The sequence below is a fragment of the Zingiber officinale genome, chromosome 5A (assembly GCF_018446385.1).
Source record: "Zingiber officinale cultivar Zhangliang chromosome 5A, Zo_v1.1, whole genome shotgun sequence".
Lineage (NCBI taxonomy): Eukaryota > Viridiplantae > Streptophyta > Magnoliopsida > Zingiberales > Zingiberaceae > Zingiber > Zingiber officinale.
Genome location: NC_055994.1, coordinates 96,779,070 through 96,848,305, shown reverse-complemented (window position 1 = coordinate 96,848,305; position 69,236 = coordinate 96,779,070). Strand labels below are relative to the sequence as shown.

Below are 69,236 nucleotides of genomic sequence, written 5' to 3'. Positions count from 1 at the left end.
ACACGGGATGCTTAATTTTATTGGGAGACCAAAACCAATTCCTCCTCTCGGTCCCTATCGTAGCCTCTTAATTATAGAGTACTATACCCACCTATACCCACCTTCTTACCCATCCTATAGGGGGCCGGCCAAGCTAGCTTGGAGACCAAGCTAGGGCCGGCCATGTTTTGGTTCATGGGTGAATTCATGTGGCCGGCCCTAGCTTGAACTCAAGCTTAGGTGGCCGGCCCTATTAAAATAAAAAGGAATTTTATTTTTAAAATTTTTCTCATGTGGATAACATGATTTAAAAGAGAGTTTAAAAATTTAAATCTTTCCTTTTATAAGATTCTACAAAAGATTAAGAGAAGAGTTAAATCTCTTTCCTTATTTGTAGATTAAAAGGTTGATTTTAATTTTGGTAAAAACTTTCCTTTTAATCATGTTCATGATTTAAAAGAGAGTTTAAAATTAAATATCTCTTTTATAAAGCTTCTACAAGGATTAAGAAAAGATTAGATATCTTTCCTTATTTGTAGATTGGAAGAGATTTTAATTTTTAAAGATAACTTTCTTTTTATCCACATGTTTAAAAGAAATATTTTAATTTATAAAATTTCCTTTTTATTGACCATCATGAAGGGAAAATTATTAGAGAAATTTTTTATAAAATTTCCAGAAACAAATTAGGAAAGTTTTAATTCTTGATTGAATTAAATTTCTCTTGCTTGGTTTAAAGTGGCCGGCCACATTGTTGATGAGAAAAAAATTATTTTTAATTAAATAAATTTTCCTTATCAATGGCAAAAGAATTAAGGAAATTTTTATTTAAATTTCCTTATTTGCTAAGGCCAAGGATTATAAAAGAGAGGGTAGAGGTGCCTTCATGGAAAACAACTCTATTATTTTTCCTCTCTCTTTTTCTTCCTTGGTGTGGCCGGCCATCCTCTCCTCCTTTCTTCTCTTTGATGGCCGAACCTCATCCTTCTTGTGGAGACCCATATGATGGCCGGATCAAGTTTAGAGAAGAAGAAGAAGAAGGAGAGAAAGAAAGCTTTGTTTCTAGCATCCCTTGGAGCATGGTGGTGGTGGCCGAACCTCTTCATCCTAGAAGAAGTTTTGATGGCCAAAATTTGCAAGGAAGAAGAAGGTGCTTGGTGGTTCTCATCTCGGAAGATCGTTGCCCACACAACGTCCGAGGTTAGAAGAGGAATACGGTAGAAGATCAAGAGGTTTTTCTAAAAGGTATAACTAGTAATTTTTCTTTCCGCATCATACTAGTTATTTTTAGAAATAATACTAAATACAAGAGGCATACGATTCTAGAGTTTCGAATTTGTTTTCGATATAGTGTTCTTTTGTTTTTTTTTTCTTGTGATTTGATTGTTCTTTTCGGTTAACCTAAAGTTATTTTAGGAAATTAAATATTAGCTTTCTATAAAAGGTTTTGTCTAGTCGGTGGTGGTTGCTCCCATATCCAAGAAGGCCATGTGCCTCGCCACGTCAGTACTGGGAACCGATTATGGAAATTAATATTTAATGGAATTAATAACTTAAGGTGACTTGGGTCGAACGTGTTAAGTTCCGCAGGAGATCCAAGTCAAAACCTAAAAGAACAAATAGATTAAGTTTTGGATCAAACGTGTTAAGTTCCGCAGGCGATCCAAAATTTAATTTAAAAGAACACATGGTAGCTAGGAAAAGGTTCAGACCTTTGTACAAAATTTTTGTACAGTGGAACCTCTAGGTTTTCCGAGTAGCAACCAACAAACAGCAAGGCCACAGCTCTAACTGGAAAGGGAACTCCAACAGCAAGCGCAAATCAGGGAGTGACCCAAAAGGAGGACCATCTAGCAAGCAACCCAGCTATCCAAAGTGCGCTACTTGTGGGAAATTCCACCCAGGGGTTTGTCGCAAGGGCACACGAGGATGCTTTGAATGTGGACAAGAAGGGCACATGGCCAAGCAGTGCCCGAACAAGACCGGTCTTCCTCAGCCACCGCAGGTTCAGTATGCAGGCCAGCCAGCTCAGTTATATCAGATGCAAGCCGCTCTAGAAGGTCCACTTATCAGCCAGGGCAGATTAGAAGCCCCTCCAGCGATGGCGAATGCGAGGATCTACTCACTCACCAGAGAGGACGTAGCCAATGCCTCGACAGTTGTCACAGGTCAGATTAGCATTTTACAGTATAGTACTACTGTTCTATTTGATACTGGGGCAACCCATTCATATATAACCAGGATGTTCTCCGAAAAATTAGAAATACCCTCAGAGGTACTCAGTGGCCAGTTTTTGACGGCACTACCTTCAAGAGAGATCATGACATCCACGCACTGGCTCAGAGCAGTGCCGGTCATTATAGCAGACAGAGAGCTCTTTTGTGATCTGATAGTGCTAGAGATGACCGACTATGACGTGATCTTTGGAATGGACTTTCTGATCAGATACGGTGCTACCATAGAGTGCCGTAAACAGAAAATCATCTTCCAACTTGAAGCGGCAGTGCAATTTGAATACAGCGGGGAACCAAAGAGAAAGGCCAAGAAGTTTCTCTCAGCTATGAAAGCACAGAAGCTACTGGATACAGGATGTACAGGATTCCTAGCACACGTAGTCAACGCCAGCGAAATCAGGAGCTTTTTGGGATTAGCAGGATATTACAGAAAGTTTGTAGAGGACTTCTCCAGGATAGCCTCCCCACTGACAGCTCTTACCAGAAAGAACAGGAAATTTCAGTAGACAGAGGACTGTGAGAACAGCTTCAGCGAGCTAAAAAGGAGATTGACCAGTGCTCCCATTTTGGCTTTACCAGACAACACCAGCAGCTTTGACATCTATAGTGATGCCTCTAAGTTGGGACTGGGAGCAGTATTGATGCAAAACGGCAAGGTGATCGCCTATGCCTCCAGGCAACTCAAGGATTATGAGAAGAATTACCCTACTCATGACCTTGAGCTTGCAGCAGTAGTGTTCGCTCTCAAAATTTGGAGACATTACTTATATGGAGCTCAGTGCAGAGTGTATATAGATCATCAGAGTCTGAAGTATTTCTTCACTCAGAAGGATCTGAATATGCGACAGCGCAGATGGTTAGAGCTGGTCAAGGATTACGATATAGACATCCTCTACCACCCAGGGAAAGCAAATAGGGTAGCAGATGCACTTAGCAGAAAATCCAGTGCTACCTTATTATCTCTTACAGCCGTATCACCGCCCCTACAGAAGGAGATCGTAGATTTCGGTCTCGAACTCATCGTTGGACAGCTCTCTACTATGACCTTAGAGTCTACCTTGCTTGGTGATATTCAGTTAGCTCAGGAGCAGGACCCTGAAATTCAGAAAATCAAGCAAGGGCTAGCAGAATCAGAAAGTAGAGAATTCAGAGTGTCCGATAGTGGGGTGTTGTATTTTGGTGACAGACTATGTGTTCCAAATCAGGAGGAGATACGGAGACAGATTTTAGATGAGGCTCACAAGACTCCCTATGCGATGCATCCAGGTTCCACCAAAATGTATCAAGACCTGAAGAACCATTTTTGGTGGCCCGGGATGAAGCGAGACATCGCTAGATATGTTAGCATCTGTCTCACCTATCAGAGAGTGAAGGCAGAACATCAGCGACCAGGAGGAGTTCTGCAGCCTATACAGATTCCAGAATGGAAGTGGGAGGATATCTCTATGGATTTCATAGTGGGACTGCCCAGAACCACGAATGGTTTTGACGCCATCTGGGTAATAGTCGACAGGTTGACTAAATCAGCCCACTTCTTAGCTATCAAGATATCCTACTCCATGGAGAAGCTAGCTCAGTTGTATCTCCAGGAGATTGTCAGACTACATGGAGTCCCACGAACCATCATTTCAGACAGAGACAGCAGATTCACATCACACTTCTGGGAGTGTGTACAGTCAGCGTTGGGCACCAAGTTAAAGTTCAGCACAGCATTCCATCCTCAGACAGATGGTCAGACGGAGCGAGTAAATCAGGTACTCGAAGATATGCTCCGAGCGTGTGCCCTAGACTTCAAGGGAAGTTGGTGCAAATATCTGAGCTTAGCAGAATTTGCATACAACAACAGCTATCAGGTCACTATCGGCATGGCACCTTACGAGGCTCTCTATGGGCGGAGGTGTAGATCTTCAATCTGCTGGTATAAGAGTGGTGAACAGAAAGAACTAGAACTTCAGATAGATCTAGTGGCAGATACCACAGCAGCTATAAAGCAGATCCGCCAGAGGATAGAGACAGCTCAGAGCCGCCAGAAAAGCTATGCTGATATACGGCGCAGACCTTTAGGGTTTTCAGTTGGGGATACAGTATTCCTCAGAGTAGCTCCCATGAAGGGAGTAATGCGTTTTGGGAAGAAGGGCAAGCTAAGTCCCAGATACGTGGGACCATACCTTATCAGCAGAAGAGTGGGCAAGGTAGCATATGAGCTAGAGCAGCCCCAGAAAATGTCAGCTGTCCAATGTATTTCATGTCTTTATGCTGAAGAAGCATATTCCAGATGCCACCCAGGTGATTGAGCCCCAGTCGGTACAGATCCGCGAAGACCTCAGCTATGACAGTCGGCCTATTCAGATAATAGACCGAGCAGTTAAGAAATTGCGAAACAAGGAGGTACTATTAGTCAAAGTCATTTGTCACAGTCACACAGCAGAAGAGGCGACTTGGGAGACAGAAGCCAGCATGAGACAGAAGTACCCAGAATTATTCTAAGTTCGAGGACGAACTTTTTATAAGGTATGGGGGATTGTAACGCTCGGAAATTTCTCAAAACTATTTTAAAAATATTCTATGATTTTTATGGAATTTTAGAGTATTTTTAATGAATTTTTAGAATAGCGGAAGTAGCAAAAACAAATAGAAAACGAAAACGGCCTAGGCGGGAATTGAACCCGAGACCTATGGTTTAAAGGGAAATACTAGTAACCAGTTGAACCCAGCAGGGCCGTGCTGAAAGGAAAGGGAAACATTAATATTTATGTTAGGTTTGGGCGGAAATTACCACTTAATATAAATAGGAAATACATGAGTGAAGGGTTATTTGGATCGTGATTTTCCTCTCCTCAAACCCTCACCGCCGAACCTTCCCTTCTCCTCTCCTTCTCTCGGCGCCAACCACAAGAAGGCCTAGGGTTCCCTCCCTAGGGCCCCAAGGTCATCTTCCGGCGACAACTCCGGCACGAGGACGCTCTTCTTCGCGAGAGGAACGCATAGACGCGAGAAGATTGTCGAAGGGGTCGTCTCCACCGGAATTCTAGCGAATAGAATTGTAAGGAAATTAGCGTACGAGGTAAGAAACCCCTCACCTGCAGTATAAGTAGCTTCCGTTTGGTTTTCTATGCATTAGTTTGGTCATATGCAGTTTTTCGACACATAGGGTGTATTTAACCCTCCTCGCAGGTTTAGGAATTTAGTGAGTACCTTTAGATGGGTCGGGCACATCTTTTCCCCTTCAGTTGGAGGTTTTAGATGTTGTCGGGTGCCTAGAGGTGGTCTCCCTAATAGAGGGGAGAGTTTAATCACACTAGATGTTCGATTAAATGAATAGCTCAGTAAAGTGCGACTTAGACATTTTTGATAGCTCAGTAAATGCATTAGAAGCATTTAAAATAGCTTAGTTAGCCTTACTACAACTTTCGTGGGACTACGGTCCAATCGGTGGGCTCCTACAGTCGCCTCTAGGTTCAGACAACCTAGCACTAGGTTTAGATAACTTAGTAACAGCAAGATAAGTAAATTCAGCTATATCAGTATTTTATTTTCAGTGGCACTATACTGGACCAGATGTCCATTGGGTTGGGCTTCCACAGTCGTCCCTAGGTTCAGACAACCTAGTAACCCTACTAGATTCGGGACTTGCAAACCCGGGTCTAGTTAGGGATGCGCGCACAGCAAAGTACAGTTGTCGGGCCCAAACAGCAGCATGATTATGTATTTTCACTTATTATGTTAATAGCTTTCAAACTCATAATCTAGTTATGTGATTATAGTTTAAGACCAGCACTAGCTCAGTTTTAACTCAGTTTTAGTTTCAGTTTCAGTTTAGTTTCTCTTGGTTGATACCATGAGATAGCTCCATGCTTAGACTTTATTATGCATGCTATGTTTCAGCGTTTATGCCATGTAACTTCAGTATGCCATGTTTTAACAAATTCCGTGCATGTTTTAAAATAGCATTCTTTAAAAACATGTTTGCATCGTTGCATGTTTTAGTGAGGTAGCTGGTTTCTTACTAAGCTTTAAGCTTATAGCTACTTTTTCCTTATACTGCAGATAAAGGTAAAGGGAAAATGGATTAGCAGAGGAAGCTGAAGGTCAATGCAAAGATGGTGTGTGTGGCAGGAACCTGGAATGAAGATCCTTAGGGAGTTTAGCAAATTAAGAACTTAATTTCTTTTCTCAAGTACTTTTATGCACTTTTAGACCTTAGGATGTTTAGACCATGGAAGATTTGTTTTAGTTGTTGGTAATTATGTTGGAATGCTAGTTAATAGATGCTAGAACTTATTTCCATTGATTTTAGAACTCTTATATGAGATTTTGGCACGAACTAGTGCTGAAATCAGAGTTCTAGTGCGAAATCAGAAACTCCAATCGATCCATGGATTGATCTGGGGTCCTCGATCGACCCATGGGTCGATTGAGGGCTGATTCCGCGAACAGAAGGCTTCTGGATCGATCAGCCGATCGATCCAGTCACATTCTGTCGCGAATAGAAGGCCTCTGGATCGATCGGTCGATCGATCCAAGCTATTCCTCGCTAACAGAAAGGTTTGTGATCGATCATTGGATCGATTGACCAATGTTGGATCGATCAGCCGATCGATCCAAATAAAGTCCCGTGCACAGAAGCACGCTGGATTGATCACTGGATCGATCAGTGGGCCTGAATCGATCAGCCGATCGATCCAGATTATCACCCGAGCACAGTAGCGGTCTGGATCGATCCATGGATCGATCCAACAGAGAGCCATCGACCCAATTCAGTCTGGATCGATTGGGAAGTTCAGTTTCGGCCAAGAAACTTAGCAGATCAGCTTCTAGTCCATAGGGGATGTAGGATACACCTTGTATCCCTTAGACTACATCCTTCAGTACATGTAACACCAAGAATAGTTATCAGTTAGCAACAAAAATTTAAATTAGATCAGTTTTCCGCATAGTTAGCACAGCATAACTGTAGCGATCGGCCTTACAGCCTAGTAGTAGAAGGCGGGTCGTTACACTCTCCGACTTCCACGTCCGGTCCAGAGAACGAGCTACCGAGCCCTCTTTGACCTAGTCCGGAGAACGAGCTACCGAGCCCTCTACGACTTCCACGTCCGGTCCAGAGAACGAGCTACCGAGCCCTCTCCAACTTCGTCCGGTCCAGAGAACGAGATACTGAGCCCTCTCTGACCTAGTCCAGAGAACGAGCTACCGAGCACTCTCTGACCTCCCATGCCAAGCTTCCATACTTGGGCTTTTCCCCATGCCAAGCTCCCTGCTTGGACTTTTCTCGTGCCAAGCTCCCTGCTTAGACTTTTCCGTGCCAAGTCTCCATACTTGGACTTTTCCCGTGCCAAGCTCCCCTGCTTGGACCTTTCCGTGCCAAGTCTCCATACTTGGACTTTTCCCGTGCCAAGCTCCCTGCCTGGACTTTTTCGTGCCAAGTCTCCATACTTGGACTTTTCCTGTGCCAAGCTCCCTGCTTGGACTTTTCCCGTGCCAAGCTCCCTGCTTGGACTTTTTCGTGCCAAGTCTCCATACTTGGACTTTTTCGTACCAAGTCTCCATACTTGGACTTTTCCCGAATCAGGTCAACTCAAGTCGGGTCAACCAGGTCAACTTTGACCAAAGGTTGCACCCACAATCCCCCAAGTTCCTATTCTTGTCAAACATCAAAATATAACTTCTCCATTCTTGTCAAACATCAAAATATACCTCGAGTCAGGTCAACTCGAGTCGGGTCACCCAGGTCAACCTTGACCTAAGGTTGCACCAACACATCCTTTCGCACTAAATGACAAACCACTGTGCCGAGCCCACCGAATCTTGGTAAATATAAGGGTCAGCCAGACTACCTTCACGCAACCAATTTGCTAGCTGGGCAGAGATTCAACATCAACAAGCTGCTCCACGAAGGGGTACTATATATATTCGGACTGAGCCCGATCAGAACGAAGCTCCCGAGCAGCATGGGTAAACATTTTCCTTGTCCCCCTTCCTTTTGGTCTAACTGATTTATTCTTCTTTTATGCAGCTGACATCATGTGGCGCGCCAAGGTTGCCGATCGGCTAAAGTTGAAAGCTGCCGAGGTGGAGGTGGCAGCCGCGAAGGAGATGGTCGATCTGGGTATTGAACCGGTCGGCTCACACGAAGGAGAAAGTACAGAAGCTTCACCTGCTGTTGGAGAGTCGACTGCTCGGACTTCTGCAACTGCACCGGTCGGTGATGCTATCTCATCCGCCGGACAACCGGTCTCGGAGGAAGCGAGGCATTCGACCGAGGACTCCCCACTGATAATACGCAAATGGCACCGGACGAACCTTCACACCTAGTCAGCCACATATGTGGAGCCAGTGACTGAGTCGACCGATGCCCCTGTTGTAGCAATCGCCCCCGCCCCTGCTCCAGTCGAGGCCCTTTCTTCGGACCGAACTCCTTCCCAGCTCGATCTGCCGATGGCTTCCCTTGGAGTGTCGCCTGTAAGTTCCCAGCCACAATTTAATGACCCAATTTTCCCTATTTCGAGTTCCAAATGTCCATAAAAATATTTGGAAATGCTTTTAAAATATTCTAGAGATTTTTAGAAATTTTTAGAGTATTTTTATGTAATTTTTGGAGGTCGTTTAGTATGTTTACAAAAAGAAAGAAGTTTTGACAAAAATCGTTGAAGGTAAGGCTCGAACCCGTGACCTCCGGCCGAACCAAACCCAACCGGACACAACAAACCAACCGAGCTGTGAGCACTTTGTTAACTAAGTATGGAGAGAAAAAGATTTAAAGTATAGTTATTTGGGAAAACCCTAGATTTAAAAGAAGCTTAAGTTTTCTTTTCCCCGAACCGAAACCTCTTCTTCTCCTCTGCTTCTGCGTGTGCGACGGTGGGCTCGGGCGGAAGGCAAAGGGAGCTAGGTTTTCCTTTCCCCAGCGGCCGGCGAAGGCTTCTTCCGGTGAACCTTGCGGATCCGAGTTCCTCCCGTCGAAGAGAGCCCGCGAGCACAAGAGGAGACCAGGATTTCGAGCTCCACCCGGAACCCTAGCCGCCCCTTCCTCCTTCTCGGTTATAAGTGCAAGAACAAGGAGTAAGTACTACTCACCTATGGTAGGAGTTGTTTTCGGTTTTGTTTCTCCTTGTGTTTGAATCTGCCGTGAGTCTACATGCTTGGATGTTTTCCTTGGTGTTGCCGAAATTTCAAAACAGAATTGGAAATTCTTGATTTTGATTTACACTTTGGAGCTTGTACTATGGTATTGTTGGATTGAAATTGGATGAGATTTCATCCCTTTGATCGGATTGAATTACTGATCAGTACTATAGAAAGATGAATGAATAGTAAGGATAATTTATAGGCTAAAGAATTTTTATGATGTTGTTTGGGTATTTGATCTACCATTATGTTTCACCTTTTTCTGTTATTTTAGTTCGTAGCTTTAAATCTTTGCCATGTAGATTAGAGCAGGTTACAGCATTTCTTGCTTATGCTGTTAATTTCCGATGTAGTTAAGTGATAGCATGTTCTGTCAATGTTGTTTGCTTCTTATACCATGTAGATTAGAGCATTTCCTGCTATAGTTTCCCTGTTAAACTTGAAAAGAACAGCTCTGTATTAGTAGGTCTGGTTAGATTTCTTTTCTTGTGTTGTATAGTGGAACGAACAGCCCTCTTTGAGCTTACTGTTTGGTCCTTCCTGTGCCAACTCAATAAAGCTAGTCAGCCCTAGTTCCTAGTAATCCAGTTCTGAGTTTTTAGTTTTCTTGGATTAACATGAACAACCCTGTTTTATAATTTGGAGTTAGCTTGTGGTGCTACCTTTCTAACATTTCAGAATTTGATTGCTTGGCATTTCATTTGTTTAGTTCCTTAGCCTTTTAACCTAACATATAGAATTTCACAGCTTCGTTTTAGGCTTGAAAGTTTCTTAAATAAGCTTTAGTAGTTTATTATCCAAGAATGGCCTTTATTTAAAGCATGTAGTGTTAGTTTAATGGTTTTCTTGAACATGAACAACTATTAAGTTTACCTCGTAGTTTGATTGGCTTTGCTTTATTTTACAGCATGTTTAGTCAGTCCAAGTTAACTTTCTTTTGCTTTATTTTACAGCATGTTTAGTAAGTCCAAGTTAGCTTTCTTTTGCTTTATTTTACAGCATGTTTAGTAAGTCCAAGTTAGCTTTCTTTTGCTCTATTTTATAGCATGATTAGCAAGTTTGAATTAGCTTTCTTTTGCTCTATTTTATAGCATGATTAGTAAGATTAGATTAGCTTTCCTTGCTCTTATCACAGCATGTTTTAAAAGTTCAAACTAGCTCTCTTTTGCTCCATTCTATAGCATGATTAGTAAGTTCAGATGTGCTTTCTTTTCCTTTGTTTTACAGCATGTTTAGAAAGTTCAGATTTGCTTTTCTATTGCTTTGTTTTATAACATGCTTAGAGAGAGTTTAGATTTGTTTCCCTTGTATTGTTTTTATAGCATGCTTAGTTAATTGTAATCCTACACTTGTTAGGTATATCTAAAGGATTCCAATAAACTCTAATAAAGGATTATGAGAAAACTTAGTAAAAAGAAAAAGACCAATGTCTAGTTAAAAAGAGATAACAAGTAAACTAAAGTAAGAGGCTAGTACCCGACTTCCAAGGTTGTCGTTAAATAAATCCAGGTGACCAATTCCAAGGTCTTGGCCCTGGTAAGACCAAGGTCTTTACCTCATAGGACTAGAGGCTCGCTACCTCAGTCACTATTAGAGAGCGCGCTAAATAAAGATGGTACTAAGCCTGGGCCCAAAGAAAAGAAAACCAAAGAAGAAAGAAAAGAAGATAAGAAAAGAAAAGAAGAACAAGAAGAAGAAAGTGAAAGAGAAATTAAAAGATTAATTTCTAGTATAAGAAAAGTAAGAAGAAAAAGAAGAAGAAAGTAAAAGAGAAATTAAAAGATTAATTTCTAGTATAAGGATATAAGAAAATGAAATAAGTTTTATGCTTAGAATCAATAAAAGTTTAGTTCTTTAATTCTAAGCCTACAGTAGTAGTTTCATTACTTTCCTATCAGTTAGTGAGCATGTTTAGTATTCAGTTTTATTCCTGTATACCATGAGTACATGCAGCTTTGCTTTAGTATTACAGTTTTAGTATTATTGCATTACTTTTATGCACATCGAAGTTTTTGTGAGATAGAATAGTACTTACTAAGCGTTTTCGCTTATAGTTTTGTTTTCTTTCCTCCTACTGCAGATAAAGGAAAAGCTAAGATATGAAGGAAGACGACAGGGTGGTGGTGGTGATGAAGGTGTGTGGTGACTGGACTATGGAGAGATCCAGAAGTAGCTTGCAAAATTGTCAAGACTTTCTTTTAGTTCTCTGTTAATGTTATGTTAAATTTGGGATTGTAGTTGAGTTTATTTCCGCATGTCTCACTAGTCTCTTTTATTATTTGTGGAGTGTTGTAGTCATTGCTATTGCTAGAGTAGTTTCTTTGTTTTTATTGTGATTTTTATTACTGCGTGGTTGTGGAAAATATGTTCTAGCCGTCTGTGGCTGCGTATACTATATTTGTATTATAGATTTGGTCACCGGTACAGGGGAGACTCTGCCGAAATTTTTCGGTAGGGTTTCCATGTGATATTTAATCATACCGGTTAAGTAGAGTTAGTAGTTAAGTAACGGTCATCCTTAGAGAGTAGTAGTAGTAAGAAGGGTGGTCGTTACAGTTGGTATCAGAGCAGTGTTCCATTCTCCAGTATCACACGCACATCAGCATCATCCTCGCCGTCTCCAAGTAAGAAAGTATTTAAATCCTTTCTTTATTCTGCTTTCCTTATTATTAACTGCTGCAGTATAGAGTACTTGTTTTTTTTTATTACTAAAGTAAGATAGAAGATTTAGTTTCCCTTTTCTTTATTCATATTTATGTATGATTAGAAGGGTTAAAGTAAGATATCAAACCTTTACTTTGCATAATTAGATGTTAAAAAAAAGGATGTCCCCGTACTGTTCATACTGAGAACCAAGATCAGGAGAACGAAGAGCTTAGATCAACTGAGCCCAATCTCTCTGAAGTTGTTGCCTAACTTCAGAGACAAGTAGCAAGCAGCAGCAAGTGATTGTCAATCTAATGGCCAATCAGAAGCCAACTCCTCCCACTCCCCCAACCATTAATGTGGAGACCCCAGTGGTGACTGAAGTCCTATCGGTTGCCCTGGAAGTCGCCACAACACCTAGAAGATAAGAAGCATACCTCATCCAGTGGCTGAAGCTGAAACCAGAAAGCTTCTCAGGCACGACTGAGCCCTGGGATGCCCAGGCTTGGTTCAAGACACTTGAGAGCACAATGGAGCTTCTTGACTGGCCAAAAGTCGAGAAAGTTAAGTGTTCCTCTTTCTGCCTATCTGGAGGTGCTCGTATGTAGTGGGAGCGAGCTAAGAGTAAGAGAGCTGTCAATCAAGTGAGCTGGGTTGACTTCGAGATAGAGTTTTACGAAGAATTCTTCTGTCAGCGGATCACCAATAAACAGTATGAGGAGCTTATGGAATTCAGGCAAGGTGACCTACCAGTAGGAGAAGCGGTCAAAAGATTTAACAAGTTAGCTCGCTTTTGCCTAGAGTTAGTAAGTACAGAGAAAGAACGAGTCAGACGAATGCTGAGACCAGAAATAACACTTAATGTGAGTAATGAAACCCACCGACCACAGATTGGTGAAGAGCTGGTCAGTAGGGTATTAGTGAGCACTATCTGAACAACATCAAAGCACAATGAGCGCAGCACAAGCCAGTGAAAATAGAGGACAAGTCAGCAGGAAGTCAGAAATCCCAGACAAGTAAGCATAACAGAAGAAAGAACAAGAAAGACCTAAGCAGGAAGACGTTCAGGTAATCTGTGAATATCCAGAGGTATTTTTAGAAGAGCTACCTGGACTACCTCCCAACAGGGAAGTGGAGTTTGAAATTGAATTGGTTCCTGACGCCAGCCCAATTTCAAAAGCTCCGTATCGCATGTCTCCAGCAGAGTTGAAAGAGTTACAAGCACAACTACAGGAGTTACTTGACAAAGGCTCCATTCGCCCTAGTCACTCATCTTGGGGAGCTCCTGTGTTATTTGTCAAGAGGAAAGATGGATCTATGCGGATGTGCATAGATTACAGAGCTCTGAATCAAGTGACGATCAAGAACAAGTATCCCCTTCTCAGGATCGACGACTTATTTGATCAGTTAAGAGGGGCAGCAGTGTTCTCAAAGATAGACCTGCGCTCTGGGTACAATCAACTGAAGGTGAAAGAAAGGGATATACCTAGAACGACGTTCAGGACCAGATACGGACACTACGAGTTCGTAGTCATGCATTTTGGTGTGACTAATGCACCAGCGGTCTTCATGGACTTAATGAACAGAGTGTTCAAAGAATATCTTGACAAATTTATCATCGTATTCATCGACGACATTCTGATCTATTCAAGGACCCCAGAGGAGCATGACACGCACTTGAGGATGGTACTGCAGACTCTGCAGCAAAAGCAGCTTTATGCTAAATTCTCAAAGTGCGAGTTCTGGTTAAATCAGGTGACATTTTTAGGTCACATTATTTCTAAAGAAGGTATTCAAGTGGATCCAGCCAAAGTGGAAGCGGTCAACAACTGGAGTAGACCCAAGAACGTCAGAGAGATCAGAAGCTTCCTTGGTTTAGCTGGGTACTACAGGAAGTTCGTGGAGGACTTTTCCAGGATAGCCTCTCCACTAACAGCCCTCACCAGAAAGAACAAAAGATTTGAATGGTCAGATAAATGTGAGCAGAGTTTCCAAGAGCTAAAGAAGAGATTGATCAGTGCTCCCATTCTGACTGTTCCACAGAGCGACAAGAGTTTCGACATCTACAGTGATGCTTCCAAGATGGGCTTAGGAGCTGTACTCATGCAAGAAGGAAAAGTCATAGCTTATGCTTCTAGACAACTCAAAGATTATGAGAAGAACTACCCTACTCATGATCTTGAGCTGGCAGCTGTGGTTTTTGCACTTAAACTCTGGCGACATTATTTGTATGGAGTTCAGTGTAGAATCTTCACAGATCATCAGAGTCTTAAGTACTTCTTCACTCAGAAGGACTTAAACATGAGACAGCGCAGGTGGCTGGAGTTGGTCAAAGATTACGACTGTGAGATTCTCTACCACCCAGGCAAAGCTAACAAAGTGGCAGATGCACTAAGCAGGAAGTCCAGTGCATCCCTGATGTCTCTGTCATCATTAGCCCTGCCACTGCAGAAGGAGTTGTCAAATTTTGACTTGAAATTATTTACGGACAGCTCTCCGTATTGACCTTAGAGTCTGCCTTGTTTGAGGACATACAGAGAGAGCAAAGTGAAGATCAGACAGAGGATCGAGACTGCCCAGAGTAGACAGAAGAATTATGCTGACACACGCTGTAGGCCATTGGAATTCCAAGTAGGAGATTCAGTTTTCCTCAAGGTCGCTCCTATGAAGGGAGTGATGAGTTTTGGCAAGAAGGGTGAATTAAGTCCCCGCTACGTAGGACCTTACCTAATCATAGAAAGGATTGGGAAAGTACCTTATAGGCTGGACTTACCACAAGACATGTCAGCAATACACAATGTATTTCATGTCTCCATGCTAATGAAGTGTCTCCATGACTTGAGCCAAGTGATTCAGCCTCGGTCAGTGCAGATCCAAGAGGATCTTAGTTATGAGAGCAGACCTACACAGATAATGGACAGAGCAGTCAAGAGATTGAGAAACAAAGAAGTACCACTAGTGAAGGTCGTCTGGTAGAACCAGAAGCACGAGGAAATCACATGGGAGCGGGAGGACAGTATGAGACAGAAGTATCCAGAGCTATTCTAAGTTCGAGGACGAACTTTTTATAAGGTATGGGGGATTGTAATGACTCAATTTTCCCTATTTCGAGTTCCAAATGTCCATAAAAATATTTGGAAATGCTTTTAAAATATTCTAGAGATTTTTAGAGTATTTTTATGCAATTTTTGGATGTCGTTTAGTATGTTTACAAAAAGAAAGAAGTTTTGACAAAAACCGTTGAAGGTAAGGCTCAACCCGTGACCTCCGGCCGAACCAAACCCAACCGAACACAGCAAACCAACCGAGCTGCGAGCACTTTGTTAACTAAGTATGGAGAGAAAAAGATTTAAAGTATAGTTTATATGGGAAAACCCTAGATTTAAAAGAAGCTTAAGTTTTCTTTTCCCCGAACCGAAACCTCTTCTTCTCCTCTGCTTCTGCGTGTGCGACGGCGGGCTCGGGCGGAAGGAAAAGGGAGCTAGGTTTTCCTTTCCCCGACGGCCGGCGAAGGCTTCTTCCGGCGAACCTTGCGGATCCGAGTTCCTCCCGTCGAAGAGAGCCCGCGAGCACAAGAGGAGACCGGGATTTCGAGCTCCACCCGGAACCCTAGCCGCCCCTTCCTCCTTCTCGGTTGTAAGTGCAAGAACAAGGAGTAAGTACTACTCACATGTGGTAGGAGTTGTTTTCGGTTTTGTTTCTCCTTGTGTTTGAATCTGCCGTGAGTCTACATGCTTGGATGTTTTCCTTAGTGTTGCCGAAATTTCAAAACAGAATTGGAAATTCTTGATTTTGATTTACGCTTTGGAGCTTGTACTATGGTATTGTTGGATTGAAATTGGATGAGATTTCATCCCTTTTATCGGATTGAATTACTGATCAGTACTATAGAAAGATGAATGAATAGTAAGGATAATTTATAGGCTAAAGAATTTTTATGATGTTGTTTGGGTATTTGATCTACCATTATGTTTCACCTTTTTCTGTTATTTAAGTTCGTAGCTTTAAATCTTTGCCATGTAGATTAGAGCAGGTTACAGCATTTCTTGCTTATGCTGTTAATTTCCGATGTAGTTAAGTGATAGCATGTTCTGTCAATGCTGTTTGCTTCTTATACCATGCAGATTAGAGCATTTCCTGCTATAGTTTCCCTGTTAAACTTGAAAAGAACAGCTCTGTATTAGTAGGTCTGGTTAGATTTCTTTTCTTGTGCTATATAGTGGAACGAACAGCCCTCTTTGAGCTTATTGTTTGGTCCTTCTTGTGCCAACTCAATAAAGCTAGTCAGCCCTAGTTCCTAGTAATCCAGTTCTGAGTTTTTAGTTTTCCTGGATTAACATGAACAACTCTGTTTTATAATTTGGAGTTAGCTTGTGGTGCTACCTTTCTAACATTTCAGAATTTGATTGCTTGACATTTCATTTGTTTAGTTCCTTAGCCTTTTAACCTAAAATCTAGAATTTCACAGCTTTGTTTTAGGCTTGAAAGTTTCTTAAATAAGCTTGAGTAGTTTATTATCCAAGAATGACCTTTATTTAAAGTATGTAGTGTTAGTTTAATGGTTTTCTTGAACATGAACAACTATTAAGTTTACCTCGTAGTTTGATTGGCTTTGCTTTATTTTACAGCATGTCTAGTAAGTCCAAGTTAGCTTTCTTTTGCTTTATTTTACAGCATGTTTAGTAAGTCCAAGTTAGCTTTCTTTTGCTCTATTTTATAGCATGATTAACAAGTTTGAATTAGCTTTCTTTTGCTCTATTTTATAGCATGATTAGTAAGATTAGATTAGCTTTCCTTACTCTTATCACAGCATGTTTTAAAAGTTCAAACTAGCTCTCTTTTGCTCCATTCTATAGCATGATTAGTAAGTTCAGATGTGCTTTCTTTTCCTTTGTTTTACAGCATGTTTAGAAAGTTCAGATTTGCTTTTCTGTTGCTTTGTTTTATAACATGCTTAGAGAGAGTTTAGATTTGTTTCCCTTGTATTGTTTTTATAGCATGCTTAGTTAATTGTAATCCTACACTTGTTAGGTATATCTAAAGGATTCCAATAAACTCTAATAAAGGATTATGAGAAAACTTAGTAAAAAGAAAAAGACCAAGGTCTAGTTAAAAAGAGATAACAAGTAAACTAAAGTAAGAAGCTAGTACCCGACTTCCAAGGTTGTCGTTAAATAAATCCAGGTGACCAATTCCAAGGTCTTGGCCCTGGTAAGACCAAGGTCTTTACCTCATAGGACTAGAGGCTCGCTACCTCAGTCACTATTAGAGAGCGCGCTAAATAAAGATGGTACTAAGCCTGGGCCCAAAGAAAAGAAAACCAAAGAAGAAAGAAAAGAAGAAAGAAAAGAAGAACAAGAGAAGAAAGTGAAAGAGAAATTAAAAGATTAATTTCTAGTATAAGAAAAGTAAGAAGAAAAAGAAGAAGAAAGTAAAAGAGAAATTAAAAGATTAATTTCTAGTATAAGGATATAAGAAAATGAAACAAGTTTTATGCTTAGAATCAATAAAAGTTTAGTTCTTTAATTCTAAGCCTACAGTAGTAGTTTCATTACTTTCCTGTCAGTTAGTGAGCATGTTTAGTATTCAGTTTTATTCCTATATACCATGAGTACATGCAGCTTTGCTTTAGCATTATAGTTTCAGTATTATTGCATTACTTTTATGCGCATCGAAGTTTTTGTGAGATAGATTAGTACTTATTAAGCGTTTTCGCTTATAGTTTTGTTTTCTTTCCTCCTACTGCAGATAAAGGAAAAGCTAAGATATGAAGGAAGATGACAGGGTGGTGGTGGTGATGAAAGTGTGTGGTGACTGGACTGTGGAGAGATCCAGAAGTAGCTTGCAAAATTGTCAAGACTTTCTTTTAGTTCTCTGTTAATGTTATGTTAAATTTGGAATTGTAGTTGAGTTTATTTCCGCATGTCTAGCTAGTCTCTTTTATTATTTGTGGAGTGTTGTAGTCATTGCTATTGCTAGAGTAGTTTCTTTGTTTTTATTGTGATTTTTATTACTGCGTGGTTGTGGAAAATATGTTCTAGCCGTCTGTGGCTGCGTATACTATGTTTGTATTATAGATTTGGTCACCGGTACAGGGGAGACTCTGTCGAAATTTTTCGGTAGGGTTTCCATGTGATATTTAATCATACCGGTTAAGTAGAGTTAGTAGTTAAGTAACGGTCATCCTTAGAGAGTAGTAGTAGTAGTAAGAAGGGTGGTCGTTACACACAAGCTCCCATTCGGCTCAGGCGGTCTGGTATAATATCTGCCCCGCTCGGCGAGTCATCCGGGCGCGCAACTTCGGCTCAATCTGATCCGAGCGGTCGTCGAGTGGTTAAGGCCATCCTCCACCTCCCAACGGAAGAATTTCTTCTAGCGGCTGATCGGCTAGTTGCCCCTGAGCATCATATTACTATCCGCGGACCTCTTGCCAGGATATGAGAGGACGCGAGAGCCCGTGTCGCCATGATGACTCCAGGTCAGCTCGGTGACAGTCATTTGCAGCAAGCTACCGGGGTATGCTTCTCGACACCATATGTCCTTATTTGACTGGGTCCATGATATTATTTCCTTTGTGCGTAGACTTGGGTAGAGAACATCGCAGTTAGCCACAGCCTGGCCGCACTAGAGGAAGAATTAAAAAGGCTTCAAATCTCCGGAGGGGCACCAGCTCAGGGGCCCTCATATGCCACACTCCGAGCCGAGCTGAGCAAATCGGAGAAGTTACTGGCAGCCGAACGACACAAGTCCTCTGGCCTGGAGACTAGGGTAGCGGGCCTTGAAGCCCAGGTCAAGTCTCACGACCGGGAAATAAAGCTGACGACCAACAGAAAAAAACACAGCCATTTTCGATTTAGAGGCCAAGAATGTGCAGGCCCGAGCGCTGGAGCAGCGCGTCAAGGAGTTAGCCGATCTGCTTTCTGCTGAGCAGGCGGGCCGATCGGCCTCCGAAGCTAAACTGCAACTAGACAAGAAAGATCTCTAAGACGCTCTTGATGCTTCCCGAGCCGCGCTAAAACAATATCAAGATGGTGAATCAAGCCGCTTCGAGGCGATGAAGAAAAACTATCTCCGCTCGGACGAATTCGGCGAGAAGTTTAGCGATCGACTAGTTATATCCTTCGAAGAAGCCATCCGGGCGACAACGACTTATCTGAAAGCTCAGGGCCACCTCCAGGAGACGATCTTCATACCTCCCAAAGACATGGCCAGCCTTTTAGAGACCATTCCCGGGCCCATCTTTGATCCACTGGAGTGAGGAGCGTCTCTTACTTGTCTCTGTTTATTGAAGTTTCTCTGTATGCTCGCCGTTCGGCGAGTTAACATTATCGTCTTTCAATTTGACTTTCAACTTACTTATCTGCGCATTTCTTGACGATGGGTCAATGAGACTTCGCTTCTGTTGACGTTACTTCGGTGACCGTATTCTTTCCAAGCGGCCTTCGGTATTCTTCGGACCGGCGCGTTTATAGTTGCCGATTTTTTAACTCAGGGATTTAACATCGCCGCTCGACGGTATTCGAGCCGGGGGATTTATAGTCGCCGGTCCGACTCTAGAGTTTAACGTCGCCGCTCGACGGTCTTCGAGCCAGGGGGTTTATAGTCGCCGGTCCGACTCTAGAGTTTAACGTCACCGCTCAACGGTTTTCGAGCCGGGGGGTTTATAATCGCCGGTCCGACTCTAGAGTTTAACGTCGCCGCTCGACGGTCTTCCGACCGGGGAGTTTATAGTCGCCGGTTCGACTCTAGAGTTTAACGTCGCCGCTCGACGGTCTTTGAGCCAGGGGGTTTATAGTCGCCGGTCCGACTCTAGAGTTTAACGTCGCCGCTCGACGGTCTTCAAGCCGAGGGGTTTATAGTCGCCGGTCCGACTCTAGGGTTTAACGTTTAACGTCTCCGCTCGACGGTCTTCCGACCGGGGGGTTTATAGTCGCCGGTTCGACTCTAGAGTTTAACGTCACCGCTCGACGGTCTTCGAGCCGGGGGGTTTATAGTCGCCGGTTCGACTCTAGAGTTTAACGTCGCCGCTCGACGGTCTTCTAGCCGGGGGGTTTATAGTCACCGGTCCGACTCTAGGGTTTAACGTCGCCATTCGACGGTCTTCTAGCCGGGGGGTTTATAGTCACCGGTCCGACTCTAGGGTTTAACGTCGCCATTCGACGGTCTTCAAGCCGGGGGGTTTATAGTCGTCGGTTCGACTCTAGAGTTTAACATCGCCGCTCGACGGTCTTCAAGCCAGGGGGTTTATAGTCACCTGTCCGACTCTAGGGTTTAACGTTGCCGCTCGACGATCTTCATATAGTTTGCCGTTCGACGAATAACGCTTAGACTCTTCACAATTTTTCTTATCTTCAATCCTGCAACCAAAGGATACATACGAACGGAACGTACATGAAATGAATTACACTGGTGCACCTTTTATCCAGCACGGTACGGCTGGAGGTAGTTTGCACTCCATGGTCAATCTAGCCGCCGTCCGCATTCATCTTCCAAGTAGTAGGCACCCGATCGGAGCTTCTCGACGACTTTAAAGGACCCCGCCCAAGGAGCTGCCATTTTGCTCACATCGCCGACCGGCTTCACCTTCTTCCATACAAGATCATCGTCTGGAATGCTCTGGGAATTACACGTTTGCGAGCCAGCTCGGGAACTGTACCTCCCTTATGTGGCCGACCTCCAAGAGCTTCTCCACCTCCGCTCGAATGATGCTATTTTGTTCAGCACTGAAGTCCCTCTTCCTTTGCTTTACCGGCCGAGCATCCGGTCGGACGTGAAGCTCGTGCTGAGCTATGCTTGGCGAGACTCCTAGCAACTCGTGGGTCGACCAAGCGAAACCGTCACAGTTTTTCTGGAGGCATCTGATCAGCTTCTCTTTCTGGCTTGCTTCCAGGTCGAACGCTATGAAAGTAGTGGCCCCTGGTCGGGCAGGGTGGATCTGTACCTCCTCCTTTTCTTCATAAACTAGAGAATGTGGCTTTTCGGTTATAGCGTTTACCTCGACTCGTGACACTTTCCGAGCAGATTTAGCTTCAGCTCGGATCATCTCTACATAACATCGCCGAGCAGCAAGCTGATCTCCTCGGACCTCCCCAACTTGGTCTTTCCACCGGGAATTTGATCTTCTGGCAGAAGGTGGAGACGACCGCTCGAAACTCATTGAGAGCCGGTCGCCCCAGGATAACATTGTACGCAGAGGGAGCGTTGACCACGATGAAGTTGGCGGTCTGCGTTCTTCTGAGTGGCTCCTCCCCCAGCGAGATAGCCAGTCGGACCTGTCCGACTGGCAAAAACTTCGTTACCGGTGAACTCGTAGAGGGGGTTGTCAACGGTAGCAACTCGGCTCGGTCGATTTGTAATTGGTTGAAAACCTTCCAGAAGATTAGGTTGACCAAGTTGCCTGTATCAATAAAGATGCGGTGAATAGTATAGTTAGCTATTACCGCTCAGATGATGAGGGCATCATCATGCGGGACTTCGACTCCTTCGAGGTCCCTAGGCCCAAAGCTGATCTCGGGTCCGTTCGCCCGCTCCTGATTGCAGCCAATTGCATGAATTGTGAGATGCCTTGCATGCGCCTTCCGTGCCCTGTTGGAATCTCCTCCGGTTGGCCCTCCGGCGATGATGTTGATTTCGCCCCTCGAGGCATTTCCTCTGTTCTCTTCCTCCCGAGTGGACGACCTAGGTCGTTCATGCGACGCCCGGGGATTAGCTCTGTGCGGCTGGTGAAGATGCCGCTCGGGTGATTCTCTGGTTGGCCGTCGCCCGACCTCTTGGTGCCTATGTCGCCTATCAGGTGATGGGGATCGGCGACGATAAGTCCTGGGAATGGGATGAGCGATCGGAGGGAGACTCCGACAATCCCGGGTGTTGTGTGTGGCGGATTGGCGGAGCGAGCAAAACATGGGAGTCCATACCTTCCCTTTTGGCCTAGGGCGATCGGCCGCTACTTGTTGGACGGTGTGCGACCTTGTTTGCTGATGAGGTCGGGCGACTTCTGCGCGGGGTCCTCTCGGTGGTTGATAGTTAGAAGGCGGCTTCCGTTCGGCTTGAATTGGTGGCTCGGCTGGTGCTTCCTTTTTCCTCGTCATCTGTGCTTCTTCCACGTTGATGTACTCGTTGGCCTTGTTCAACATATGATCGTAGCTGCGAGGTGGCTTTCTGATGAGTGAACGGAAGAACTCACCGTCCACAAGCCCCTGTGTGAATGCGTTCATCATAGTTTTCGAGGTGACCGTCGGGATATCCATGGCCACCTAGTTGAAGCGTTGGATGAAAGCTCGGAGCGACTCCCTTGATCCTTGCTTGATGGCGAACAGACTGACGCTGGTCTTCTGATAGCGTCTGCTACTTACGAAGTGGTGGAGAAAGGTCGTGTGGAACTCTTTGAAACTCGTTATCGATCCGTCCGGCAACCTCCGGAACCACCGTTGCGCCCCATTTGTATATTAATGTAAAGTGGTGGTATTGTCGAACTTACCCAGATGGTCGTCCGGGTCAGTGGTCCCATTGTATTCCCCGATCGCCGGAGGCGCATAATGCCTTGGTAGTAGGTCGCGCAGGATGGCCTCGAAGAACTGTCTATTGATCCGCTCGGGGGACGAGTCTGTCCGTGGTTCCTTGCCTTTTCTATTGTCCCGCGCGGGGGCTTCGTCTGACGAAGATCCTCGGTCGAGGTTGGCCTGAGCGATTTCTGACGGCGTTTGGAATAAAGCCCGATGGAATGGTATAGGGGCGGGCGGAGCTTCCACCTGAGTGCCGGTTGGACCTTTATTCTGACCCCATATTGAGAGCTGCTCTGGCCGGTCGTCTGGTGCCGCTCGACCACCTGATGCCGACATTGCCTGTTGCGCTAACCGATCGGCTTGAGCCTTTTGCTGCTGCTCGACTATCTTGGCCGCTCGCGCTTGGATGAGCGCGTCTAATTCTTCGGGAGAGAGCGTCACCATGAGTTGGCGTCCAGCTTCTTCCATCATCTCTGCTCGAATTCAGGTGCGTTCCCACACACGGCGCCAATTTGATCTTGTCCGAGTGCTAAGTCGATGGACGTTGGGGACGTGGCGCTCTCCGCTGTCTCCAACTGGTGATGTGGATCTCCGGCGGACCTGCAAAGAAGCCGAGCCGGGAGGGGTTTCCCGGCGACGACCCTCCAACGCTCAAGTCAGGTAGCGAAGAAGAAGAGCAAAGTAACGATACTATAGCTATAGTGATCAAGATTACATACCTTCGTCGAAGTCTAGGGGTCCTTATATAGGACCCCGGGGAGGCGCGAGCACGCTTCCCCAAACATACCTCAGTAGGGTTGTGTCAGAAATGTATGTCTGACGCCATTCCACAATCGTCCGAGCATATCCCGGATGTGACTGTGGAAACTTTCACCGTACGATACTCTGTCCGCTCCGACCGCCGACCATGCTGTTTGTCGACGGCAGGTGTCTCGAGGATGAAGTTAACAGCTGTCCTTTTTGTCTCCTAGCATTTTCACCTGCTCCCGGGCCGAGCGGGCCAGCCGCTCGGCGCTCATGATCTCCGGGAATGCGCCTACCTTGGCCTGGGCGGTGAAGCCCTGCTCCTGTGCTCAGATGGAATTGCGCCTTATTGTCATGCGGCTCGGTCGAGCGTTCTGCTCGGCCCATAGACTCTACTTGAGCATCGGAAACCCGACCCCTGGTCGGGCTGTCTTTCGTCCGGTCCTGAAGACCCCTGGTCGGCACGACCTCTGTCCGTTCGGCACGACCTTGGGGTTGACTTTCTGTCCGGTCTGGGAGACCTCTGGTCGGATGTCCGGTCGGCACGACCTCTGTCCATTCGGCACGACTTTGGGGTTGACTTTCTTGACCGTTGACCTCCACGTGTCGTTGACTTCCCGCCAATGAGGGTTTCCCGTCCTTACCACCGGATCATTGTTCATAAGATTAAATTGATCATCCCTAAAATTAAGTTTGAGAAGTTAAATATATGATATTAATTAACATAATTGAATAGAAAAATCATTAGTTCATTAGCTAAGAGTTAAAAACTAGATTAAAATTTAATATTTGCTTCTAGGGCAATAGATAGACTTGTTAAGTGGTTAATCAAGTATTTATTAGGAAATAATTATTATTAGTAAATATTTATTTGTTTCCCATTTATTAGAGAATAATTATTATTAGAAAATACTTATTTGTTTTCTAATTATTATAGAATAATTATTATTATAAAATACTTATTTATTTTATATTATTTTATATGTTTTCCTATTTTTTTATTTTGTAATGGTATTTATATACTACATATTATCATCAATAAAGTGTATGAATTCTATCGTTAACATGGTATCAGAGCGTTAAGCTTAACTGTAATTTTTTTCTTTTCTCTACAATATCCACCAGCCGCCTTCTACAATGGCTGTCGTCGACGACATCACTCGTTGGCTATTTCTCACAAATACTCTTGATTCACCTTCCGCTCTTGTGGTTCTCAACGTCAATGCTCAAGCATCGTTGAAACTCACCACCTCTAATTACTTTACCTAACACTTGCAGTTCACGTCTCTTCTATTCGGATATGACTTAATGGGTTTTGTTGATGGCTCACGTCCCTGTCCCCCTGCGCATATCATGCCTACAGATGCCACACTATCTCAGACGAATCCTGATCATATTCTCTGGCTCCGTCAGGATCAACTTCTCCTCAATGCTATTATAGGTTTGATGTCTCCTACTCTTGTGCAGTTTATTTCTTTATCAACTTCATCTATAGATGTATGGCAGATGCTGGAGAGAACCTATGCTGCTCCCTCACGTGCAGGATTATGACTCATCGTCAAAATCTTGCTAGCCCTCAACAGAGTAACAGATCTATCACTGATTATATGCAGGTCATCAAAAGAAATATTGACGTCTTGCGCTTATGAATGTCAAAGTTGATTTTGATGAGCTCTCCATTCGTGTCCTGAATGGTCTTAGCCAAGATTATTGCAATATCTCACATGCTCTGTAAGTTCGTGACGTCCCTATTACCTTTGATGAGCTATTCGAACAACTCCTCAGCTATGCAGCCAATTAAAAGTCTCGACACCATCTCTATCTTTGACGCCAATGACTACTCTTGTGGCTCCAACAGGGAATTCTCGTAATCGGTATTCAAACTATCGTGGTGGTCACCAATAGGTTCCATCGATGTCCCAGCAGCCGCGCCTATCTACTCCTGGACTGTCTGTGCATCCTCCTACACATCCAGCTGTGTCTAGTTCCAATTGTTATCTTGGGCGCTGTCAGATCTGTGGTGTTCAAGGTCACTCTGCTCGCTAGTGTGGTCATATGACTGCCTCGATGCTTGCTCTGCTTCCATCGACTCCTCCGCGTGCTCCACGTCTAGTGTATAGTGTACTGTTTGCGCACACTACTGTTCATTTTACACCTCCATCTAATTCTTGGGAATGTGTGGTCAACTCTAGCGCCTCTCATTATGTCACCACTGATCTCACTACTCTCTCGTTGCATGAGTTTTACTCTGGGAATGATAGCATCATCATTGGTGATGGTTCTAGACTATCCATTACACACACTGTTCTTTCTCTTTTTTTCACTCCATCTTTCCCTTTAGTTTTCTCTAATATTTTATTTGTGTCATCTATGTCAAAAAATTTGATTTCTGTTGTTGCACTTTGTGCTACTAATCCTATTACATTTCTTTTATTTGATTCATATTTTCAGGTGTTGGATCGTCGTACGGGAGCGACACTAGTTAGCGGGGTCCATAGAGATGGTGTCTATTACTGGCCAAAATCTATGTCTTCGCTATCATCCCCTTCCTCCTTTTCTGTGTCTATCTCGTCATCTATTTCCTCATGGCATAGTCGTTTAGGTCATCCATTATTAGATGTTTTGCAACGTTTTTTGTTATCCTTGGGTCTTTCGTTTCCTGTGAATACTTTGTCTAATTTTTCATGCACTTCGTGCAATATTAATAAGAGTCATAAATTGCTCTTTCATAAATCTAGTATTTCGTCTCTTGCTCCTTTGGATATTATATTTTCTAATATTTGGGCATCTCCTATATCATCATTTGATGGACTCAAGTATTATGTTATCTTTGTTGATCATTTTACAAAGTATATATGGTTTTATCCCTTACGCAAAAAATTGAATGTATAATATACTTTTATTGCATTCAAAACTCTTGTTGAAAATCGATTCTCGATGACTATCAAAACACTCTTCACTGACAATGGAGGTGAATTCTTAGCTCTTCGCTCCTTTCTTACTACTCATGGTATCAATCACCTTATCACTCCTCCACACACTCCTGAACACAATAGATACTCTGAATGTCGTCATCGTCATATTGTCGAACTGGTCTCACTTTATTGTATAAAGCATCTATTCCACTCACTTTCTGGCCTTATGCCTTTGTTGCGATAGTCTATTTGATTAACCGCATGCCTAAGGTCGGTCTTTCCCATATGCCCTCTTTTGAAAAATTGTTCACCACTATTCTTGATCTTTCTAAGTTTCGAGTTTTCGAGTGTCTATGCTTTCCATGGATGTGCCCCTACTCTCACCACAAGCTTGATCCCAAGTCAACCTTTTGTGTCTTCCTTAGCTATTCTCTCACCCAGAGTGTCTTCCTGTGCTATGATGTCACTCTCAAAAGAGTTTTTGTATCTCATCATGTTAAGTTTGTGGAACATGTTTTTCCATTTGCCATCACCTCCTCCTTAGATTCCATAGTAATAGACATTGATTCTGAGCTCTTTGTTCCATCAGTCCTCTCGTGGAACCCTCCAGCACCGGTTTTGCAACCTGCCACTAACTGTAGCTACCCACAATCGACTTCTTCACCGTTGTCATCGTCGCCGCCATCACCGCCTTTTGTTGTCGGGTCGTCCACGTTACCTGGTGGTGACCGACCATCTAGCCCACCGCCTCTCTATCTCCCTCTCGCTTCTCAAAACCAACATCTCATGTAAATTCACTCTAAAAATGTCATCTACAAACCCAATCCCAAGTATCTTCTTCATACTAGCCTTCCACAACTCTATGAACCCTCCTCTGTCACATAGACGCTCAAAGATTCAAATTGGGTACAGGCCATGCACGAAGAGTATGATGTTCTTCTCCGTAATCAGACTTGGACTCTTGTCCCGCCTTCGCCAGACCAAAATCTTGTGGGTAACAAATGAGTGTTTTGCATTAAGCGTAATTTTGATGGCTCAATTGATCGGTATAAGACTCGTCTTATTGCCAAGGGTTTTCATCAGTGTCCTGGTGTCAACTTTCATGATACATTCAACCTTGTTATTAATCTAGTAACAATGCACATTATTCTTAGTCTGACTATGAATCGGGGGTGGTGTCTTTGCCAACTTGATGTTAACAATGTGTTTCTTAATGATCGTCTTGAAGAGGAGGTTTATATAGTGCAACGTGCAGTGCTGAGTTTCCGGATTATGTGTGTCGTTTGTATAAGGCGCTTTATGGCCTGAAGCAGGCTCAGCGCGTTGGTATTTGGAGTTTCGCCCTTTCTTGGTCTCTCTTGGCTTTGTCGCATCTCGAGCTGACACCTCCTTATTTGTTTATTTTTGGGATGATACTCTTATCTATTTCTTTGTATATGTTGATGATCTAATCATTACAGGGAGTGATGCTTCTTCTGTTGATGTCATAGTATGTAAACTTCATGCAAAATTTACGATTATGGATCTTGGGGCTCTTTCCCTCTTCTGTGGTGTTGAGGTTCGCCCAACCTCAAATGGTCTTCTCTTATCTTAGTAAAAGTATGTCATTGATCTTTTCTCCAAACGCCACATGCTTGACTCCAAGCCAGTCTCCACTCCTATTACTGCTGGCTCTCGTCTTACTTTACATGATGAGTCTTCATTTTTTGATGCGACTAAGTTCCGACAAGTGGTTGGGAGCTTACAACATCTCCATATGACTCATCCTGATATTCCTTTGCGGTCAATAAGCTCTCACAGTTTATGCATGTTCCTTCAAAGATGCATTGGGGCATTGTGAAGTGTCTACTTCGATATCTCAATGGTACTAAGGATCTTGGCATTCGTCTTCTTGCGGATATACCTCTTACTCTTTATGGTTTTTCCGATGTGGACTGGGCAGGAGATCCAGATGATCGATGTTGTACAAGTGCATTTATTATTTTTTTTGGGTGCTAATCCGGTTTCATGGAAATCTACCAAATAACGCACGATTGTGCGCTCTTCAACTGAGGCTAAATATCGCGACATTGCCTCTGCGGCATCTGAGATCCAATGAATTAAGTCACTTTTGATAGACTTGCTTCTTCCGGTTATCACGCCTATTGTGCTCTTCACTGATAATTTGGGTGTCACCTATCTTTCAACTAATCCTATTTTTTACTCTCGGAAGAAGCATCTGGCTATTAACTATCGTTTTGTTCGTGATCTGGTGTATGCCTCTGAACTACGAGTTACTCATATTCCTGCTGAGGATCAGTTGGTTGATGCACTTATCAAGTCATTTTCTTGACCTCGGCTGTTTGCTATTTGCAGTAAAATTGGTGTTATTTCTGGGACACCATCTTGAAAGAGTATATTAGGAAATAATTATTATTAGTAAATACTTATTTGTTTATAATTATTATTAGTAAATACTTATTTGTTTCCTAATTATTATATAATAATTATTATTAAGAAATACTTATTTATTTTATATGTTTTTCTATTTTTTTCACTTTATAATAATGACATTTATATACCACATATTATCATCAAGAAAGTATATGAATTCTATCTTTAACTGAATTTAACGTTAGAATCTTAATTGTAGTATAATATAAGTTTTTTTCTCCGGCGGAATGATAACTTTAAAGATATTGGTCGTTTAGATGGACATCTGTAAGTACTTTTCGATTTATTAGTGACAGATAAAAAATTTTAATGGAGTAAAACTAATTTTAATGGAGTAAAACCTACATAATTAGCTTGAAGAACGAATAACTAGATTATTAACAAACTTTAGATAAAATAATATTACACGCCCTCACAAATATAGCTAAGTTGATACTTCAATAGAAGCATAATTCGATTCCCGACAGTTAAGGCTGACTAAGTTCCATAATGTACTCCACTTCAGAATCGGTGGGGCTGTTCTGAAGGGGATTAACTTCACCATTTACCATATAAAATAATATTACACAAACTTATCTTTTAAGAAAATATTTAAAACAGAGAATAAGATATTTAATCAAATATATAAACTTTCATTGACAATATCTAATATCTAAAAAGATAATTATAGAAAAAATCTTAAACAAATTTTTAAGGATAGTACATGAACTTACTTATTATTTTATTTTTAATGAATTTCATCATTTTGTGTATCTATTTTTAAACATATTTTTTAAAGTTCTTTTCTGAAATATATCATTTTTTATTTAAAATTATTATTATTATTATTATTATTAATGAGGAGGAGGAGGGGCAAGGATCTTCTGGTCTAGGATCCCTGAATCATCCTTGATCCTCAGTTCATTTATTGATTGGATGAATTGGACCTCATCTATTTAATAGGTGAGGTTTAATTCTTCTAACTAATGAATGAAGAGGATCTTTTTTAATTTAAAATTTTTTTAATCAGAAGATCTGATCTCGAGGAGGAGGAGGAGGAGGAGGAGGAGGAGCTCTCCTAATGTCCGTATTCGAATCCATGATTGTTTTTTATTATAATTCACGTGTATTAATCTATGGTCTTCCGTTACTTACCTAGTAAATCTAAAGCACAATGTACACTTAGATATGTTAATCTAAATGATACTGACCCACATACACACCTTCACATTATCACCCTTCCTCATACGATGGTACCCTACTCGAATACAACGCAAGAACCATTTGGATAAAACTCTGTAAATATTATAAAAGATTTGGAAATCCTAGGGTTAAACTAAAAATATCCCAACGCCGAGTCAGGCAGTCAGCTACTAATACATCGCCGGGTGGAAGCGGAGAATCTAGGTCACAGTTCGGCGTTGTTTCCGCCCAGACCCCTCTTTTCCAGGAGGAAGGTAGATCCGTCTCTTTCTCTTACTTTTTTTTCATCTATTAATCGTCGCCTCTCTATACATGGTTTAGATCGTGGTCTGTCATTGACTTGTTTCTCTTGTTCGTTTTCAATTTTTTTTTTCTATTTCCATTGAATTTTCGTCCTGAATATTTCTAGGTTGAAGTTGCAAGCTCGACTGGTTTTTCTTTCCCATTTTTTTTTCTGCACGTAGACTATTTACACGATTCGGTATACGCAATGAGAAATAGATGATTCCGATACACAGTTTACTCAACGCCATTGTTTACTATTTAGCTTTTTGTTGGTAATTTCCTTGTATTGTTTATATATGTATCTATTTTCAAGTTGCGCTAGCTCTGGAAACACAATGTATTATAAAAACTACAACCCAAAGTTGCATTTTTTTTTTTCTGTGTACGCACTTTTAATGCAACCCTTTTCTTTGAATGTGCTGCCAATCTATCCTGGTTATATCTTATTAATCTGGTATCATATTTTTTATATGATCTCAAGCATTTAAATTGTTTTTACTTTTCTTAGGATATACATTTAGTAAAGTATTATTCTTTTGAAACCTGTAAACTAAACCTCGATATGAATTTGTGCACAAAAAAAGTATTAAAGCTTTCGAGTTGGCTGATATGACATTATATATTTTATTAGACATTTATTTTAAATTCGTAGTTCAACATTACTAATTCTCATTGTCAAACATTTTTGTTGTGTGTAGATTATCACAAGCCAAGCAATTTATCGTTATTGGACATTTATTTTAAATTATTAGTTCAATATTACTAATTCCTTCTGTCAACCATTTATGAGATGTGTCGATTCTACTCATATTTTCAAGACATTTTATATTTGTATACTGATACCCTAAGCCCATTAGTTGCAGTCCATCTATTTCGTCTCCGTCTTTCATAGTTTATGCAAAACCATAACAACTTCTTGCCTTTCAATGTATTGCCAATGCAATATGAGACTTCTTCCCCTCTTTATGGCAAGTATGGAGCTTCAATTGACTACCTAACATTCTTATGTTGTTGATTAGTGCAAGGGTTCTGTCTCCTCGTTCATCCTTAATCTTGTGCATTCTTCCTGTAGATAAACGGATATGTTTTTGATATGCTAATGTGGTTGATTCATCCTCAATCTTGTGCATTCTTTTGTCTCTCTGTTTGATGTGCTATTCAGATACAACGATGGCAATTGATCCTTCACTCTGTTTATCTCATTGTTACAAATCATTTTAGATTTCTTTTGTGTGTGTGTGTGTGAGAGAGAGAGAAAACTTAACATTTCCTTATTTCATGCATTAGCTGTTTAAGTCTGCCCACTGACCAGGTTTTATTTCTCTGTAAAGGCCATGAAGATAAAAATTCTGAAGTGGCATGCTGTGGCTTCATGGACCTGGGATGCTCAGGACGAAACGTGTGGGATCTGTAGAATGGCTTTCGATGGCTGTTGTCCGGACTGCAAATTTCCTGGTGACGACTGCCCGTTGATTTGGGGTGCCTGTAACCATGCTTTCCATCTTCATTGCATACTCAAATGGGTTAACTCACAGACACCTCAACCACACTGTCCAATATGCCGCAGAGAATGGCAGTTTAAAGCTTAAACTTCTTACAAGTTTGTCATAATCTAGAGAGCCTGAAGAACATTTTGATGTGTTCTTGAGTTGAAAAGTTCTTGTACCATACACAAATGTCCATTTCTTTTGCCTAGGTCTTGATCGTATTCCCAAGGATGAACCTAAGAAGGTATGCCATAGGGTTCCCTTTGATGGACAGTGTTCAATATTTTGTTGATGCCCTAACTTCAAAATCTTATATGTACTTGTGCTTCAGTGTTGAACACTTTACAGCATTCTTGGGTACACTATCTGAACTTCGACCGCATCACCCATTGCTTCATGGTTGAAGAGAGTTGGAGCTTTTGTTGCGGTCATCTTTGCTTGAGTTGGAACGATACTTGACGATCTTTTAGCGACATTTGTGGAGCCATAAACTAGCACAGGTTTGGAGGATGTTGAGAGGATGACACCAAGTGGGTTTAGAGGATGTCTCAGATTATTCAAGTTACCATATCAACTCAAACATATTAATTTTCTGAATTGTGTTATTTATATTAATAATAAAATTATACAAGTGATATAATATTTATGATGCTGTTTAGGAAATAATTTTATATAATATAAAAAGAAATAGGAGAACTGGAATATTATAAAAATATAAGAAACTCTAGCACCAAACTGCAAATTTGCAAGCCAACGATATGAATTGGCCTTCTTCGTTTATTGGACGCAACTTCGCGATACACATAACGCGCGTGGAACCCCAGAAATTAGGGCCGCACAACTCGGCATCGCATTCGCCGTCGGAGGTAGATCATAATCCCTTCTCGTATTTTTTTCTTCGTTGGCTAATGATCGGCAAATTTTCTTTTGATTTTACTTAATGTTTTCGTGCCTACGGTAGTTTGTTGGATCTGCGAGATTGAAAGCACGATTGCCGTTTTCTTTTTAGCATTCGAACAAAGAATTTCATGGAGGAGCACCGGTCGCTCAAGGGCTTTGCGTTTTTTCGTTCTTTACCTTGCAAAGGTTGACTTTTTTTGTTAGATCGGGGTTAGGTCCAACCTGTATCTATTTTGCAAGGAAGCTTTCCTGTGGTAGATCACGTTAGCTCATATGTTAAAATTATGCCTTTTGACCAATTTGTTAGCTCTCGAAGATTGAGGCCTTGTTTTCTCAGAGGGATGATAAATTGAAAGGTAGATAGGATAAATGAAAAAGATGGAGAGAAATGGGAAAAAAATTATGTATCCTTCAAAATGTCTCCTCGAACGGATGTAAAAGAAGAGGACATTAAGTGTTAATTTGTTTTCAATCTGATTTTGGGCAGATGAGCTATGAAGGCTGGATGTCTAGATTTATCACTTCAAATATCCTGTCTCCCCTCCTTATTTGTCAACGGAATAAGAACCCTGTTTATTTGTCAAAGGAATAAAAGATAGAGGATCTGTCAATGATAACTAAGCAAACAAATAAATCAATCTTATTAGTTTGTCTTGCATCTCTCCGTGCTGTATGAAACACTCTTATTCTGATATCCACTTGTGTGCATGAATGGTCAAAGTAAGCTACTGCTTTGTGCTTTTTGTACAACAGTTGCATTTTAAGTTGAACTTGGTCGTATAAATTCTAAACCAATCTTAACCTTATGAATGAGCTGAAGCCAGTTGGATCATGATTCACAATCTTTCAGTCTCATTTGATGTCACAAGTTTTGACAAGACTTGAACTGGCTATCAGCTATAAACTTATCTGTTCTATGGTTATCTCATAGTGGCATTTTGTTCCATTTTTGTTTAACAAAAATATAAATTATAAGATGGTTCAAGATCAGATGGTTAATTTCAAGGCCTGTATTAAGACTGTTCTTTCCTCTCTTTTTTTCTGTAGGGTAAGCTACTTACCCAATTCAGTATACACAAATGATAAATAGAACATTATTTTTACACATGTTACTGAACACCATTATTGCATTTACCTTTTTATTGATAATTTAAGCTAATGAGTACAATCCAAAGACAAGTTTTACTGTCGACATACTTGTAATGTTAATGCTTTATCAGAATGTGTTGCCAATCCATCTTGGTAATACTTTATTGGTTTGTGATGTGTTGGCTAGTTTCTCTTGGTTATACTTTATTGGTTTGTGATCATATTTGTATATGATTGCAGGCATTTATATTGTTCTTGGGATCTATTATTGAGTCGATTGTTATGCATTTGGAAACCTGTAAAATAGTTCCTGAACCCTTTCAGGAATCTGAAATTATGTAAAAGAAGTGTTGATAAAGCTTGCAAACTAGCTGTTAAGACATTATATATTTTATCACAAGCAATTTATGGTTGTTAAACATTTATTTTAAACTATCAATTCAATTTTTCTGTTTTGCATTGTCAAATGTTTTTGTGTAAGTGTTGATTCTCACTCAGACTTTTTGTATCTGAGTGTTGGGATGTTATGTAGCAATACGTACAAAAAGTTTGTATAACACGGATGAAACTAGTTAGATGGATGTGTGGAGGAAATAAAAATGATAATTAAATACTATATATGAGACAATTAGGTTTTGCTTAATAGATGATAAAATAGATTGAGATAGTATGAACATGTTTAAAAATGACCATTGGATTGTATACTTGACAATAATTTAATTAATTTGAACATTGCCAGCAATACACCCTTGCATAAAGTTCATTGGAAACACACAATTCATGCGGATCCAGAATAGTTGGGATAAACATGACTTCGGGATGATTTTCTGTTATAGTGATCAGGCGTTATCTTTTGAACTTTATTTTCATTGACTTTTATATTTTTCCCCCCTTTATATACCTCTATCAAATACATATGAAGTTGCTCCTTGTTTTCTTTTCTTTACAGAAGATTGAAGATGGATTCTAGCAGGCGTCAAAGTGGAATTCAACAATTGTTGGCTGCAGAGCAGGAAGCACAACACATTGTCAATGAGGCTAGAAATGGTTAGTTCCTTATTTTATTATTTTTCAGTTTCAGATGCATAAAAATATGTCTGGAGTTTATTTTATATGTTCCTTGATTTTTTTTATAAGGAATTTTTATCATTTAGCTGTTGGCTACATAAATCTCAACATTTTTGGTGTCATTTACATGGATCTTATCCCATTTAGTTCTGTGAAAGGTCAATCACTTAAATCTCTTAGTTATCTTCGTGAACTTTTCTAGACTTCCAAGCTATTCTGGTCTGCATCATGAATTTTATACGCTTGAGTTGGTTGTTCCTATTTAGCACTAATATCTCAGTCATTTAGATTTCTTTGAACTCTTTCAAATACCCTCTAACTAGTTAGAGTCAGCACACAATATATAGAATTTATCTTGATTAATATGCAAGGTCATATTATGAGTAGTTAATATATCTTTATAATTTAGAATGATTTGATTATATTACTAAGCTCTTCCAAAGGTCTATTTTCTGAACAACAGATAAGTATTCACATATATAAACATGGAAAGAAGTTTAGGAGGGTAGCCAGGAGACAATGATATACCAAATATAATCTAAAAAGGAATTTGTACTATTTAGATTTAATTTTTAAGATGCAACTAAAGAACGCATCTGTTTACAAATAGCCTTTCCTCTTGTTAGTAAAGATGCAACATTGGCGGAATCCGATGTGAATGCAAATGGAACTACGAAAAAATTTAGAATTCTGCTTATCTTTACTCACCTATTCAGAGGTGGGAGTGGCAAAGGAAGGCCAATATAAAAACTTTGATATAATTATGTGGTATTATTAATAATATTCCTTAACATAGAGCTCAGTCGCAGGTTAAGACCACATACCCAAATTAAAATGGTTGGGCCATATGGTTGTTACTTTGTTTTTCTTATTAACATATATTTTGCTTTATCTTCTTAAAAAAAGTGATAAAATTGCTCTATTTTTTGTCTAGCTGCAAACTCAGTGCTAGTACAATGAAGTGCACAGATTCATCTTTGTCTCATTTTCATACAAAGAGATGTTAACGAAATATCTAGAAGGCCTTGATCACCAAAGAACATTCAATTATTTGGTTATACTTCTTTAAAATAATCAATCTACAATATACTTTCTCACCCTGCTGACCGGATCTACTATGATTCTGAAATTTTAATGTCATGATCAACATCTAATGTTTAGCATACAGAATTGATGAAACTTTAATAGGTTGGGTTGCTTGTGCATGTTTATCTTAAACTGGTTCAGTTTTTTTTTTAAAAAAAAAAGTTCAAGGGGAATTCCCATGTTTACAAAATACTAAGGGGCTTCAGCATTTGAGCATGATAAAATGTGATTTATGTTTTCTTGTGCACAGCTAAACTTGCCAGGCTGAAGCAGGCGAAAGAAGAGGCAGAGAAGGAGGTCGCTGCATACCGTGCACAAATGGAAGCTGAATTCCAGAGGAAGCTTGCTCAGGTTTGCGTTCAAATGACCAAGTAAATATTATTACTTATTACACACCTTATTTGACAACTTGCTAGTAATAAAACAGAGCAGTGGAGATTCCGGTGCTAATGTTAAGCGACTCGAACAAGAAACTGATGAGAAGATCCAGCACCTCAACTCACAAGCAGAAAATATTTCTCACGATGTGGCTCAAATGCTTCTGAAGCACGTCACCACCGTGAAGAACTAGGCATTGAGATCGACTGGTTTAAGTATTTCGAACAGTAAATCACGGGATTTATTGAGACAGGATGCTTGTTTTTACACCTGATGTTGTGTTCCTCCTTCCCTTGAATAAACAAAGAGGTCATCAAACTTTGCTACATTGAGCTATTGGCAAGATTATCATCATATAAATGAATGCAAAAGTCGTTTGTTATTTTTATGCTTTGCAAAGAAGTGTGTTTTAGTAAAGTGGCTAGTGGTTTCATATGTTTTGAGTCGGAGTGAGATTATTCCATTGTACGTTGGTTAATTGAATCGAGTTAAAATTTTATTAAAATTAAATTAAAAATAGATTATATGTTGGTTAATTGAATCGAATTAAAATTTTATTAAAATTAAATTAATTAAATTAAATTTAAAATAAATTATATTAGTTAACATTGAATTAATTAAATTTATTTTTAAAATAGTTAAAAAATTTATATAAAATTAATATTGAATTTTCTACGAGTAAAGTTTCTAAAGCATTTTGTAAGCCTTTTTGTTCGAGAATTAAAACACGAGGCATCAGTAGAGTTCGACAGATGGAAATGCTATCGTTTAACCTTCTGAAAAATTAAATTAGTAAAATAAAGCATTCTATTTGTATCGGATTCCGGTCTGCTTCTTTTTGGATCCGAATCAAATCTGACGAATCGGATCCGACCTGATGCGTGCCTGGATCTGAAGGAAACCCTAATCCCAAGTCGATTGGCTCGCCCCGTCCTTCCTATAAAAGTCTCATCGCGGACTTCCCCTTCTCGGCCAGCAACTGCCTCCGCCACCGAGCCGTCGCCTTTCTCTCCTCACAGCAAGATGGCCGACACCCTGGTCCTGCGCGGCACGATGCGCGGCCACTTCGATGTGGTCACGGCCATCGCTGCCCCCATCGATAACTCCGATATGATCGTCTCCTCGTCCCGGGACAAATCCGTCCTGGTCTGGCAGCTCACCAAGGACGCCCCCGCCGCCGCGGTCGATGGATCCGGAGGGGGATCTTCCTACGGTGTGCCTCGCCGTCGCCTCACCGGTCACTCCCACTTTGTGCAGGACGTGGTTCTCTCCTCCGATGGGCAGTTCGCGCTCTCCGGCTCTTGGGATGGTGATCTCCGGCTCTGGGACCTCTCCACTGGAGTCACTACCCGCCGCTTCACTGGTCACACCAAGGACGTCCTTTCCGTCGCTTTTTCCGTCGACAACCGCCAGATCGTGTCGGCATCCCGCGATCGCACAATCAAGCTCTGGAATACCCTCGGAGAATGCAAGTACACCATTCAGGATGCCGATGCGCACACCAACTGGGTTAGCTGCGTTCGGTTCAGTCCTAACGCTTTATCACCCAACATCATTTCTGGCTCCTGGGATCGCACTGTTAAAGTCTGGAACTTGACCAACTGCAAGCTGCGATCCACTCTTGCTGGACATTCTGGCTACGTTAACACGGTTGCTGTTAGCCCTGATGGATCCCTCTGTGCTAGTGGTGGCAAGGATGGAGTCACGTTGCTCTGGGACCTCGCTGAAGGGAAGCGCCTTTATTCCCTTGACGCAGGGGCCATCATTCACGCCCTCTGCTTCAGCCCCAGTCGGTACTGGCTTTGCGCTGCCACACAGGAGAGCGTCAAGATCTGGGACCTCGAGAGCAAGTCCGTTGTGCAGGATCTTAAACCTGAGGCAACTGCCACCAAGAACCAGGTACTTGATTCTTATTCCATATCTCTTTATTTATACTTTAAAAGATTGCATATTCTAATCATGCAACTTGCATCTTTATTGTTTACTAAATCAATTTGTAAAACTAGCCTCGTATATATTCCTATTGTAGATACGATCAAGAAATTTTTATGACTTTAATTGTTGCAAGAATAGAAGATTGAATCATGCTTAGTTTTTGTTGCTATTGTAGAACATCCTTATCAAGTATTTATATTGCATTGAGTTGTTTACTTGCATTGATCACAACACGTTTTCTGTTGTACATTTTCTGTAATTATTAAACATGGGCTAAAATGTAACTGAATTATATTCTTCAGTTACCTCTTCTTTGTTCAGTGTCAATGCATGGCTTCTCGAGCATTGACTATAAGTTAAAAAATTGTATCAGAACGTATATGTTACAATCCTTATCTTCAATGAACTGGTCATGGAACTATTAACAAACTAAGCCAAAAGGAGGAAACAGTCTCCATAGCAAACTACTTTGATGATGTTGATGGAACAAAAAACCCAAGCAAAATAAGCTATATCTCTATTCCTCCTCTCTTTGCTCTCAGCTGTTTTCTATCCCTGCCCTCATCTCTCTTTGTAATTGGTTCTCTATTCTATCTCTCTAAAAGCAGCACCTTCCCTCTTTTCATAGCCCCTCCACACTTACTGTGAGTTTGCTTGGCTCTCACCGCTTCTGCTTGTTGTTGTTGTCCATTTCAACTCCAACAAATTTTGTCATTGCCCACGCATGGCCTCCTGTGAGCTGCCCAAACTGCAAGCTGCAAACTTGTTTTGTTGCCTCGCTGCCTGATGGGACAATATCTGCATGCCCATTCAATGCATCTACACTTGCATTGCTCCATAGTTGAGTCAGCTTCCGCCCCCAAATCAAATCAATCTGTATTATGTCTGCTCATGCCGGATTCACCAGATCTCACCTATTCTTCGATGAATAGCAACTGTATCATTGGAAAGAACCCATCCATCCTTGCTGAACTGACCATGGGGGATGACAACTCATAAAGTATGTAGGTGTTCAGCAAATAAATGATAGAGGAACAGAAATGTTAGCTAAACCAATGTTGGAGGGGCATGCCTAGGAATGGATTGAAAGAGAAAAGTTATGTGACTAGATTGCCACCCTAATCAGATAGTGATAGTAGCCTAAACTTAACTATGAATGACAGACAAAAGAAGTTAGATGATTATTAGTGTAACTCCCTGCATGCTAGAAATTCTTGGTAGCTATCCATCAACCTGAGGAGATCGTGGAATCCTTATCTGATAAACCTCCATCCCTATAACTCCTTTTTGACATTACAATTGGATGGATCCAACATATGGCCCCCGAGATTTGACTTTTCAACATACCTCACAAGATCGAAGAAGGCCCATTTTGGACAAAAGTCAAATTAATTGGTTCAACTTTAGTTTTGCCTTCTTGAACAACTTTCTCCTTTAGACAACTATATATATATTCTCCTACATTTTTATTCACTTTTTTTTTAACCTTTTTTTATTTCAAGTGGAATGATTCTAATTTTTTGGAGATATCATTAAATTTATTATTGATTGTTTCTGATTCATATTACACTTTTGTTCCACCAACTCTAAATATAGCTTAATAGTAATAAGTCTATAATAGCATCCATATAGTATTTTTGTCGAAATAGATTGGGTATGATGTCTCTTGATTTTGCTCAGTTTCTTAAATTTTACATGCAATTGGCTCTGGAAAAACAACTGAATCAAGAATTTCGACTACAATTTGTCCATAGCATTGTCATCTAGGATTAAATTTGATTTCTGAAGCTGTGAATATTATCCTGGTTCCAATTACTGTCACTGAAGTCTTGTTCTCATTTTAAACCACATTACTGAAATCATTCTTGATTTCTTCTTTTGCTGCATCTGTGTTTTTGTGCGCGCACGCGTATGCAGATGGAGAGTCAGTCTCAATTTTCAGTTAATCTGTTTATTTCTTTTTTCTTTGATGCGTGTAGCAGTAGCAGTGTAGGCTCATCTGTATATATCGTGTATATTATTTGTATATTGTGAAACACCTAGACATTTTCTTTCCTCTATAAGGAAAAAATAAAATGCAAGTGGATGAATATCAGCAAACAACTAGTGTTAACGTCAAAGGAAATTATTCATGATAAATACAAGATATGTTTTTACCAAAAAATCCCTCTTATTAAAATATATTATTCTAAACTCTAGTTGTTTTAATCCCATCATGATTGGACTTGTTTGACTAGTTGTTTTTCTTGTTGGATTCTTCATCAATGTGAAATTGTCATCACACGGTTTGTTCAGATAGAAGCCTAACATCAGAATTCAGAACCGTGCCTAGATTTGTGATTAATTTAGCATGATAAGATCACAGTGCTAGGTCTAGATCAAAATATTTCGGTAAGTTTTGATCGAATGTTTTTTCCTTGATCGTCTCTCCAGATGCTCTACTGCACGAGCTTGACTTGGAGCGCCGACGGCAGCACACTATTCACCGGATACACAGATGGAGCCATCAGAGTGTGGGAGATACGCTACTAGACTCTACAAAGAGCTTTATCGGGTGTGGTTCTTATTCACTATCCAAAATTATGAGGAACATATCTTGTTATGCTATTGCTTGTTGCAATTCTCCTCCTGCTTTTTGAAACACTTTCAGGTGAAATGTATTGGGAACTTGTTGCTTTCACTGTTACTTTGGTTCATATGAATAACTGTTTTCTTCTTAATAAAAAAGAAGAAGAGCACTTTTTAATACCCATAATTGTAAAAGTGTGTTAACTATCATGCTCTAATTGGTATTACTTGATGCTTGGTATGTTTTTTTTATTCATTAATTTCTAAATTGAGTATTAAATTTGATCATGTCTATTGTTAATCTATAAATTTCTAATTGGTATTTATTTGTGGGCATCCATACAACTTGTGTTTTAGTGGAAACCACCCTTATCTTGATCGTCCCTTGCAGTACGTCGTGGTTAGAGGGTGAGGAATTTTATTATTGTAAAAAGATGATTACGTTCACCTCTTATTTCTCGTAATAATCCGTCCCAGAATATTTGGTAAATCATGGGATTTAATTATGATAACAGAGTAGATGAAGCCATTAATAAGGAGAATAATCCGTCCCAGATTATTTGGTAAATCATGGGATTTAATTATGATAACAGAGTAGATGAAGCCATTAATAAGGAGATTATGAGAAGAAAATGCACTTAATTAGCCAACACAAAGCAATTATTAAATGAAGACACGTGTTAGAGTCTGAGAAAGTAGATGCTCAGCTCCGGACCGCCGTCGTTGTCGGGATTCATCATGTAGAAGGCTTCGGAGTCCCTGGACCCCACCACCCTCTCGAACTTGGCCCTTAGGTACATCGTCTCCCCTGCTTCGCCGGCGGAGCTGGACGCCGGGAGGACGCCGGCGCCCGTCGACACCGGCTCCACTGCCCGCAGCACCCGCCAGTCGGATGGGCCACACTCGCGCCGCACCGCGTACCCGCACCTCTTTCCGTTGCAGTAGGCGCGCCACAGCGGCTCCTCCACCAGCTGCTGCTGCTTCTTGCCGCCGCCGCCGCTTGGACGGCGGCGGCGGTCGCACTCGAGCGCGATGCGCACCAGCCCCGACGCCATCTCGCGCACCAGCGTGCTCGTCGGCGTCGCCAGCTCGATGAGGACCGCGGGGCAGGCGCGGGGGTCGGCCTGGAAGGCGACGTGCACGTGGCCGCCGCCGCGCCGGCGCCCGAAGAGCGTCCCGGTCACGCGGGGGCCCAAGCCCGACGGTCGTAGCCAGCCGGCCACCGCGGCGCGGAACCACGAGGAGACGGAGGAGGAGGAAGACCCAGCAGGCGCCGCCTTCTTCCTCCGCCCCGCTTCCTCCGCTCCCTCGCGGTCACCGTCGTCGCAGGCGCTCGAGACGGCAAATATCACTTCGTCGACGTCAGCCGGCACGACCTTACCTTCCTCTTTCCTCTTCCCGTCCCCGGCGGCCTTCACCAACACCCACCGAAAGCGCCTCACGGAGGCGGAGGACAAGGTTCCATGGCGGATTCTCTCCATGGCCATGGCGGATTCTCTCCCCAGATTTAATCAAAGACGGTGGATTGGATCGGTGAATTTATTCATTTATTCTGCGGACTAGGATTGAAGCGGCTAATGTGGTCTCTGGATGATCGTCTGTCCAGCTGCTGTAAAAGACAAGATCAATTCGCACAACGATATGCACTGCGCTGCGCTGCGCTGCACTGCACTGCACTGCACTGCACTGCTTTTGATGCACATGATTCAGAATAATTCTGTTCTTTACTGTGGCCGTACTGGTCACCCCAGCTATTCATTCAATTCGCTCAGGAATGGCGACGAGAGAGAAAAAGCCATCTGAGTGCGTGACCACAGACATGGAGTGGAGCTGCGCAGTTGAAGAGGTGCCGGGCATTGCCCATCTTCGCACAGACAGTGACGTGAGCATGAAGGGAAAAGAGAATGATTGAAGCAGCCAAGCAGGGGACATGTTTTTGTTCTTGAAGGAGACCGTTCGTTGGGAAAGTTGGTGTGACTGTAGGGGCGTCTCCGCTTATATCATAATCAAATTTCTTAGGATGACATTTATTTTTTCTTTTATCTCTCCAATCAAAATTATTAAATTTCAAAAATAATAACATTAATATGGTGTTAATTTTATTTTTTAATGAGCATCATATTGATTTTTATGATGCTGATTTTTAACATATAGTGTTGTATACAACATTCATCGATTGGTAGGAGCGCAAAAGGTAAGGCAGACGTAATCAAATATAATAGCGTATATCTGTTTTGTACTGGCCATTAAAAAGGAAAGAATTCTAATGATTATATCAGGCTTCAAAAAAAAAAAAAAAACATGAATTTTGGATAATATTTTTGATTGTCCAAATTGCATAATACTCGATCAACCACAACATGTCCAAAGAGATTATTTATTCATAAACTTTTGCAAGTAGCCAGAAACAAGGACCTCTGTACATGGGTTGTGGTCTGCTCAAAGCAAAGCAAACTAAGTTTATCGCCATCATAACTACCATTATTAGGCTTGAAAATTACTTGCTCTAATACCCCCCTTGTATGAAAGCATTGAGGCGCTTCAGCTCCTCACGATGCTCGCTCACGACAGCTCGAACGACATCACCAATTGAGACCATGCCCACCATTCCTTTCTCGTCTACCACTGGGATGTGCCTAATACGATTCTCTACGATACAGTAGATATCAATGCAATGTCTCAGAGACTTAGACACCCTGTTAACAAAATCTTGCTCCGAGAAGATATACCAAACCTGTCATCAGCTGCATTGCCAGCAGAACCTTCGTATTTGGAGTCACTGTGATCAGTTTATTCTGGATATAAGAACAAGAGCAGGCATGAGATGGAAGTAGAAGCACAAAATTCGAAGACAATACTTCCACCTATACAAAATTTATGGTATCGATGAATTACGTACGTAGATAGAATTAAGGCGAAAAAGGGAGCCTAGTGTAGTACAATATTCCTCTCAATGCGGATTGCCTTGTAGAAAAAGTGTAACATTTACTAACCAAGATGCTTAATCCAAAATACTTGCTCTAACTTTTACCTCTTCAGTCATGATGTCACCAACTTTAGTTGACTTGGAAGATCTTCCTTGAACAATGATCTTCCGAAGATAATCTAAAGAACAAGGAAAGAAACCATTATCAACACAGCAATTTGTATTGGCATGTATAACAGAATTAAAAGAATCATTATCAAAATTTGTTCTTAGTTTTCTAAAAGATGTTCTCAAGTGAAGAACTGTATCTGCTAATCAATTGTTCTTGCAGGAACTTATTTCTCTGAAACATATATACGTGTAAAAGATATGTGAAAATAATAACTTTTGTAATACTGAGAAAATTTAAATTGATGAAATTTTAAAACTGTGCATTTACGGGACAAATAACAATAGACCAGAACAGCTTTCTGTAAACAGCACAATAATAACAATTTTAATTGCCAGAGAAACTATTAAGTTATCCATAATCTTGAACAAACTGATTTGTACTACAACTATATTAATTAATCTCTGAGATCATCTGTCTCATTGTATCTGTAGGAGTGGCTTCAAGTCACTTCACATCTTATAGTTTAACATCAATGTTTAGCTTCATCCATGCAACCATGAGCTCGATTAACCGCACCATTTTACAGCCAGCAAAAATAAGTTTTGACTGACAATTACCTCTTTCAGTAACAATTCCAGCAATTGCCTTCTCCTCTCCTGGTTTCACCACCACTAAAGCTCCAACATTGTGCTGTGTCATCTAGAAAAATAGAGCATAGCCATCAATTTTTATAAGATCATTCAAAGCAGATGGTAACCCCCAAGGGTATAGGTGCAATGGCCATTTCTATGCCTATAATATAGGACTCAGATTATATGATGTTCCAGAATATTAACAAGTATTAGCACATAAAAATAGCAGCATACAGATTTCACTGCATCATAAACACTGTCATCAGTTGTGCACCACAGCCAGGAGCCATCAGCATTCTTCCCTTTAGCTGTAAGAATATCCAGGATAGTTGTGCTTTCAAATCCATGCTCTTCCAACGGCGACGACGACGAAACTGACTCAAAGCGTGGAAACACAGTAGGTAGCATTGCTGCGTTCACCCGCATGTGTTGGAGAACAGCTCGCTTAAGAACATTCCCGTGCAAACGAAGTGCGTGCATTGCTCCCTGCATGATTCCTGTCATCAGAAATGCAGTCATTAGGCTATTTATCTATTGAAAACAAAGCATTGTCGCAAAGCATCTCCAAGTAAACAAGCCTCACATAAATGAATCTCAATCGCTAAAAAACTGACATAATATCAATATGTAACTCACAATATGAATACCATCTTTTTATTCATTACAAATGATCTTCACAAATGTGCAGTCTCTATAGAAATCAACTATTTTTTTTATTAAAAAAAAAAACAAGGCTCCTGGTTCATCACATCCTCTTGGAGATATCTGCTTTTGCGGAAACCTAAACCTACGAGCTAATGATTTCGATCTCAATAGCTAAATTTCTTTCGGGTATCTGATGCAAGATTTCACAGAACAAAAAAAGGAATCAACTCTCGAAACACAATATTAACATTATTAACTAATAAAGCAGGACAGATCAGTTGAGTTATTCTTATTCTTTCCTTTAGCATCAGAACAGAATGGAATCATAAACACGACGCCAGAAGCATAAGATCAATGCTCTTTCCCCCAACCTCGAACATTCCCTCAACCTGACCCAGCTCACAATTACGCACTCAAAACTACATATACGTTTCCCATCAACATGTATAATTTTATCGCCGAAACTAGCTAGATACAAACATAAGCGTAACAACAAAAACACCAAAGTGAAATCAAAGCCGACGAAAGAAAAGCGCGAGTAGTTCCGAGTGTCGGTGTCGATTAAAGATCAAATCAACCCCAGAAGGCCAGCTCGCCAGATCTCATCAGGCCTCCTCCACACTCAAGAAAGAGAGATCGGAAGAGAGGACTTGAGCACAAGATCCATCACAATCAACTGAACGACAGACAAGGAGAGATCGAAAGATAGCTCACCTTCGCCGCCCCGGAGGAAAACGCTCCTGACAATGAGACAAGGAGAGCGAAAAGATCTGGAGATCGAAGTACCTGTAGTTGTCTTGCCATCCTTATAAGCGAGCAACAAATGGGGAGCAAATATTATTAAGAATATTACATTTCACACCCTATAATTCACTCGCTTTTCAAAATAATCTTCACGCTTTAAGATTATCAAAATACAGCCGGGATTACTAAGCTCATTATTTAATTTAAAGAACATTTTATTTATTTATTTATTTATTGTCTTTTTAGAATTTATAAAATAAAAAAATATACGTCTCGATCAGTTTGAAGAAATATTTGAATATTTTAATTTAAATAGTTAGATCAATTAGATAGAATAATTAACTAATCTAATTAACTATGCACATCCTTATCTCATCTGACATCATTTCTCGGCGGGACTCACCTGATTCGGTGTCTTCTCGTGGACAGGCTTCAGCATTTTTTTTCTTCGCTAGCTGACGTGGGAATTGATTCTCTTTCATTCTTTTGTTATTTTTTATTTTAGGGGAATAACCTTTGTAAAAAGTAAGGAAAAATGATTGCAAAATAATTAATTTATTCTTTTTTCTATAAGTAAATTTTGAAAAAATTACATACTAATTAAACATGTCTTTAAAAAATTTAATATTAAAATATGAAAATTTTAAACATGTAATCACTTTTACTTAATAATCTCTTTAAGTTATTTTAATCTATCTTATAATTTTTTATTTTTTATTTTTGCTGTTATCTAAGTCAGAATAGTCCTAGAAATATGGTACAATAGTAAGAATATTCAGTTATCTCCAACTTATAATTAAAAGATTCTGAACTTTTGAACTATCCGTCGCATATACTTTTCAATTTATTTTAATGGTCAATGATAATTATAAAAATTTTATAAAATCAGATCGATCATGTAAGTTCGATATTATCAAGCTTGATTAATCATTTTACTCTATAATCAGAATAAATAAATGCTCCAACAAGTAAAAAATCCACTATGATAACCACTTGCCATTAATAATTATAAGAATAATAATATAAAAGAGACAAATGTGATGGTCGATTCCCATGGATATGATATTTCATCATTTGCCTTCATGTGCAAGCACAAACAAAACTTGAGATTAGGATTAGATTAATCATAATGATTTGGTACTAATCCATTTAGATTTAGAGATTTACATCACAAAATTTGTGTTTATCCATATATAAATATTAGAAGTCGGAGGGAAATGAAATAAACAAAATGCTTTAATAAATAATAAGACCAAAGTTAAAATCTAGTCAGTAAAGTTCCATAGTTAGTTTAATTAATCTTGAGCAATATTTTATTGCTAAGATTTAAAGTTATCTTAAAATAATGGGAGTCCTTTCATTATCACAAAAGCTTTTGGTATTATCCACTTAATTCATAAATGGTTAATAAAATTATGAATGAAGTAAAGTTATTATTTTCATTAACTTAAACGAGAAATTCAATATTATTATTGTTTTTATTACTAAAATGAGAAATAGAAAATAAGTTTATCACGCAAGGATTTTAAATGATGGAAAATAAAAATAAGCAAGTTCTAAATATAAACTATTTTAACGTTGACATAATATTATTAATGCTAATCATCGAACGGCAAACATTACGTGTGTTTTATGCATAAAATTAATCTTAAAAACATAATAAAGAGTTAATGTACACAAGAAAAATCAACATGAATAATATTGAAAAATAGAAAATTATTATAATGAAACAAGTTTAAGAAACACAGAGTAGAATGTGGATCGACATGAAAACCCACTTGCAACTCCGAAGGTTCTCACGCAGCTTCTTCCAAAACAAAAGCTAAATTCTTTCATTCATGAGGTCGAAAGGCGGCATGCTTTACTCTTTTCGACTGATGAAGCTTGACAGGAATACTATTCGAATGATCTAAGATACTTGAGAGTTGTGCTAGTTGCAAAAGAGACACCGAGTTAGAGTTACATCGATCAAGCAAGTTATGAAAAGGCTACCATAAGTGCAATGAACTTGATTTCAGATGGATAGACAGATATCAAACATAAGTACGCTCAAGTCGAGTAAATTTTGAAGAACAATGTACCTTCCCTACCCAATTGACCTTCTTAACCTCTTTTAGTAAGATAGTGGAAAAATGCTATCGATACTTCTTTAGGAGTCGGGGTTTACTGCACTCGATGGATCCCAACCAGGAGGCGCAATGTCAGGCCAATCGCCGCGACAACCTAATCTGACATAGAGAGATTTTTTGCCTGCAAAATGATTCCAGTTATAGTAATAAAATGCATAGCAATAAGACTATAAAACCGTAAAATTGGAACGAGCTCAAGAAGCTAACTCAACAAAAAAACATAATCTGCATTCTTTGAAGAACATCATTTACACGAAATCTAAGTGGTTTAGGGCAAATACCAAGCCATACGTGCGATTTGTTGCATTTTAGAACTGAAGTGGATTTAAACACACCTGTAAGTTGTTTGTCTGACAAGGTAAGTTGTTTTAGAGCACTTAAACAAGCCTGTGCAACAACTCGAGCTCGATCTGAGTCCCATCCACCAAGCTTCATGACTACATCAGCATTTGAGTAAGCCAAACTTCCATCTTGGATGTGCCTTCTGGTCTCCTCCTTAGCAGACGCTTCATCTGCATTGACAAAATCATATCTACCATCGTGCGATTATCAGATAATTGAAGTATTAAAATTGTTCTGTTACCCCAGGAGTTAGATTATCTCCTAAGATTATTAACAGGCGAGTTTATTGTTTGAATAAAACATACACGCAAACATCTGCATTTTAACTGTTTGAATACAGGAAAGAAAAAATCCCTCAGAAACCAACAAAAGTTGGACTCACAATTTCAAGATCATGGAAGGAATTATATTTAAAATGATGTACAAGAGAGAGCAACAAAGATAGTTAATCATAGATAAGCTAAAAGCTTCTTTTTTTCCCTATAGTCCACAAAGGGGTCGCAGATAGTGAGACAAAGTAAAGTGAAATATTAGATTCTATATCTTGATCAAGGAACTTTAAATTGCAATTCGCTTTTCTCAACTATTTATTCATTTACTTTACCAAAACTATAAGATCTCAGAATTCAGAAGAACAATTATATGGAAAGTAGCTACTAGGCACTAGCCATCACTCAATGATTGATAGGACAATATGCCTATTGTATGTGCATGTCCGTAAAAATGAAGAGAATTAAGATAAAAATGATAAGACAATAGCAATTATAATAGAAAAAAGACCTTGCCTTGTGCTTCAGATATTGACAACCATACAGTGAATCCTGCGTGAAGATGCCTCCATTTATCATGTCTTCTAGCAGCTCCATGTTGCCCTCCTAGTGTTGCAACAACAGATCGAGCATGACTGAAAGTATTTGAAATTTTGATCGCTCTGTCACACTTCAACATGTATTGTAAGAACACTAAAAGGGATGAATTACCAACTTTACCTACTAAGACTTTCAATTACAGCACCTTCAGCTTGAGCAACGGAATCTGCTCCTTCTGAAATAACCCCTACAATGCATAACATCAAATAAATATAACAATGACAATAATAACCAAATTGACTCAAATCTTAGCATGTAATTGATGAGGTACAAAGATAAAAAAATATATAGTTGAGATAAATCCCATACACTATAGGATATGTAGGATGTAATTGAATTCTACTATTCGTCATCTAATTGAACAATTAAATTTTAGCATAACACCTCCATTAGAAACAATCATGCACTCCCTTCAATCTTTGGCCATGTATGTGTTATTACCCCAAGGTAGTTTTGATGTGATCAACTAAGTCAGGTTAGATCCTGTTGGTTTGTAACTCGTGGCTAAGTGTGTAGGAACTTAGGAGCATAGGAAGTCGAACAAAAGACGCAACTAGCGAAAAGGATGGCATAGAGGAGAGTCGACGGGCTCGGTGCGTCTGAGGGACGAGGTGCAGCGGAAGAGTACGCGGGCGGACGAGAAGGAGACGTGCGACGTTTCCGAGGGACGAGAAGTCGGAGCGGAATATTGCTCGAAGGTCGGAAGTTGGGTTCGAATGAGGCCTATTCCGGATGACCGAGATCACCCAAGCAAGCGGAGCTGGAGCGGAAGACCCGGACTAAGGCGAGCGGAACCGGAACGGAAGATCGAGACCGAAAGTCAACAGGATGTTGAATTTCTTGGTTCGGGCGCCGGACCAGGATTTTTATCCAGAACGCGTCAAACACGATCCGTTGTGACGGGGATAAAGTTATATCCCCTCCAAGCGTCTAGAACCCTTCCAGGTACCCCGACCAAGGCTATAAATACAGCCTTGGTCCCATAAGCTAAATACAACACTTGTAATTGATTTCGTTTGAATTTAGCTTTCTAGTTGTGAGATTTAATTGTTGTAAGCAGCTTCTTCGCCCAGAGGAGATTTTTACCGAGTTTTTCATCTTCTTTGGATTAACAACCTCTATAGTTGTAACCAAGTAACTCTTACTGAGCCCCCTCGCTTTTTTTTTGTCTTTTAATACTTTTTTATGCAAGTGTTTATCTTGATAAAGTTATATATCGAGGAAGGTCTTTTTGTTTTATTGTGCAGGCTATTCATCCTCCCTCTAGCCGATCGCCAAGGGACCAACAAGTGGTGTTAGAGCCCAACAGCTTCAAAAGGAGCAACCGCCGAACGAAGCACTCTAGATGGCCAAACCGAGCATCTTCCCACCAAAGCTCGAGGGAAAATTCATGAGCTGGAAGAAAAGGATGGAGGTATTCTTTAAAATAGATTTTGATTTACTCTTAATAATGGAATTTGATTTTGTAACACCCGAAGGCAAAGAAAAATACCAATGGACTAAGAAGGAGCAAGCCGACTTCGTGCCAAAGCATAGTTCCATCTGCGAAGCGTCTTACCTTTACAAGAAGTCAACCGGATCAGAGCCTACAAGTCTGTCAAGGAGCTCTGGGAGAAATTTTTGGAACTACATGAAGGAACCTCGGAGGCGAAACTCGCGAGACGAGATCTGCTTAGAAACCAGATCAGCAACATCAAGCTAGAAGAAGGCGAAACCGTTGCACACCTTCACTCAAGGATCAAGGAGCTCATCACCGGACTCACGAATCTCGAAGAAAAGGTAAGCAACTGAGATTCGCCAAGGTACGCGCTTAACACATTCCCAAGAAATACTGAATGACATTAGTAGATGTTTATTATATATTTAAGGATCTAGAATTAACTACTTTAAAAGAATTATTTTTAACATTTGAAGTCCATGAAACAAGATGTGCAGATCTGAAGGAGCCAAAGCATAACATTACCTTGATGGCAAAGATGGATGAACGAGATTCTGAATTATCTCTCGATGACGATGAAACAACGCTCATGGTAAGAAAATTTAAAAAATTATTTAAATCTAATAAATTTAATCAAGTGAAGGGTAAAAAAGAAAAAGGAAAATAAGATGCTACCACTGCAATGAAGAAGGGCATGTTAAAGATAACTGCCCAAAGTTGAACAGCAAGGACAAGGACAAGGAAAAGAACAAGAAGTCAGTCCGACCCAAGTATAATCTAAAGGCGATATGGGACGACACGTCATCCGAATCGGAGATAGAAGCCCTTGCCGGACTTGCGCTAGTAGCAAGTCACCAAGAACAAAGACAAAGCAAGCTCGTCCGAAATGAACATCGAGAACATCGATGAAGGAGCGATATTGGAAGAAAGCAGTACTTCAAGGGAAGCTTCAGATTACGGAATCGACAAGATAAGTCAGCTACGATCTCTACCTCTGAATAAAATATTTGAATTTATAAAACTATTATCGAAAAATTGTTGTAAATTAGAAAAAGAAAATAAGGATTTTCAATAAAGTAAAATTAAAAAAATGAAAAATTGAAAAAGAAAATAGAAAATTTGAAAAGTCATTCATGCTCAAAGTTTATTTCTTCTAATTTTAGAAATTATTCAGGACTTAACTGGCATCTCAAAAATCATAAGGGTCAAATTAGGAAAATATCACAGAATTATATTCTTAAGAAATTCTTGATTAATCTGTAAGAAGGAATCTATATTGGATGTCAAAATCATATTTAGACTGTTTTTTGGACTTAGGGCTTTTCAGAGAAAAAATTAAATATTTAATTTCTTTAAAAAGCTTTGTCTACAAAGTGGTTGTTGTTCCAATAACCAAGAAGGCTTAATGTCTCGCCAGAGTCTGGAAGTCAATTATTGAAATAAATGTTTAATTGACTTACTATTAAGTATTTGACTAATGCTTTAATTTGTTTGTCAAATTTCTGATAGAAAAATTTTGATCGTTAAAATTTATTTAGCAAAAATTATATTTGTTAGAGTTATTTTAGCAAGTTTTTCTGTGAAACTTTATCTAAACAATCTTTTGAAACTTTTTCCATTAGAAAATTTTCTATCAAAATGCAATTTTTTTTTATTTTGCTTAAAATTCAACTTTTTGTGAAAATTTTTGTTTTCTTGTTCAACCCTTATTAAATTTTTCAACAAATAAAAGAGTTTTTTTTTATAAAACCAGAGTTTTTTTTTTAAAAAAACTTAACCTTTCATACTTTTTTTTCCCTTAGACTTTAAATTTAGATTTTCCAAAGTCATTTTCAAGTACCCTATTTAATGTGATCAAAGGGGGAAAAGGGAAGATTAAGTCTAGGGGAGGGTAATTTAATTTTTTGCACATTAATGAGTTGCAAATTTATTACCTTGTTATTTCATTTTTATGTTTTTAAATTTATATGTTTTTGATCATATCAAAAAGGGGAAGATTGTTAGTACTCCAAGGTAGTTTTAATATGATCAACCAAGTCAGGTTAGGTCCTGTTGGTTTTTAATCCGTGTCTAAGTGTGCAGGAATTTAGGAGCACAGGAAGTCGAGCAAAAGACACAACTAGCAAGAAGGATGACACGGAAGAGAGCAGACGAGCTCGGTGCATTTGAGGGAAGAGGTGCTGCGGAAGAGTACGTGGGCGGACGAGAACGAGGCGCGCAATGTTTCCGAGGGACGAGAAGCCGGAGCGAAAAATTACTCGAAGGCTAGAAGTCGGGTTCGGGTGAGCTCTATTTCGGATGGCCGAAATCACTTAAGCGACCAGAGCCGGAGCAGAAGACCCGGACCAAGGCTAGCGGAACCGGAGCGTAAGACCGGACCGAAAGTCAACAAGATGTTGACTTTCTTGGTCCGGGCGCCCGGACCAGGATTTTTATCCGGAACGCGTCAAACATGATCCGTTGCGACGAGGATAAAATTGTATCCTCTCCAAGTGCCTAGAACCCTTCCAGGTAGCCCGACCAGGGCTATAAATACAGCCCTGGTCCCAGGAGCTAAATACAACACTTGTAATCAATTCCATTTGAGTTTAGCTTTATGGTTGTAAGATTTAATTGTTGTAAAAGGCTTCTCATTTTTACTGAGCTTTTCATTTTCTTGGATTAACAACTTCCCCGGTTGTAACCAAGTAACTCTTACTGAGCCTCTTCATTTATTTTTTTTTGTCTTTTAATACTTTTTATGCAAGTGTTTATCTTGATAAAGCTATAAGTCGAGGAAGGTCTTTTCGTTTTATTGTGCAAGTTATTCATCCTCCTTCTAGCCGATCACCAAGGGACCAACAGTATGTTTCATTGAAAAAGATTTTTTTAGGGATATCAGATTTTGGGGTGTTTGGTTGACGAAAAGACTTTATCTAGTGAAAATATTTTTAGTTAAAATTGAAAAGATAATAAATATTAGAGAAAAATAAATCATCCTTATGAAAACAAAGTCACTACTTGGCTAAGAGACATCATTATCTATTAGCATTTGTTACACTAAAACATATTTGTATGAGAATTAAGTCACTTTGCATATCTCATCAAGTTAAATCTTGCATAAGAGATAATCATACCGAAGCCGATTGTCAGTTTGTCCAAGAGAAGTTGACAATAATGTTATCTCTATATTATTCACCAAATTAGCCAATTTATTCACCAAATTACTTTCCGATTCTTGATAATATCTGTAGCAAGCTAAGCTATAATATATGTTTTAGCTTGAGGGGAGTGTTGAGAGTACTTATGTAGTGTGGTAAATAAAGGGTAGCTACAAGAAACAAGTGTTCCTTTACCCCTCTCCTTTCTTCTTCCTTCTCTTTATTAGTTGGCACTTATTCTTCACTCAATATGTGCACTTCTACAGTGACAACAAAGAAGGATGGCATGGTTGAATCTTATTGTCTCTTCTAATTACTTTTAAGCATCAACGAATACCAGATTTTTATTATTGTTATTAGTGAATACTTACATGACTGAATGGGTTGTTGAGCATATCTCTCCAGCAAATCACTTGTATAAAGAGGAATGTATCTGCAAAATCATCCTAGGGTTTTAGGAGTTGGGAACATAAATATAAGAAATGATTGCTACGAACAACCTTTGTTTCATGTGGCACAAAATGATATTGTAAGCATTTCACATAGCACATGAAAAATAAACACTATTAATCAAAATAAAATTAGAAAAAAAGCAAATGACATATTGTGTTACTTTATAAATATTCAATAATGATAATAATAAGAACTCATCAATTATTAGAACGACATTAGGCTATAAGACTACTTGATCACTATGACAAGATTTGTGTACCTTAGCCAACGATCTTACAACACTTGAAGCAGGACGAGGATGAGTTTGTGCATCTTAGTCAGCAATCTCAAGGATTTGAGTGCCTATCGAAGGCATTAAAATGAAATCTCCAAAGTATATTTGTTGTATTGTTGATTGAATGAATGAACCAATGGAGTGAGGACCATTAAATAAGCTTCTATAACAACCTCAGTCTCTTACAGTGCAAGGTAAAGCTACGTACGATAGACCACTGTGGTCCGACCCTTACCCGGAACCCGTATTAGCAGGAGCTTCATTCACTGGGTTGCCCTTTAACACCTCAGTCTCATTAAGATCCGAGTAAATTAAACTCTCATTACAAAAGTACGAAGTATAAATAAAACTTTAGATCCTTAAGAAAAAAATAAAATCAAATTAGGACCTGGGAACAATTTCTTTAACTAGACTTGTTTTATTTGAAATGGGCCTATTTTATTTGCATCATAATGTTCTTGTAGTTCATTATCATTCATAATTTTCATTCACATCTCTTGGACAGAACCTAAAATGAGTTTCCAAGTGCAATTTATGAACAAGGCTGCCATAACTATGATAGCATTTGTAACACAGGATGATAATTGCACGGTGCCAGTCTCCTTGCATCTCAATTTTTTTTAATTAAAGCGAGTAAAACTTACTTATTTGCATAATATTATGTATACAGCCATAGTTATATGATGCGGCAAGAACGGTTACAACTGATTGCCGTAAGATATATTTGTATATGGCTAACCAAACTATAAAATAGTGAAAAAGAACAAAAGAAAGTGAAGCATACCCAATGCCACTTGCAAGTACATCGGCAACTGTTTCATTTATCTCTGTAGAATCTCCAACAATGAAGATTGAAGTTCCTTTGAGCAATTGCAGTATTCCTTTTGTCAGAGATTCCCATGATTCCACCAAATCAGGCCATTTCAATTCAGTATCATATTTTTTTAGACTAATAACTAATTGGTCCTCATCTATATACCTGATAAGAAAATATTTTGGCGAAATGATACATAAGGTGTTTATTAAAAAAAATATATTCTAGACTTTCAGCAGCTGCACTGTCTACCAACCATATAGTCTCAGAAGGCTTTATCCTCTCAAACAAACAGTTCGTCTCCATAAGAGTTATGAGAGTCCCAGAAGCTTTTACTCTAACTAATAGTGATGATTCATCAACATCCACAAAAATATCACTGGACTTTGTGACATCCAATTTTCCAATATCGAGTTTCAGTTCTACCTCCACAGTATTATCATAAAACTGCAGAAAGTAAAATAGATGCAATTACATGGCAGTCATATCAGATATTTTAAAATGTTTACTTATATGCATCCAATAAGCTAAACAGAAGAATGAGAATACAGATGTAGTGACACTTCATCGTAGAAAGCCATAAAAGCAATAACCACATGGTTAAATATAATCAAACAGAATACTCATTCACAAGTCACAACAAAGCTAAGAAGGCAGTTTTTTTTGTTAAAGATAGCAAGTTACATTCTTAAACCAGAAAGAAATCATTAACGAAAGTAACTGTTCATCTCTTGAATACCTGCAGAAATCTGTAATCCATGTATAAGAAAATATTTTTGTCCTCAATAATTTCGAGAGTTCAGTATCAGACTCTATCAGGTGCTTACTTATTGCTGTTCATCATATTGCACAGCATGGTAGGAAACTGGTAGCCCAGCAAGTAATACTGACTCCACCAAATGGTAAATCAAAATAGAAAGCAGTGAGGAGATAAGCACATCAGAGTTAAATATTTTGAATTCCTTAAAAAACATACCAGGGTTCACGAAGGCTTCTATTCTAAGGTGTCTCAGGTAATGGTGCTACGACTACCACAACAAGATTTACTGAACATGTCACAAAGTTGTTATTTCCCCACTCTTTCGAAGGTGTGCAGTCTAGAGTATTGAGTATGCCCTTGCTCTCTGGTAAATGTTCTACTACACATAACAGAAGTTCTGAAGTAATATGCAAGTGATAATAATTTTGTCTTTTGCATATAACATACAAGTTTAGAGATCTTCCTCGTAAATGACTTGAAGGAATTTAGAGTAGGTTATCGCCCTTTAGAAAATAAATATGCATTGAAGCTTTATACTGGTCCAACACTTGTGATTATTCAGCATCATTTTTTTAATATGTTAAACTCTGTCCTACATCAAACCTGAAGTAATTTTCATTGTTTCTTTTAAAAAAGAAAAGAAAAAGAAAGGAAAAGTGCATCAGCAATGTACGCTCTACCATGTAAGCTACAATATGCCTGAAAAGAAGCGTTTTTTTTTTTTTTCTTTTTATGCGCAATGAGCTGATTAGTAACTCTCCGGATAAAGCAAACAGATCCCATCGACTGATCAACTGACAAAAAGGAACAGCAAACACACTCGGTACTATGTAGAAGCAAAATTGATAATCAAATTACTAGTACAGACCTCGTAGCTTCTCGATTCGAATAGAGTCTCAGAGATAGGTCCGCCAGAAACCGATCGGAGCCGCCCCAAGACCTCGTTTCTTTTGGGGAGGATAGGCGATGACGAGAGCAGCCTGGTGGGATCCAGACCGAAGAGGCGGCGATCGAAAATAAGGGAAGTAGCATGCCGCCGTGGGATTCCTAGGGCTTCGGGGAGGGTCTGCGAACAGACGGAGAGAAGAGAAAAATGCGCCGCGGCCATCGGCGACGGGTCGAGGAAGAGATAAGAAGGCAGCGGAGGATGGATGTCATTAAAATATATTAAAAATTATAAATATATTTTTTACATGTCGGAGTTGACCACTGACTGAGTCAAAGGTAGAAGGAAGATATACATGCCTATGCTCGAATCCAATATATCGAACTCTCCAAATACAACAATTCAATCGATCACACAGTCCAAATACTAAGCACGAAACTTACCATCTAATTGCCTTACGACATAAAGTCAACAGGATCTATCGTAGAAAAGTCAAAGTAACTCGACACTGGATCTCCCTCCACGATCTCATCCCATGAACCAACTAGCTCAATGCCATTGCCATTGCCATTGCCATGATCACTTCCAATGCCGAGCTCCTTCTCCAAGTAGTCCAGCCATTCTCTGCTCGTCTCTAATTCCTCCCTCCCCCTCGCTTCTTCTTTCTCCACTCCCCCGGGAGCTAGCTCCGTGCAGCCGCCGCCACCATTTTCGAAGAGCAGCCACATCTCCTCCTCAGGCACGGCGTCCTCCGGCAGGTTTATCTCCAGCAGGCACGAATCGCTGGAGGAGGAGGTGGCGGCGGCGGCGGTAGTGCTCGTCGTCGTCACCTCTTCCCTCCTCCGCCGCCCCTCCTCCACTCGCTTCTTCAGGTGTGTGTTCCACACGTTCTTGATCTCGTTGTCCGTCCTCCCCGGCAAGCAAGACGCGATCTTCGACCACCTGATCATTCATCAAACCAGTCGCAACTCCATTGTGCTCTATGTGTGTGTATATATATATACACATAACAAAATAAACAGTAGTACGTACTTGTTTCCTAGAACGGAATGCAACTTGATGATGGTTTCTTCTTCTTCCTCGGTGAAGTTCCCGCGCTTTATATCGGGACGAAGGTAGTTGATCCACCTCAAGCGACAGCTCTTCCCGCATCGAAGCAGACCTTCTCGTTCGAATTAAAGACACATCTCAAAGCTCGAAACACAGCAGTCTCTAGCTAGTAGCTAAAAACAGACAGTACTACGGACGCCGAACCTGCAAGTTTAGGGAGAGCTCGCCAATTAGGGTGGCCATGCTTGTGAATGTAGGAAATCAGCTTCAGGTCTTCTTCTTCAGTCCACGTTCCCTTGTTAAGCCCCACCTTCTCACAGCACGGTGCTCGTCCCATGTCGATCGAACTCTTCCGGTCCTCCTCAATTAAAATTAAGCAGCTAGCTGCAAAGCAAATTAATTAACCAGGGATCCATATTAGGGTTTATATAAATATAGATGAGTCGATCAGTGAGTAGTGGTCCAACAACAACGACGACGACAACACTAATAATAATAGTAATAATAATAATAATAATAAAACACTTTCTTCTACCATACTACAGGGTACCATGAAAGATCATCTAAAAACATTGTATGATCACTACTTTTTATCGAAACCGTATCAGACCGGTGAGTTAAATCGATAAGTAGTATTGGTACTGTCGGCAATGCGCGTTTAACTGTAGTGAATTAGTATTAATTATTAAGATTATAGGAGTCAATGAACAAAGTCTATTAGCTTTAGTTGGTAAAAGGGACTAATTAAGATGTTAAGTTGATATGAACCGAGGAGACACGTCATGATCGGAAAGTCCGAGTGAACAAAGATTTAGATTTTGTGGTCCTTGATTATTGCAGACAGTAGTTTTGTGTCCCTTTTTTGCCCTTAATTATGGTGTAAGCTATCTGGGTTTAGTTTCGATTAGTGATGGAACAGAGATCCTTGGTTAAGGTTTGGAGGCCTTTTTGGCTGGGCAGTGATTTGTCAGCAGGAGCAATGATGAACGATGAACATGGTTTAGGTAAGTGGTTCTCTTTTCTTAAGACTTTTTGATCACATCGGCCAACTAATTAATCACTCTTTCCAAGCAAAAAAAGGGATGATTAGTTTCATAATTAATTTGTGTTTAAGGGGGGCCTCCGGGGGGGTTTATGACAGAGGAGTGCTGCAAGCAAAACGTAATTATAGGAATGGATGGTAGAGATGTCGATGGGTTTGGCTTTCGCTCGGTTGATCGAGTTGGGCTAGGCACGACAGTTTGTCGTGCTCATTAGTCGCGCTTAGATGAGTATAAGTTAATCATTTGGGAATGCCAAGGCTCCAACAATGTCCAAACTTAGATATTTCATGTTAGGCAAAAAGTAAGTGAATTTTAAGAGGGGGTCCTAATTTTTTTCCTTTCCATCAAATTAATATATTATTTTATTTTTCTTTAATTCAGGTGTTTAAGTTTCACATCCGATTAATTTTAAATATAGACGGCAATCTTTAAGATATTTATTATATTTGAAATTCAAAGTTTGATTAATGTACGACGCGCTCGTGGGAGCATAATTTTTTTTCACTTTGTTGGGACATAACATGGGGTCATCTTGTCTGTACTAGACCTTGTGGAGTGGGGAGGCAAGACCATTCCCAAAAGCAAAAGATGATTAGGATGTAAAACAAATTAGTCTGGAGCATAAGCACAATTAAGACAATCTAATCACAATTTTTACATTTCTTTTTTTTTTTTTTTTGAACTTTTTGATAAAATCTAGGTTATTATTATTTTTATTATTATTTTATTGTTTGGCTTGTGATTCTCTGCCCCCGGCCGTCAATATCAGCCATGGGCGGGGGATTTTTGACCATAAACTGAAAGGAAGAAACGTAACACTTTTTTCTTTTTTCCATTTTCTTCTTCAAATATTTATTTGTTTGGAAATTAAATATGTTCATGTTCCATCTTCATCCAGTGCATTTAGCTGAGTTGTCTTCACGGTTGATGTTCCTGCAATCTGTGAACAATCAAGTTTTGCAGTGGAGTTGTTGTTGTCAAACCTTTCAAATGTAAATAAAGTTAATTCCTGAAAATTTTCTTTCCTCAGACAACAAAAATGACACTTCTATTCTATTGTTTTATTATTATTATTATTATTATATATATATATATATTTTGTGGGTGGAAAAATCAAAGACGTCCTCTGTTTTTGCTAAATTGTTAAAGTGCCACACTTTTATTTTTTTTTATTAAAAAAAACATTCCATCCCATGTGAAATCATAAAACTATTTTTCAATACTATTCTCATTATTATTTTATTTAAATCTTGAAACATTCAAATACATTATAACAATTATAAAATCATAACTACTACACATATTATAACAACTAAGTACAACTATAACAATTGTAATTTTTAGTTATAGCAGTTATAATTTTGTTATTGCTATAATATAAAAAATAACTTTAATGAAGGGGACTAAAATTTTTTTGAAACCTTTGAAAAAAATTTTAAATAATATTTTTTGAACCTAAGACTAGACCGTTACAAATTGAGACGGGCGAACTTAGGAAGTTGAGGGAGGTTTCAGCCTCCTCCAACCTGTAACACAGGTCGCACAGGTCATTCTCCGACGGTGAAGTTGTCGGAGAAGAAAGTTGAGTTAATGACATTACTCAACTTCTTTTTTCTTATTTTAGTAAAACTATACTATTTTAATAAAAATGTTGTCGTCTACAAAATACCATTAGTGAAAGATTTTTTTTTTAAAAAAATAATCAAAACGATCAATTAAAGTGAGTCAAGTAGTCTAACTCAATCAAACGAAAAAAATTAACTCCCATTTATTTAGTTATGGACTCTTAAAATTTATCTAATATTTAATCCGAGTTAAAAGTTATGAGTTTTCAAAATTTATATAATATTTATATTATAAGAATTATGATTTTATAATTGTTATAATGTGTCCCAGTTTAGAATTTAGATGGAAAATATAATAAAATAATAATAATAATAATAATACAGTAAAAATAATGAAGTAATATTTAAATAGGGAATTTTTGATAAAATAAATAAATAAATAATGTCATTCTATTCCAATAAAGACGACCCTTATAAGTTTTTTTTCCCATTTTTTTCGTCCGCTTTCTTTTTCAAATTAATAAAATTTAAAGGATTTAACGTAACCCCTTTTTTTTTTATTAGGGTTTAGCCTTGACTCAGTTTAAGCAGGGTCTTGGTTAATTTCCATTAATAAAGACTATTTATCGGGCTAATCACTTAGTTAAAGACAGATAGAGAAAGGGCCCACTAACTCACTGCTTTCAATACCTAGTAGTCATTAGCTTCAGCCCAATTAGGATAATATTATCAGAAAAAAATAAATAAATTATTAAATACTAGAGAAAAATAATAGAAGTTTTTTTTGTACGGTGTTGTCAATATTAAGATTAAGACTAAAGTGAACTAATTACCATTAATAATTTTTTTTAATAATATGTTCTATTGAGTTTCGAATTCTAAATACTTGATTGATTAATAAAAAAAAATTTCTAATAATATATTACAATTGAGTCTCGAATTTTATATCTAAAATTGATTAATGAGAAAAATTTGTAATAATATATTGCAATAGTCTTAAATTCTAAATCCTTCATTAATATTTTGGAAATTACCATTAGTACCTTAAAAATTACTAATAAATTTATATTTTTTCGATGTGAAAAAAATGACATTAACATAATTTAATTTTAGGATTCATCAAATTAATTAAGAAGTAATTAGTAAATAGTACAAATTCTTACTAGTAAGATTATACTACAACATTAAACAAAATTATTCTAAATAATTTCGATCAAAATTATGTTAATATTGGTTAATCACTGCTTTAATGTTAGTTAAAATTATTAGAATTTATCCAAGTTAATTAAAACTACTCTATTATTATTATGGCTAAATGTATTATAACATTGCTAAACTAAAAATATTTTAGAATGACAGATAGTATGTGATATTTTTTTGTAAAAAAAATAATATAAAGTGACATTTTAACTATAAGGGAAATAAAGATTCTTATCCATAAATTATTTAATTTAAAATTTTAATTTTTACAATAATTTTAACCAAACTATTCTAATATTTATTAAAACTGTTTCAACTTGATCAAAATTATTCTAATATAATTTTAGTTAAAATTATTATGATAATATTTAAATAAATAAAAATTAGAATGAAAAATAAAATGAATTTTTAAATATGGAATGCCATTTTAATTGATAACAAAAATAAGGACCGCCCTTTTTATTCTTATCCTTAAATTAATTTTCAAACTAAAACTATTAACCAAATTAATTGAAATTATATGGGTAATTATATATTAATGTAAATTTAGTTTGTGGTTTTCTATTCGGCCATATCATAGATGTCAGTTAATATAATATTTTTGAAATTTAGTTTTGGTGCCAAAATTACATTTCTATATTTTAGATTATTTAAAAATAATTAATATCCGTTAATACAATCTTATATATATATATAATATTGAATGCTGACGAACATGAAATATTTGTTGATATGAACTCTTCAACCGCAAGCCTCTTATCCAAATGCATTCGCCTTTGTTATCTCTAAAGGATAATGACAATTAAATCTACTACTAAAAATAAATGATCCGGGCCCACCACTCATCAAATGTGTGCACGGGTAGGCAATCGAGTAGAACAATCTGCCCTGATTCTCGCTGGAGAAAGGATTAGTTAATTAATTAATTAAACGTTGGTTAACTCGTTAATTAATCGTGGAAGGTCTTCCTTTAAAAGGCACTCCTCTCCCTTGCGAGTCACACTTTCGCTGCGCCGACACAGCGACGCCGGACGATGCATCGCCACTCCCTCGGATCGCCGGCCACCAAGCCCCAGCCGGCCGGAGGAGAAGGCGGCAGCGATGAGATCGAGCAGGATAAGCGGATTCGATGGTGCCCGCGAGCAGATAGATCCATCCACCTCATCCCTCTGCTCACCCTCCTCTGCCTTCTCGTCCTCTACCTCATCTCCCACAACCCTTCCCCAAAAGGCATGTTCTAGTCCGCGATCCGATCGCTAGTCTCCTTGCGCTTATTTTTTTTTCTTTCACGGTGCGTATTTTTTTTTTTAGCAGATTTGGAGATTTTCAGTGGCCGGGGCAGAGGCGCAGCCCTGGGAGATGAACCCAAAGGTACATTGCGGGATCCGGAACGAGAGAGGATTTTTTTTCTTTTGAATTATGTGCGGATTGACTCATTTTCTTGGTCCGCCGCAGAGGTTTCGGCGGTAGTGCGGGCGTCGGCGGTCATTAGCGACCGGGGTTTGAAGGCGGCGGAGGCGGTGGGAGGACGAAGGAGCAGGGTCTTGCCGAATCGGAAAATGGGGGCCACACTCCCCCGCAGGAACCTAAGACTTCGAAAACCGGAGTAGCTCAACGCTGCGGTTTCCCCTTGAAGGTTTGTAATGCTACTTGTTCTCAGTTCGTCGTTGTTAATATCATTTTTCTTTTAATTTTCATTCCGATATTTTCTTGAGAGATTTGTAAGTAGATGCTTTTTGTTCATTTCGCCGATCGCATGCCTCGATTTAGCTTGATTTTTTGTATTAAAAAAGAAAAAAAGAAAGGAAGAGAGGGAGAAGTCATAGATAGGGTTGTTCTATGATGCTACCGTGCGCCCAAGATTAGATGCCCAGATCGTCTTCAGCGGAAGCGACGAGGCGGATGGAAAATGGCCGTTGTTGTCCGGAAATGAGCTGGCAACAACTGGCCACATTACCATTAATGAACCTTGTTACTTGAAGACAGGTCGCCAGTTGGGCCCTGATATAAATATGTGACCTTTTGATTTTGTTTTAAAAATGCCCGATTTAGGAAATATGTTGTTTATTTTATTAAGTTATCGTACTGTCCGGGGCTACGGTACGATAAAATATTTAAATTATTATTTAAATATTCATACTTTAATTTTTAATTATAATATATTTATATAAATATTTTCTTTAAAAAAATGGATAATTAGACTTCTGGACAGAGGAGATCCTCTAAATCGTTTTTTTACGGTTTAGAAGATATTTTCTTTTTATATGCATTGGTGGGAATACATGTTCCCCACCTATTTTATAAGTGGGGATCATGCACCTCCATCAATACATATATAGGGAGCATCCTCTGCACTATAAAAATGGTCTAGAGGATCCGACCTACTTCTAGACGAGCTCGGATCCGTTGGATTATTTTTTGCGGTCCAAGGAATGATTCCTAAACATATATTGGTGGGGATGAATGATCCCCACCTATTTTATAAATAGGGATCATATATTCCATCAATATATGTTTAGGAACTAAGTGGTCCAGATGATCTGTCCTCCTTTTAGACGGTCTGTCATAATAATTTACTGAGTTTATCTTTTTTTTTCTTTATTATTATTATACTTTACCATTTTGATTATTGTATTGAACGATCTATAAACATTTTATATTAAGATTATGTAAAAACATGACCTAGATGATTTGGTATGCCACGAGAGCATATATTTTTAAAATTACGAAATTGGTAGATTTATAAATTAATTTTTTTTATGTATATGATAAATTTGTTTTAAATATGTTTTTCTTAATTATAAGTTTCTTAAGCGGAAGGAGTTTTGACGCAACACTAAAATTATTGTCATGTGATCAAAAGATCATAGTTTCAAATCCGGAAAACAATCTCTGGTAAAAAGTAAGATAAAATTATGTATAATGGATTTTTTCTCGAGATCTCGTATGACGAAAATTTTATGCACCGAGTTATTTTTTTTTAATAAGTTTCTTAAGCTTCGTAGCATTTAGATGTGCGACCGTGCACAATGTTAATGTTATAATTATATGTAGAAATTAATTAAATAACTATTAGTGTAGGTAAAAGTATTGATATTTTTTAATGTATATATAATAGACTTGTGAAATTAAATGGAATGAAACATGAACTATTGACTGTGGCAACGGGTGAAAATATTTATTTTATTGGTTTATATTTGATTGCGTCAGTGAATGAAATGAGAAATGAAGTAGTAGTTTTACCCACTTTGTCGGAGTTGTCCCAAACTTCACCACCAGCAGTGGCCGCCAAACTGATCTTGTTCCGGTTTCCTACTTTACATGCCTGATGTTGCTTTGACCGACTGACATGGTCAAGTTGCTGACCGTGCATTGATTGAATCTGTTCGTTTGATTGCATCTGTTCTTTTCCATTTCACTTCCTGAGTTCTAGTTACTTTCCGGATTATCTATTTTCAATTATAGAAATGTTTTTACCGAGAGAAATTTATTTTAATCCTCACTTTATTTTTGTTTTATATTTTATAGTTAAAAATTATTATGGATCTTTTTATATTCTATAAAATAAAAACAAAATAGCTTCTGAATTCTGATCTTAACATTTGTTTTTGTATTATTACAACTCCTAACAAGCTAAAGGAGCATTCGTTGAAGCACCAAGGTTTGGCACATATGGTAAGTAATGGATAGGGGTTCAAATCCCAAGGAATAGTCAGTGGTGTACATCCCAGCATGTACTTAACACTTATACCCCTGATGAATTTAAATTGTTAATATTAATTAAATAAAATGAAAACCACTTAACTAATAATAAAAACCATTTGTCCATCAGAATGTAATGTTTTATGAACCGAGCAAAATGGTTTTTTTTTTTAAGAAAGAAAAACCGTAGAAACAAAATAGTGTGACAACTTATGATAGACGCTTGCAACTGGGTGTTGTTCAAACCAAAATAGTATATTCATGAATAAAATAGATAAATAAAAGAGTGATTTAAATTGGTGAGGACAAACGAAGATATTTATAAAACATAGCTTATTTAAATTTATTAACAAGATCAGTAATAAAAATAATATAATAAATTTAAGTATTATAAACAATTATGATTTTGAAATTCGGAGGAATGAAGTCCATATAATCTTAAGTTTATATCCTTGAAGGAGAAGTGCTTTTCGCACCTCCTCTGAGATGCCCCCTCCCAGCTCCATCTCAAATCTTAAGTTTATATCCTTATGCAATCTGACTTCTCTGTTCGTTTTAATTTTTTTATTGGTTTTGTTTTTTTAACCAGTTTTTTAAATTTTTTATCAATTTTTTTTTTCCTTTTTGAATAGTTTTTTAATTATATGTTTGTAATATTTTATTTATTTTTTAGTTATAGATTTTAGAAGTTATTAGTTATAGAAAATTAAAAAAATATTAAAATATGGATCAAAATAAAAATTATATATTTGAAATTAAAAAAATACTAACAATTAATAATAAACATATTTATAGCTTACGGACAAATATTTTTTTTAAAATAAAGAATATATGTAATAATATAAAAAAAATATGAAAATATATAAAAATAGAAATTTTAATCAATATTGTCAATAAATTATATTTCCGACGTGTTTGATTATGTACATATTAGTTCGTATCACAAATAAACCCTTGTCCTATAACAAGTGACCAATCCTTTAGTTTCGTATGATGAATGTTATCACCACCACGTCGGAATGAGTGGTACAGAATAATGAGAGTGTAAGAAAACTTGCACGAAGTGATTGCCAACATGGACAATATCTATTTCTCGACGCTTTTGGTTTGGAACTGGAGGGGTTCTTAATGACACGTGAGTAAAACAACTCTCAATATTCTCACTAAATGTATGCAGTACAAGATTGTACCTTGATGTGATATAATTCTCAAATACATAGAGTCCATTCAATATATTTCTAGAGCCCATGGCTCGAACTAATTCAATGAAAATAATAGATTGACTACTAAATTTCGATCTGGATAAAGTTAATCATATAGATCCTTATTTTGTCGAATCCTTTCTACAAGCTCGAATTGTACTTGAAACTAACCTTCTTCACACATATCCAATTAGTGTAGTTGTAACGGCTCAGCTCGGGCGGGCCCCACCCGGACTGAACCAAGAACGCCACCAAAATTACCCATCGGGTTGAGACCACCGGAGGTCCTTTCAGCATGCTTTGTCCTCACTCGCACACATCCTAGAAAACTTCCCAGGAGGTCACTCATCCTCATATTTCTCCAAGCCAAGCACGCTTAACTTTGAAGTTCTTAAGTTTGAGCTTCCGAAAAGGAAGGTGCACCTTGGTGATATGGATGATATGGATAGTACCATCTAACCTTTTAAGCTATACTTAACCAAAATCTCAGAACCGGGGTATTACAGTTACTCTCACTTAAAGACATAACATTCTCGTTGTGTAACCATGAATCACACCGCAGACAAATCCCAGAATCTTCCTCGCTAGGTGGTGCCCTGGGTGCTCTTGCCACAGGCGCACTCACGATCGCAAGGTTGCTTTGATACCATCTGTAACGCCCCCGCATGGGCGGGCCCCACCCGGATCGAACCGGGAACGCCATCAGAATTGTCCATCGGGTTGACGACTAGCTCCACCGACCACCGGAGGTCCTTTCAGCGTGCTTTGTCCTCACTCGCACGCACCCTGGGAAACTTCCCAAGAGGTCACCCATCCTCAGATTTCTCCAAGCTAAGCACACTTAACTTTGGAGTTCTTAAGTTTGGACTTCTGAAAAGGAATGTGCACCTTGGTGATATGGATAATATCATCTAACCTTTTAAGGTATACTTAACCAGAATCTCAGAACCGGGGTATTACAGTAGTTATTGCCTTGAATCCATAATGACCGTCAAGTTGAACGTCAACAGTGTGAGAAATATAACTTTGTAGAGGTATAGGTAATTTTCAATATAAGCATTATGGATGGGTGGAATTGGAGAGTGATCATGGGCCGTTTTAGTATTACGAACCTTCGACCCCCTTCCATGTCTTCCTCTCCTTCGAGATGTTGTAGTCGGTTGAGAGACCCTAGATACTAAAGTGGATACATCTGTAAAAGAAGGTATACGACGTCTACTTTACTCAGCTCTATATATAGGTCATCCTCTATGTTCTGTGTTGTACGAAGGGGCTCAAATTGTACTTTGAGATAGATCTATCATATCGAAAAACTTATCTATCATATGCTCTCGCATATGTGGATCCATCCCATCTAATATCTCAACAATGTGAGATATTCTGTTGGGTTGTGCTCCCTCATCATTAAATAGATGTACGTGCATAAATAATCTCCTCCAACGAGCGTTGATACTCTGTAGCAGAATTGGAATGAAAAAGTAACGATAATGTGCAAGATCGTGCTCACATGACAATCTGTATATAATTTTGATAGAACAGTTGTATCTGCCGGCTACCTGGTGAGATGCTTCGTTAATGTATTTTAACTGACTAGAAATCAACTCTATTTCCTCTAATGAACTCCGACACCTTATTTGGCTGAAAATATCATCATATAAATGTTAATGGTGTGGAATGTTGAGAGATCCCTCGAACAACTTCTTAATATTCCAGAATTGAATTCTCAACATCTTATGTATTTTTTCAAAAGATGTTTGTAGGGATGACATAATATCTTCTAAACATAACTTCAGTCTCACATGTGTAGACTCTGCCCTATAATAAAAAAATATATTATGTTTTAATGATAAAAAGAATTAAAATAGTACAATAATGAACAAAATTGAAATATTAAAACTATAAAGTGACTATACCTTTGATTTTAATTCCTCTCGAGGTGCATACATGTATCAACCTATGCTGAAACAAACCGTTCTTTGTAAGGATGTAACCATGTCTTCCAAAGGTAATTTAGAGCACTCTCGAATCGTTGATACTCCTCGTCCATGACATCCCACTTCTGCTGGTAAGACCATTGTGTCGATGAATTAATGAGTGTGTGCCATGATGCATAAAAATGTTGCCACTTTAGACCAAACATAGGGGTGCATTTCTTCATTACACGCTGTTTTATGTGTTAAATATAAAGGATGTGACGTACATTGGGAAAACATGTTTCAATGACATTAATAAACGTCGAATCTCGATCTAAAACAAATACCAATGACAACGATGCCTCCTTTTCAATCATCCACTTCCTTAAGGTACCTAATGCTCATGTCAGTTCCTCTATCCTCTTATTACTAAGATATGCGAACATAAGTGAGTAAGTCCGCATTGTAGATGTGATACCTACAACCTCCAATAGTAGTATCTAATACTCATTAGTCTTGTTTATGACATCAATGATCAACATAGACGAAAAGTTGACAAACAGCTCTAGACTTTTTAGATGAACCCAAACAATATCTGTAATTTCGTTGGTGTCTAGATTTGTACCGTAATTATGGAGGTATTCTTTCTTGATTAATTGCTCTAAAACAAACTGCATAGAATTTAGGCCGGCCCGTTTAGTGGATTTGTTTGTGAAAATGGTATTATAAATGCTTTTAATCTCCGTAGTATTTAACAGGTCTTTTTTCCTTCAAAATACTAAGAATTTCACGATGTGTGGTGCTGTTAGCTATGTCGAATACAAATTCTTTTTCTATT

At 39.1% G+C, this 69,236-nt stretch overlaps 8 protein-coding genes across 12 annotated transcripts; 4 read left to right on the top strand and 4 right to left on the bottom strand.

Annotated features, from left to right (window-relative positions):
• The first annotated feature begins 29,885 nt into the window (after positions 1-29,885).
• On the top strand, positions 29,886-36,438 carry LOC121981130 (anaphase-promoting complex subunit 11). 2 transcript variants are annotated; one of them, XM_042533495.1, is made up of 5 exons: positions 31,383-31,779; positions 31,867-32,401; positions 34,474-34,571; positions 35,929-36,029; positions 36,106-36,438. In XM_042533495.1, exon 1 carries the CDS (start codon positions 31,383-31,385, stop codon positions 31,635-31,637), a length of 255 nt encoding a protein of 84 aa, XP_042389429.1. In that variant the 3' UTR covers positions 31,638-31,779; positions 31,867-32,401; positions 34,474-34,571; positions 35,929-36,029; positions 36,106-36,438. The 2 variants fall into 2 exon arrangements, with proteins under 2 accessions (XP_042389430.1, XP_042389429.1); XM_042533496.1 differs by lacking the exons at positions 31,867-32,401; positions 34,474-34,571; positions 35,929-36,029; positions 36,106-36,438 and adding an exon at positions 29,886-30,017 and having other exon boundaries at positions 31,380-31,848.
• On the top strand, positions 32,357-36,438 carry LOC121981129 (V-type proton ATPase subunit G 1-like). The gene is made up of 4 exons (XM_042533494.1): positions 32,357-32,401; positions 34,474-34,571; positions 35,929-36,029; positions 36,106-36,438. Exons 2-4 carry the CDS (start codon positions 34,484-34,486, stop codon positions 36,247-36,249), a joined length of 333 nt encoding a protein of 110 aa, XP_042389428.1. The 5' UTR covers positions 32,357-32,401; positions 34,474-34,483; the 3' UTR covers positions 36,250-36,438.
• Positions 36,439-37,009: 571 nt separating this feature from the next.
• Positions 37,010-40,739, top strand: LOC121981128 (guanine nucleotide-binding protein subunit beta-like protein). Its single transcript, XM_042533493.1, has 2 exons — positions 37,010-37,955; positions 40,425-40,739. Exons 1-2 carry the CDS (start codon positions 37,080-37,082, stop codon positions 40,521-40,523), a joined length of 975 nt encoding a protein of 324 aa, XP_042389427.1. The 5' UTR covers positions 37,010-37,079; the 3' UTR covers positions 40,524-40,739.
• A 318-nt stretch (positions 40,740-41,057) lies between these two features.
• On the bottom strand, positions 41,058-42,405 carry LOC121981127 (protein MIZU-KUSSEI 1-like). Its single transcript, XM_042533492.1, has one exon. The coding sequence runs from the start codon at positions 42,044-42,046 to the stop codon at positions 41,240-41,242; it is 807 nt and encodes a 268-aa protein (XP_042389426.1). The 5' UTR covers positions 42,047-42,405; the 3' UTR covers positions 41,058-41,239.
• A 515-nt stretch (positions 42,406-42,920) lies between these two features.
• LOC121981126 (CBS domain-containing protein CBSX3, mitochondrial-like) lies at positions 42,921-45,734 on the bottom strand. The gene is made up of 6 exons (XM_042533491.1): positions 45,589-45,734; positions 44,464-44,726; positions 44,215-44,296; positions 43,591-43,664; positions 43,294-43,354; positions 42,921-43,208 (listed from the first exon to the last, which is right to left on the bottom strand). Exons 2-6 carry the CDS (start codon positions 44,719-44,721, stop codon positions 43,066-43,068), a joined length of 618 nt encoding a protein of 205 aa, XP_042389425.1. The 5' UTR covers positions 44,722-44,726; positions 45,589-45,734; the 3' UTR covers positions 42,921-43,065.
• A 1,512-nt stretch (positions 45,735-47,246) lies between these two features.
• On the bottom strand, positions 47,247-56,989 carry LOC121981124 (probable inactive shikimate kinase like 2, chloroplastic). 4 transcript variants are annotated; one of them, XR_006111743.1, is made up of 9 exons: positions 56,706-56,985; positions 55,334-55,524; positions 55,048-55,242; positions 53,908-53,969; positions 49,079-49,145; positions 48,875-48,993; positions 48,083-48,259; positions 47,700-47,868; positions 47,247-47,548 (listed from the first exon to the last, which is right to left on the bottom strand). XR_006111743.1 is itself a non-coding variant. In XM_042533487.1 (8 exons), exons 1-8 carry the CDS (start codon positions 56,943-56,945, stop codon positions 47,768-47,770), a joined length of 1,152 nt encoding a protein of 383 aa, XP_042389421.1. In that variant the 5' UTR covers positions 56,946-56,985; the 3' UTR covers positions 47,247-47,767. The 4 variants fall into 4 exon arrangements, 2 of the variants coding, with proteins under 2 accessions (XP_042389421.1, XP_042389422.1); XR_006111744.1 differs by having other exon boundaries at positions 47,247-47,868; positions 48,870-48,993; positions 56,706-56,988; XM_042533487.1 differs by having other exon boundaries at positions 47,247-47,868.
• Positions 56,990-57,038: 49 nt separating this feature from the next.
• LOC121981125 (myb-related protein Zm1-like) lies at positions 57,039-58,154 on the bottom strand. The gene is made up of 3 exons (XM_042533489.1): positions 57,978-58,154; positions 57,756-57,885; positions 57,039-57,665 (listed from the first exon to the last, which is right to left on the bottom strand). The coding sequence occupies exons 1-3, from the start codon at positions 58,108-58,110 to the stop codon at positions 57,179-57,181; spliced, it is 750 nt and encodes a 249-aa protein (XP_042389423.1). The 5' UTR covers positions 58,111-58,154; the 3' UTR covers positions 57,039-57,178.
• Positions 58,155-62,567: 4,413 nt separating this feature from the next.
• On the top strand, positions 62,568-63,630 carry LOC121981122. The gene is made up of 3 exons (XM_042533486.1): positions 62,568-62,811; positions 62,896-62,952; positions 63,037-63,630. Exons 1-3 carry the CDS (start codon positions 62,616-62,618, stop codon positions 63,189-63,191), a joined length of 408 nt encoding a protein of 135 aa, XP_042389420.1. The 5' UTR covers positions 62,568-62,615; the 3' UTR covers positions 63,192-63,630.
• Positions 63,631-69,236: the final 5,606 nt, after the last annotated feature.

What these genes read in the sequence shown, in the direction of transcription:
- LOC121981126 (XM_042533491.1), bottom strand. Translation starts at nt 44,721, where the DNA reads ATGCAGGGAGCAATGCACGCACTTCGTTTGCACGGGAATGTTCTTAAG. An exon ending in GTGACATCATGACTGAAGAG is followed by an intron (nt 43,355 to 43,590) that starts GTAAAAGTTAGA and finishes TCTTATATCCAG; the next exon opens with AATAAACTGATCACAGTGAC. An exon ending in GGCAATGCAGCTGATGACAG is followed by an intron (nt 43,209 to 43,293) that starts GTTTGGTATATC and finishes ACTGTATCGTAG; the next exon opens with AGAATCGTATTAGGCACATC.
- LOC121981129 (XM_042533494.1), top strand. Translation starts at nt 34,484, where the DNA reads ATGGATTCTAGCAGGCGTCAAAGTGGAATTCAACAATTGTTGGCTGCA. An exon ending in TGTCAATGAGGCTAGAAATG is followed by an intron (nt 34,572 to 35,928) that starts GTTAGTTCCTTA and finishes TCTTGTGCACAG; the next exon opens with CTAAACTTGCCAGGCTGAAG. An exon ending in TCCAGAGGAAGCTTGCTCAG is followed by an intron (nt 36,030 to 36,105) that starts GTTTGCGTTCAA and finishes GTAATAAAACAG; the next exon opens with AGCAGTGGAGATTCCGGTGC.
- LOC121981127 (XM_042533492.1), bottom strand. Translation starts at nt 42,046, where the DNA reads ATGGCCATGGAGAGAATCCGCCATGGAACCTTGTCCTCCGCCTCCGTG.
- LOC121981124 (XM_042533487.1), bottom strand. Translation starts at nt 56,945, where the DNA reads ATGGCCGCGGCGCATTTTTCTCTTCTCTCCGTCTGTTCGCAGACCCTC. An exon ending in GTAATTGAAAGTCTTAGTAG is followed by an intron (nt 48,994 to 49,078) that starts GTAAAGTTGGTA and finishes AAATACTTTCAG; the next exon opens with TCATGCTCGATCTGTTGTTG. An exon ending in GTCAGACAAACAACTTACAG is followed by an intron (nt 47,869 to 48,082) that starts GTGTGTTTAAAT and finishes ATCATTTTGCAG; the next exon opens with GCAAAAAATCTCTCTATGTC.
- LOC121981130 (XM_042533495.1), top strand. Translation starts at nt 31,383, where the DNA reads ATGAAGATAAAAATTCTGAAGTGGCATGCTGTGGCTTCATGGACCTGG.
- LOC121981125 (XM_042533489.1), bottom strand. Translation starts at nt 58,110, where the DNA reads ATGGGACGAGCACCGTGCTGTGAGAAGGTGGGGCTTAACAAGGGAACG. An exon ending in AGCTCTCCCTAAACTTGCAG is followed by an intron (nt 57,886 to 57,977) that starts GTTCGGCGTCCG and finishes TCGAACGAGAAG; the next exon opens with GTCTGCTTCGATGCGGGAAG. An exon ending in CATTCCGTTCTAGGAAACAA is followed by an intron (nt 57,666 to 57,755) that starts GTACGTACTACT and finishes ATGAATGATCAG; the next exon opens with GTGGTCGAAGATCGCGTCTT.
- LOC121981128 (XM_042533493.1), top strand. Translation starts at nt 37,080, where the DNA reads ATGGCCGACACCCTGGTCCTGCGCGGCACGATGCGCGGCCACTTCGAT. An exon ending in CAACTGCCACCAAGAACCAG is followed by an intron (nt 37,956 to 40,424) that starts GTACTTGATTCT and finishes TCGTCTCTCCAG; the next exon opens with ATGCTCTACTGCACGAGCTT.
- LOC121981122 (XM_042533486.1), top strand. Translation starts at nt 62,616, where the DNA reads ATGCATCGCCACTCCCTCGGATCGCCGGCCACCAAGCCCCAGCCGGCC. An exon ending in CCACAACCCTTCCCCAAAAG is followed by an intron (nt 62,812 to 62,895) that starts GCATGTTCTAGT and finishes TTTTTTTAGCAG; the next exon opens with ATTTGGAGATTTTCAGTGGC. An exon ending in CCTGGGAGATGAACCCAAAG is followed by an intron (nt 62,953 to 63,036) that starts GTACATTGCGGG and finishes GGTCCGCCGCAG; the next exon opens with AGGTTTCGGCGGTAGTGCGG.